The sequence below is a fragment of the Quercus lobata genome, chromosome 8 (assembly GCF_001633185.2).
Source record: "Quercus lobata isolate SW786 chromosome 8, ValleyOak3.0 Primary Assembly, whole genome shotgun sequence".
Classification (NCBI taxonomy): Eukaryota; Viridiplantae; Streptophyta; class Magnoliopsida; order Fagales; family Fagaceae; genus Quercus; species Quercus lobata.
Window position 1 is genome coordinate 56,704,183 of NC_044911.1, and position 70,755 is coordinate 56,774,937.

Below are 70,755 nucleotides of genomic sequence, written 5' to 3' on the forward strand. Positions count from 1 at the left end.
TATGATTATTTTTTTATGGAGGGACCTTTTAAGTATAAATGCTTTAAATCCATGTCTTGGTCATTCTTCCTAGTTATTACTATTCTGCTTGAGCGTAAGTGGACTTTTTTTTGTTGTTGTATGTTTAACAGGTTTTTCATTTTTATAGATTGACCATAGAGGGATAAATATTAAAACAAAAAGAAAGAAAGAAAGAAATGATGCATTGAAGTGTTTACTGTATTAATGATTTTCATTGTCTGTTGAGTTTTCTTACTCGTATATACATATGGAGGCTCAATAGTTTTTCGCTATTTAGTGTTCTATCTAAAAGCATGGATCCACGCATTCAAAAAAAGAAGAAGCATAGATCCATGTCAAGGGTGTGCCATGAAATTGAATACATTTGTTTTTGAAAATAGGAACCAGTTAACAATCATGGAATGTAATTATGATTAATATATTTGATCTGTGGTTTGGAACCTCAAATAAAATCTTAGTATACATGCCGTCTAGCTTAATTGGTACGGTGGATTGGGATCCCAGTCTGGGGACAAAATTTTCCCCTGCCCCCCTACATGTGGTAATGGGATCTGTACAGTGGACTTGCAATTGTTTGTACATGTTAAGGTTTGGCAATGGTTTTTCTATTTTTGGAAAACTACAGGAACAACAGCTGGTTTTAATTTTTTAATTGCAAAGGTCTCTTATTGATTGGTCCTGATAAAGAACTAGGTCATATTGCAGTTTGCAGTTGAACTGAGATGCCAATTACTAGTAAAATTGTAGAGGTTTTACAAATTATTAGTTGTGCTTGCTGGTCACTGTAGATAAATGTTTGGGAATTAATTAAACCATGAATTATAAAATTCAATCTTTTATTTATAAGAATTTGAAAAACCTTTTTTTAAACTAGATTCAATCTTTTATTTATCAAAAAATTCTTTATAAGATTAATGCTGTTTTTTTGGAGTCCCTACTTTATGTCTAAGACCTATGTTGCTTAGGAATTTTCGCAACATCTTATTTTCTGGAATTCTCACAAAGAGCTCCATTAGGTTTAGTGGCAAGATCTGGTATAGTGATTCTCTTGTTACTGAATTGTTTAACACTATAATACCAGTAGCTGTAAGTTCTAAAATAATATGTTTCTTCACAATTTTTGACAGCTGTACCTGTACTGGTGGTCATCTTGAAGAGGGAGGGAGAATGTTCTCTTTAATTCTTGACCTCAGAGATCATACTGTCAGGTTGTTTGATTGTGCTATCTGGATTCTGGATGCTAAAAGTGACAATTACTCATGACTTGACCTTTGCGTGAGTTGAATATGGATTTTATTTCTCTTGTTATCATCATTCCCAGAACCAAGGAAAATGTATAGAATTTGTTTTCTCTGTTGAGTATTTGCTTCTTGCGTTTCTTTCTCCCACAAATTGAGGCAGATGTACATTTAGCTTGTCTTGATAGATGAACTTTTATTGAGAGCAAAGGTTTGGGAAGGAAGAATGAAAATGAATGGATTTATCTATTCTTCTGTTTGGGAGTTTAACAGGAAGAAATGGAATAGTTACAACCGAATGCTTCTATTTCATTCCCTCCTAAATCCTAAGCATTCCTCTGAGGAGTGGAGGAACATTGGCATAGGTTAGAGGATGAAAATGGAGGGATTAAATATATAGGAAAGATAATAAAAAAAATAAATAGGAAAAAAAAGATTCTCTCATTTGCTGTGTTTTTGGTAGAGATGATAGAAAAGGGGACTAATAGAACAAATAAGAAATAAATATAATGTTTTATGTGTTTCTTTGGGATTTAAAATGAAATAATGGAAAATATAGTTTGTGTAAATTTACAATAAAGCCATTTTTATATAATAATTAATATTTCTACATTATATAAGAAAAAAAAATTAGTTAAAGTAGTAAAGATGATATCATATAAAAGCGAACCCATCAACCATCATATTTGATATATGCATGTCTATTTAATCATTTTCTTATATCAAATTTATTTATAGTTTTCCCCAACAAATTTGTAATCATACATAGTAACATGGATATAGTATTCTTATGTTACAACTTGTGTATTTTAGTATATGGGAAAGTGGGCAATTGCTATATTTTACTTCAATGATTTATAGAGTTTAAAGGAAATAGAACATCTCAAATTTATTCGTAACTTTTAAAACAGTTTTTTAAGTTTTGCATATAGTACAAAACTAATAGCCAGTTTGGTCATGGAGTTCAAAAATTGTTGTTTAAAATAATGTGAAAATTGTGGTTTAAAAAATGTTGTTAAAAAACGTATTTTTAGTGTTTATAAAACAAAAAAAAAAATGTGTTTGGTATGTGTGTGTTTGATTTAAAAAAAGCTGGCACTTGTACGAAATATTAATTTTTTAATTTAGGAGAGAGAATACATCTTATATTCCCGTTGCTCCTCTGTGTTTATTCCTTCTTTTTCCCTTCTTTTCTCTGAAAGTAGAAAACGAAACCCACACTCCTCATCTCCATTGACGCAGCCCCTTGATCCACGGTTGGGCTTCATGTTCCTCGGATCTCCTCTCCACCTTCAACACTCCAATACCTAGCAACGAATCGAGTAAGGGGTTAATGTGAGCAAGGGGTAGAAGACGCTTGTTGGGATGGAATTATGATTCTGAGCAAGGGGTTAATGTGATTGACTAAGGTTGGTGATGCAGTGTAAGCTGAGTGTGTAGAAGACGCTTTTGGATGGGTCTAGAGGATTTTTAATGGCACTGGGTTGAGTAATCAATGGCATGGTGATCCGTTGTGAGTGAGAGACCTTTGACTACGGTCAGATGGGTAGGTGAGGGGAGTTATGGCAATGGGTGAGATTAATGTCGCTGGGTTAAGCTCTGACTGTGTGGGTGAGATGAGATCTTGGTAGGTGCAGATGGATTTGGCGTGAAAAGGGCAAAGGATATCTATGAGAGGAAGAGAGAAGACAATACACAGAGATGTTTGACCAGGTGGGCCCATACAGTGTTCAAAATAATTACCTAATTACCACTGAACACTAGTGTTTGTTGTTTTAAAACAGGACGGAGGTGATTTCAAAACCATCATTTTGAAAACCGGATTTTGAACCATGTTTTCCAAACAACCCTGAACACAAATGGATAACCAAACGCTTTTTTTTGTTTTTGGACACTAGTGTTCAATGTTTAAACACTAAACATTAATGTTTAAAATGGATGAACAAATGGCCTCTAAACTACCCAAAATGTTGAGTTGAAACCACCTCTATTTCAACTAATTGCTAACTTTGGAGGTAGGTGGGGTTAGTGACAATTTGAAAGGTCAATGGTGGTTTAGAATTTTTCCAACTCACTAATGACAATTTTGGTTGAGATATTTTTCCTCAATATGCTTAAACCAATCAACACACATTCCTATTCTAAAATATCCAAAGTATACCTTTAGCTATTAAAGTTTAGAATTATTCTAATTTTAGTTATTTAGGCTCATTTGGTATATCCACTTAAACACATGTTTTTAGTTTTTAAACAATATTACACGTATTTTCACACATTTTTTTACTCACACGTATTTCCATACATATTTTCAAACACATATTTTCAATTTTTAAGTGCATGTACCAAACACCTCCTTACATTTTAAAATTTAACTATTTATTTCTTATTTTGTTTTCATATTAGCATTATCATTCATATGGATTAGTAATAACAAAATTTAGTTACAAAATTAGTTATAACCTAAGACTACAACCTTATTTAATATCCTTTTATTGTAGGTGAATTTTGACAAATTTACTATTGGATAACATCTTCTTCTTATACCCTTTATACTTGCAAAATTTCTAGAAATTTAAAAATTAATAATTATGTCATCAATAAATTGTTTAAATTGCAAGTTTTTGTAATTTAAAATTATACATAAAATATAATCTTATAGATCATAGAGTAAATAATATCTGTTTGTCACAAAATTTGACATTTAAATTAAAAGTGTAAAAAATATACAATCTAACTGTTAGATTTTTAAAATATATAGTAATATTAATGATATTAAATAAAATTGTAGTTTTAGACTATAACTAATTTTGTAGCTAAATTTTATCCAATTAATAATATAATTTTTTATATATTTTATGAAATACTAGCTCTAAAATATTGTGAAAAACAAAAATTTGTATACCAGCTCTTTTTTTTTTTTTTTTCCTTTTTTTCTTTTTTTGAGAAAGGTATACCAGCTCATTTGACTGTTCATTCTGTTGCAAGGCTTCTATTGTATTATTGTACTTAACGAGTTTTGGAGCCATATGTGATGACCGTTGTCACGCTATGCACCTGAACACATTTACACTGCTGCCTTTGTTCGTCAGTATCCCAACAATCGGCATGGACAAAAATAAAATAGATCATTTATTTGTTTATTTTTTGAGCATGAAATAGATCATTTATTTGATTTTATCTTTTTGGGGAAACAAAACGGCAGAGACAGAGATTGCCATAACGTATGAAATAATTTGACCCTCAAAGATGATTGTGACCTGTGAGTTGTGACTAATATAGCTCCAAATACTGTCGCATTTACAAAAAATTATTATTTTTTCCCTACTATTCACTATTTGTCTAGTGAGATAATTGCAGTAAAGTATGTGTAAAAGTGTGCAATATTAATATTATTGCAAATTTAACTAATATAGCTATCACATATTTATATATTTTGCCAAAAATTGTTTTATGTAGTAGATTGTGATTGGTTGTTTATCACTATCACGTAAACTCACTATTTTTTCTCTACTACTCACTATTTTTTAGGTGAAATAATTGTGGCAAGGTGCATGTAAAAGTGTGTAGTACTAATATTATTGCTAATGGGCATAATTAGCACAATACTCTTGGATATGCAATAGGGAAAGTCCCAAGTAACCAATTGAAATCCAGCATATCATTTTCTATTTGAAGCTCCAAAGTTCAAACATTTCCATCAAGACCTCACAATATGGAGCCAAGTGATGCTTAGCACGAACAAGGGTTGGGAAAAGAATCTGAAATGTACTAACATACTTTATAAGTAAGATTTGATGATTACATTGAGCTATAATGTACCAGATAGTCGGTGGTCAAACTACCAAACAGGCAAGCACACACATTTATATATATAACATGTCATACATCATGCTCATATTCCAATTAAATTCCAAGGAATTGTACCTCAAAAGGTGGTGTCCTTTCAACCTGTCAATAAGGACAAGCATGAAATGAGAATCTAAGTTCCAACGTGAATAAAAATCCACGGTTCCAGACTTCCAGTTAAAAAACAAAATAATCCATGGCTTACTTGCAATAATAATAGGGTCAGTGATAAAAACAAAAACAAAGTTGAAAAGGATGTTAAAACCATGTGATCGAATGGGAGAAGCAGAGTACTAATCTTTTTTTATGTGAGACAGATTGGAACTGATTTTATAGGAATAGAAAAAGGAGTCTCAACTTTCAAGACAATCACGTGAGAATGGCCTCACTCTCTCTCTCTCTCAGTCTCTACGTGTTGTCTGGTTCAACTCTGTTTTTTTTGGGCAAACAAGGTAACATGTGAAGTAATTAATGCAACCACCAAACATGCTCTTCTCTTTGGTGCAATCTTATATATTTTTAATTATCTGGTTGTTGTATCTATCTTAGGGTGGTTGAATGTAAATTGAATTTCAAGTATAAAATGAATGCAGGGGAAAGTGATTATTCGTAAGGAAAATGAAATCTGGATATTTGGTTTTACAATGGAAAATAGTTCAGAAAACGATTTTCGATGTTTGGTAACATTCTGAAAATGTTATTTTCTTATAAAATTTTCACATTTTCTCAGCTCTCAAACAAATTTTATAACAAAAAAAATTCATAATATACACTTCACACAACCAAAAATCAAAATAAAAACATCTTTTATTCACAAACTTGGTGAGAGGAGGAAGAAAGAGTGGGAGATTGAGGGAAAAAGAGATTGATCGGGAAAGAGAATCGGAGTGGATGGAAGCGGCGGCCAGATCGGGTGGGTTTGGGGGTGGAGTGGAGATCAGAACAAAAAAAAAAAAAAAAAAAATTGCCCCCTTCCTCAGGTAGAGATGGCTTGAGAGAAAGAGATGGGTAACGGTGGTTCGAGCTTGGGGCTTTGGGCGACGAGATTGGTGGTTCAATCTAGAGGCGGTAGCGACGACGGGGGTGGGTGGTGGGTTGTAGATCAGTGACATGCAGTTGAAGATTCGGCCTTGGTTGGTTAGAGGGAAAGAGAAAGAACGAGGGAGGAAGAGAAGAGGGACGGTGGACATAACTTGCATGGCAGACGGAGGATGGTGTACAGAGCTTGCACGACGAACGACAGATGATGAACGAAGCTTGCACAACGGTCCGATTCCTTTGGTGCTCTCTCTCTCTCTCTCTCTCTCTTTGGGTTGTTGAGTTCTAAGTGAGGCTGGAAATTATTTGAAGGTAAAATAACTAAGGAATTGGTTTTACAGAGTTAGGGACCCAAATTTACGGTCAACTGAAATTTATTTTCAGTTTGACCGAATTTTCATGAGCATCAAAACACCCTCAGGGCCTCAAGGGTGTAAAATATTTTCCGGATTTCCTTTACAACCGAAACAAACGCACCCTTATATTCTTACATCATTGCATTTTTTTAAGACTATTTGGGGAGGGTGGAAAAAGCCAATCTTCATGAGTCCCTCTGATTCATTGCTGACAAAATAGGGTGTGGATCACACTGCCCCAATAGGAACTAAAGAATGGTATTTTCTTCATGATACAATATTTTTTTCTGGTTGAATCTATTTATGGTACTAGTTACAGACTGGATAGGCAAGAGTGATATTCTTACCTTTCAGATTAAAAAAAAAAGAATGATATTCTTATCCGAAATAAATAAATAAATGCGCACTTGTTTGACAATTCCATATATTTAATGTCATTACACCAAAGACCTTGTTGTAGAAGAGGCAACAAAAGAATAAAAGGGAAAATGATACTCTCTTATTAATTAATCTCTTTAGTAAATTAGTTTATATTATAAAATTGAGTTCTAAAGAGACTTCGCTGTCTGCTGACACCAAAAAAAAAGCTATGTTTTTTTTTTGGGAGGGGGAGTGTGTGTAAAAATAAACGTGACAGGACCCTTTGTAGATCCAAACTCAACCTAGCTCGAAATTGTGGTGCTCAAGCGATTATGTTTTAGCCTTTCATTCACATGACTTAATGTGGCCAAACAACGAATGTAGCAAACCTACTTAAGACGACACCTGATCACCTTGGCCTAAAAAGTAGCACCTACATAAGGTACTGCGTTATGATTGATAAATTAAAATGAATTTTTATATGAATATAATATCAATACCTTGGGTGTATTGTATAAGAATTCTAAAATTATATAATAATTAGTACTTTAGTTTTTGCCGCCAAAAAATTTGTAAGGGCTAGATTTAGGTCTCTAGCCCAAATAATATATGAACTTAAGCTCAAAAAGTCCAATACAATGAATTTGTAGAGAATAGGTTGGAAAACCGAGCTTTAGTGAGTTAAATAACAAGTAAAGTGGATCTAAATGATAAGAAAATATAAGTAGACTAGTTTAATTTAAATAAAATTGTCTTTAGCACAGTCTGAGGAGATCAGTTCTTATATATTGATTCTCAAGTTTGATTACAAGCTCAGTTATTGATTGTTACAGTGTTTTTCTCTCAACTTCTCCATCCCCTCCCTCTCAGGGTCTCCTTTTTATTTTATCTTTATCCTCCACGTGTAGACTAGATTACTGGTGTTGATCATTGTCTCATCAGCGCATTCTTGAAGTCTTTAAGGAGTAGCTGTAAGACTCAGGTATCACTTCTTTATTAATGCGGCCAAAGGGTTAGTTACAGAACATTAAATGCGGTGATAGCAGCTTTCTCTTTAGATATTTCATGGCCTCCCTTTGTCTTTCTTTTGGATACTTATCCTCATCAGTGGAATCGTCCAGAACGTTGCTCTTAATGTCAGACCGCATCTTCTGACAAAGCCGAGGAAGCATTCATCCTCAGATCACTTCCCTAGAACATAACACCTAAATCCATTTCTTTATTTATCAGTGCTGACCTCTATCCCATGTTTATCCATCCTCGGACTTATGAAGTGTCCTCAGATTGGGCCCCTGGCCTGATACATTATAGTGAGCCTAATATTCTTACATGTAGTAATATTTATTTTATTGAGTAAGATTGTAATCTTATACTACAATATATTTTGTAACTAAATTTTATTTATTTATTTTTAAATTATAACATATATAATATATTACTATTAATCAAAATCTTATATATTTTTTTCTTTAATTATGATCTTTTTTAGAAGCACTTTAATTATGATTATGATATAATGTGAAAGTGAAAAATATGAATTCCATGGAAAAATTTATGAATTGAACCAACCGGAATCATGTGTTGAAACTTCAAACGTGAAAGTAGAAATGTTAAACGTAGACTTTGTAAACCTTAAGATGTGTTTAGATATTATTTATTTTACTAAAATTAAAAATTATTATTGAAAATATTGTAAATAAAGATAAAAGTTAGTTAAAATAGTACTATGAAACCTATAAATAGTATTAAAAAATATAATAAAATCTTTAAATAATAACAAAAAAATAAGTTGAATAGTAAAATAATTTTAATTTTAATTTTTAGATTAAACTCACGCTAAAAGAAAAAATAAGAAGTAAGTCAAAGTTAAGTACGTGAGGGACTGCACTCGCCAATTGGACGGAGCACGATACTGCCTTTCTTAACACGTAACGGCAGATCATTATCCATTAGATAAATAACTACCTCATTCATTGTACTTTGTTTTATTCCCCCAAAAAAAAAAAATAGTGACAAAGACAGACAGAAAGGTTGGTTTGTTGTTGCAGTTGATGATGTTGCTATCGTTGCCGTTATTAACAATCTATCTTAAAATAGGAAATCGCAATTCACAAACTTGTAGGGACCCCACAGCTTCCTAAAACACCCCATCAAAGCTGTTATAGACTCAAAAGAGTTTTTGTTCCAATCCCACAGTTCCAAAAATATTTTTAGGAGGAAGTGGAACTGGTCCCCAATTTCTCTCCTCCTCTGTGTCTCTCTGTCTTTGTTCACAGAAGAAGCGTGTTCTTCATCATCATCATCATCATCATCATCATCAACTCCTTCAGTTCTGATCGTTTGTGTTCAGTCACAAAGAGAGAAAGTTCTAAACTTCACAGAGATCCGGGAGCTCAAGTCGAGGTATTATTATTACAATGTTTTTTTGTTTTTTCAGTTGTTTTGGTCTGAATTAATGTTACATTTGTCAAAAAATTTGTCCTTATTTTATGTGGGGTAATCTGAATTGGAGATTTTGATCTGGGTTTTTTGTGAAGATCTTTCTATTTTGGCGTCTGGGGTTGAATTATTTGTTGGGTTAGAGTAATTAATTGGTGGAAAGTTACGTTTTTTCTTCTTCACATTAATGTACTTGTTAATGGGGTCAATAGGTTGTGTCATTTTGGATCTGTACCCGAAATTCAAACTTAGTATTAAAGTTTTGACCTTTTGGAGGACTACATATTTTTTGGTTGTTTCCTTGTACACTTTGATGTATCAACACTCTTTTTTTAATGTAAGTATTAATTCATGCACATGTCACACATTGGTTCATTTGATTTGCAGTAGGTATATGAAATTCCTTTCATTTGAACTCAAGTGGGCTAAAATTTCGTACTTTGTGTTTATCTAAAGGCGAATGGGAAAGCGAGGCGGATGTTTTTCTGCACTGAAGAGAGCTCTCGGTGCTGAATCCAAGGAAAAAAAGGACCAGGTTTGAATATGTGTGTGTGCTTTATTATCTTAGAAAAATGAAGAAACTTTTGTGTTATATTTTGCTGTTAGATTTGTTTCCAATTATTTCAGCAAAGATTAGCTTATAATGGAAAACGATTTTTTTTTATTATCAGAAAACACACAAACCGAAGAAGAAATGGTTTGGGAAGTCGAAGAAAGCAGCTCCAAATCCTTATTCCAAAGAAGCTTCATTTGCTAGTTCTGTTCATCTTGCTCTTCCTTCTTCTTCTCCTCCTCCTCCTCCTCCTCCTCCTCCTCCGCCTGTGCCTCCCATTGAAGACGTTACGTTAGCTGAAGCCGAGGATGAACAGAATAAGCATGCTTACTCCGTGGCAATTGCAACTGCTGTGGCTGCAGAGGCAGCTGTTGCAGCTGCTCAGGCTGCTGCTGAGGTTGTTCGTCTCTCTACTGTTGGCCATTACCATGGAAAATCGAAGGAAGATATTGCGGCTATCAAGATTCAGACTGCATTCAGAGGATACTTGGTATGAATTCTTCTCATATATATGCCAAGTATTTGCATATATCTTTTCCAAATATAGAAACATAATTCTTACATTATGATTTTATCTGAAAATTCGAGAATGAAATTGTCCATGTATATGAGTTTGAATGCCTTTCTGAAGTTTTAGCAGATGTGGAGCAATTACATGCATATTTTCATAGTTTCTGCAATTCTTCCATATTGAGTTTTATGTGTTCGTTCAACTTAGGAAAAATTCAACATATTGCTTTTAATGGCTAAGGGACTATTTATAAATTGATATCGGAAGAGGTTTGAAGGTGTGCCATTGATTGTCTGCATTTATGTGTCAACTTCTACAGCTACTCCAAATTTCAAGATTAACTTCCATATTGTTGTTCACTGTTCATTGCTTTAGAAAAATGTCATTCTTTTCAATTTTGGAAGCCAGTAGTTAGTGGTTCCTAACATAACTTCTCCAAAGTAACACATTTGTAACAATTTCCTGTATTTATGAAATGTTTTTTAACTACTGGGCCTCTCAGGCAAGGAGGGCATTGCGGGCTTTGAGGGGATTGGTGAGATTGAAATCAATGATTAAAGGGCAATCTGTCAAACGCCAAGCAGCTACCACATTAAAATGCATGCAGACTCTTGCTCGTGTGCAATCTCAAATTCGTGAAAGGAGAATTAGAATGTCGGAGGAGAATCAGGCTCTCCAGCGGCAGCTCCAACAGAAACGTGACAAAGAGCTTGAGAAGTTGAGAACTTCTGTAAGTGTCCCCATCCTATGCTTTTTGACTTTGTTACTGTAGGTATGTGACTATGTGAGAGGAGCCGTGCTTTTTCCCAAATAAATGACTTAACTGTGCTTTGGCCAATCTGCATTTGTCTTATGGCTTCTGTTTTTGTCTGCCTTTTTTTTATTATTCCGTTTTTTTTTTATAGTAAATTTTCAGCAAAGTAGTGTTTTCTTATCTTTTTTGGCTTGTATTTGAATTTATTCAAATAGAGCAGTTTTTGGGTCAATTTTTGGACTATAAATATACTTTTTATATTTTAATCCACTTTTATTTTCCAATTTAATGGGTTTCTTCTCCCTCACCGGAAAGGTGAAAAAGTCCAAAAGAAAAAATTTTAAAAATCAATTACAATTTTATTTTTTTGTTCTTAAAAAAAAAAAATTGAATATAATAGAGGCACCATTTATACTAACATATCAAAAGGTCAGGTTCCCGATTTGTTTATCCTGATCTCTCAGGCTATTAAATGGGAGGCCATTTTTTTAAATACCCTTCACCCCACCCCCCCACACACACACACACATTTGAAATTCAATGATTCAATATCTCTGATTTCTCTAAAGTTTGTTCCATGTATGATGAATGTTTTAGCTTGGCCTTTCTCTTTTCTTTTAGACTCATTCGTTTATTAAGAAATTTTCAATCTTTGGCTTTTTTTTTTCAATGATAAAATGTTTGTTCAGTGGATACCTTTTATCTGGCCATATCTGGTATTCATTTTCTAAAAACTCAATATGGCAGAAGCAAGTGCTTAGGGCTTTTCATTATATCTTTCTTTAAATGGAACTTCACCATTATTTCTGTAAAGAAAAGCATGTGTTGGTTTATTGTAAGAGTATTAAATACTTCTGCAACAGATAGGAGAAGACTGGAATGATAGCACTCTATCTAAGGAGCAAGTTGAAGCAAAACTGCAGAGCAGGCAAGAAGCTGCTATGCGAAGAGAAAGGGCATTGGCTTATGCATTCTCACATCAGGTACCTGTTGAATGCAAAATTTGAATTTTCAAATTTACCATTAAAAAATAATCCAATTTGAATTTTGAAGCGCATCAAGTTCTTTTGAACTGCAACCAATATGGGGGCTCATGTGATTAGAAGTATTTTAAAATTTTAAGGCAACAAGGGATAGAAAAATTACAAATAGTGTGCAGTGTCTTGTCCTTCCTGCCTTTATATTGTTCTCTCTCTTATTCCATTGACTTCTAATTTTCAATACTCTTAAAGAAGTTGATCCTTTAATTTATAGGTTTTGAAGTTTTTTTTTTTGGCTTCCTTGAAGGTTAAAATGTTAATTTAAGAATAGTTTCAGATTTTCCCAGTCTCTCATGCTTGAGGCAAAATTTTATTGATGAGCTGTTGGGTACACGCATGCATGCATAAAAGGTTTTGTAAAATCAGCACAGTAGTAAGTTCACGTTTATATAAATAGCATCAAGATGCATCTTGTTTTTTTTTCGGTTGCTTGGTTATTTAACTCAGCCACCCAAGATGTATCAATTATTTTCTCTGGTTGTTTCCTTAAAAGAAAAGGGTATCTAAAGTTCTCTTCTGTTCATCTTATTTTGATGAAATAACATCAGTACGTGTCTTTTTCTGCTTGGTAATTTACGCTAGCACACCCAAAATGCATCAATTTATTTTCTTTTGTTGGTTCCTTTATAAATTGTTTCTCTAAATTTCTTCATCAATTCATTTTGTTTTTGTAGAATGAGAAAGATTTTTTTATCAATAGGGAATAGGGAGATAACTCAATTTTACCCAATTAACCTGTCTCTTAAGTACAGTGAACAAACTTGAGTGCTTTTCCTTTCATAAGAAACTCGAATGCTTCTTCCAGTTCAATAATGAGCAAACAAATTTCTTTGAAAAGTTTTATAGACCTGTTATGCACTTTTGGTGAGAAATGTAACACAAGCATGAGAATGATGGTGATGATCAGAACTACCATCTTCTAGCATGTTTAAATGTTCTGGTGATCCTGATATTACTAAGTTTTGAAATAAGTAGAGGTGTTCACAGATCCATGGCCTTGGCAATCACTTTTTTTTTTCTACATTGGGTATTTTGTTATCAAATTTTATCCATGTATTGTATGGTGCTCTTGCTTTAGTCATTTTGTATCATATGCTACAAGTGAAAGTTTAAAGTCATTTTAAATGAAGTTTTTGGGCATGAGTGTTGATTTTTGTGAACATTGGAAGAGGGATTAGTGGTACAATAATAGGTAGTTGTTGGAGTGGAAGAAAATGACTTTATACCTTTTGGATGATCTTATTTTCATCAGTTTATTTAGTCTATTGTTTTGAAGTACTGCTATACCTTAAAAAATGTGAAGCTTCAAAAAAGCAATAAGAATCGAACTTTGTTATGGGAACTAAACCAGATGTTAATGTTTCCAACAGCAAATGTGGAAGAACTCTTCAAAATCTGCAAACCCAACATTTATGGATCCGAACAATCCTCATTGGGGCTGGAGTTGGTTAGAGAGATGGATGGCAGCCCGGCCATGGGAGTGCCGAAGTGCAATGGATCAAAGTGACCGTGCCTCTGTAAAGAGTGCTGCAAGCCGAGCCATTTCTGTTGGAGAAATCACCAAAGCTTATTCACGTTACATCCTTAACCAGGATATGCCTTCCCCTAGTGGCCAAAAATCAAGCCGACCTCCAAGTCGTCAATCCCCTTCAACTTCCCATTCCAAGGCCCCATCTTTATCATCAGTATATGGGAGACGAATATCACATAGCCCTAGGGGAAGTGGGTTAAGTGGGGATGATGACATGCGTAGTGTCCAGTCAGAACGCTTCCGGAGGCATAGCATTGCAGGTTCATCAATGAGAGACGATGAGAGCCTTGCAAGCTCCCCTGCTCTTCCAAGTTACATGACACCAACAGCATCAGCAAAGGCTAGGTCCCGGCTGTCAAGTCCTCTAGGATCAGAGACAAATGGGACACCAGAGATGGGAACAGCAGGTTCTGTAAAAAAGCGTCTCTCATTCCATTCTTCCCCGGCTGGATCAAAGAGGCATTCTAGTCCTGCTAAGAACAGCGTTAGCTCCATTAAGGACATTGGTGTGCGTACTGAGGAAAAAGTTAACAATGTTGGGAGCAGGTAGTGCGGGATACATGGATTAAATTGTGAAATTAGGTAGAGTGAAGATGGAGAAGATTGAATAAAAGATGGCTTGGGACTTTGACCTTCATTTTCGTTGTCTTCTTTTCCAAATAGTGTTCCTTTTATACGCGGAAGGGAAGAAGAATGAGTAAAAAGATGGTTACTGTTGTTGTTTTCACTTGACATCTTTTTCTTCTTCTGAACAACTGATCTTGTTAGAAATGTTGATTATCCTGTATGAGATTGGTTTGGGGATGATATAGTTTATGGTAACAATTTCTGATGTCTTAGGCTGTGGTTTTGTGGGGATTGCTTTTCTTTAATCATTTTTCTTTTTCTCTTGTTTATTCAGTGGGGAGGGCTATTGAGATTGTGACCATAATCTGGTGCACCATGTTCATAAACTGCTTTATGGTTTTGTTTCCTTTCTTTATTTCTTTTAAATGGAAGAAGTTCACTTGTTTTTGTAGATATATATTTATGTGCAAGGGATGCCTCGTTATGGTGTTAATTGTTTGTGTCGAGAGCAGCCTATAGATACTTTGTTTCAACTGGTGATTACTCTGGAGACGATTTGAAACTTGAAAGTAGTGACAGATTTTGTTCTCAATTACATTGAGAAATTTCAATTTCTTCCAATTGAAATGAGACCATGCTTGCTTCACTCATAATGTTACACCTTCGAGTGGCATTGTGTTTGTGACATTTGGAGTAGCACCATGTGTTCACTTTGGTTTGTTTGCCTTCCAAGTTCCACTTCCCCCACCCAATCCCTCACACTAAAAGGTGACGTGATTGGTGAATAGCTTGTCATCTTACTAGTCATGCGAATAGTGATAACGACATAACGGTCATTTGAAAGTGACCTCAAACGTGCATCATGAAAATGAAAGTTTTTCAACACAAGGGTAAGAAAAAGTCTAGGAACACAAAATTATTCACAACTTCTCGTCACCATTATGATGCGGTAGAGTGTGAGTAGTGGAGAAATAATGGTAAATCTATGTGAAAATGATAGGTAGCCAATCATCTGCCATGTAAAATAATTATGGTAAAAGTTGTAACTTTTTATGTGGTACTATAATTATTCTCAAAATAAAAAGTGTCCGATTAATGAATGTCCTTAGGACATACATAATTCATCTATTTTAGGAAAATTTTTATAGATAATTGAAAAGACAGTTAAAAAGTTTTTTTTTTTTTTGGTAAAAAAAAGTTAAAAAGTTAGTTACATTTGTAAAAAAAACCAAAAAAAAAAAAAATCCCCAAACACAAAAGGTAGAAATGTTATTTAATCAATTATATATTTTTAAAATAGAATAGAGAAACCTATATAATTATAAGTTCATAATTTTACATATAACAGCCGGGGAATGGGGATTTGTATTTTGCTTTAGAGGCCAAACATGACAATTGCAATAATATATTCATCTAAAAAACATACAGAAATTAAATATAATAATGGTGGCAAATTGACAAAAGATAATCATTATACAACACAACTAATAGCACTTTTGTGAAATTATTTTTCTTTGAAAAAGGTCCCTTCCAATTTAAAATTTTCAATTTCCTCGAAATTTTTTAGTTAGATGTTTTTTTTTTTAAAAAAAATATCACATTTATTATATCTTGAATTAAAATTAAAGGGAAAGTGAAGAATTGAAATGAGAGGGATCCTTAAAAAAGAAAAAGAAAAATTGTTTGGATTAATTGTGACAAGCATGAGTTTTATTTAGGGCTTTAGCTTTAGGCCCATTTGAACTCGCTTGCTTAAATCCTAAACCTTAAAAGGGTTTAGCCGTTGGTTTATTCTAGAAGGACGCAACAAAATCATAGTTACCGGACAAGAAATAATTCCACGGAAATCAACTAAAAACCAAGCTCATCGATTTCCATCGCACTGAATGAGATCCCCTTAAACCTTATTAGCTTCAAATTCCGACATTTCACGGCGACAACATGGTACGCAAATATCATCTCTCTCTTCCACCATTTAAAAAAAAAAAATAAAATAATAAACCTTGTCTTTAGCTTTTTTTATTTTTATTTTTTAAAAGTTGTTTATGTTATTTGTTAAAACAATTGGCTTGTTTGTATAAATTAGAGCTTTGTTTATTGCTCTCTCTGGGTGTTTTTTTTTTTTTTTTTTTTTTTGGGTTTTTTAGGAAAGTGAAGATGGGGATTTGGGGTTTGGTGTTTGAATAAAGAAAGAGAAAAAGTAATGAATGCTAAAAAATGTTACTTTTGAAGGGTTATTTTGTGGGTTTCATTTTGTTGTTATATTTGGCTATTATAAATGTAGTTTGAAGCTATTGGTCACTATAGGGTGCAGTACAAGAGTGCTTTGATTCAAGCCAAGGGAATGAAAGAAGGTACAGTATGACCTAGAATAACATATAGAAGTAGTACTGGTAACAAATGACATGTTAATTATAGAGGTGACATGGTGATTTTGGATAGGATAGAATGACAGAGAAGAATACATGTGAATGACCCCGATTAGTCAGTTGATGATCTATATCCGGCGACATAGTTCTACTGTTCTAGGACAAAGGCTTTGTTGTTTTTGTTGTTGTTGTCATTATAGGGCATAAGTCTCTGATTTGGCTCATTAGAGCCATCTTGTTTGTTTATATACAAATCTATGCAGTTCACATATTGGTACATGATGGGGCTCTTAAGAAGCTGGTGCCTTTTTTGCAAATTCATACATTATATTATTTTTTCAGTGAAATGGAAGAAATGATCCTTTTGTCATGATGTGACACACGGTCTTTGGATGAACTGAAGCAGTGCCAATTTGGAAGGAGTTGATCCTGAACTTTATTAATTGTGTTTGAGTCATCTATAAAAAATAAAAAACTGTTCATTTTATCAGTTGGAACTTAGGTTTTTTGTATTGCTGTTATCTAGAACTAATGATTCCTTGATGTACATCAGGCAACACCATTTATAGCTGGGCTTGCAGTAGCTGCTGCTGCTCTTGCTGGTAGATATGGGATCCAGGCTTGGCAAGCATTTAAGGCACGCCCGCCAACAGCCAAAATGCGTAGATTCTATGACGGTGGTTTCCAACCGACAATGACAAAAAGGGAAGCAGCTCTTATTCTTGGTGTTAGGTAAGTGTCACTTCTTTCTTGAAAACAGATAAGTAAATCGTATTTAAGCAATTTGATTACCCAGCTATATTTAGAGACATGAAACTGAAAATAAACCGAGGTCAAGTTTATTTGCCATTTTAAGACTGAACTTGCATTGTAGGATCTAGTTCATGAAAAGAGCTCATAAGGTCAGGGTGTCATTTTCTTACCATAAGAATTTACCTTTTTTTATGCTTTGCATAATTAGACACCCCCCCCCCCCCCGCACTTTTTTTTTGTTCTTTTCCGAAGAATATTGTGTATAATCTTGTAAACTAGGCTCAATGTTTGGAAACCAATCATTGAGAATAAGAGGAAAAGAAAATTGTTACATGGATCATGTTAAGTGATTACAAGTGAGGGTTAGAGAGTTGTAGTTAAGGGGTTGTGATGAAGGAAGTTTAGAGAGGTCACTTGTCTAAATGGGTTAGTGAACACCAAGAGAAGTGGTTACTTGGACCAAGCGAGGGCATTACACTGATTACAGTGAGAGTTGGGGTAGAGGCTAACTGTGGAGTGTTAGTTTATAAATTTGTAAATTTCATGAGGTTAGAGATTATTGTTTGATGATTTGGGGTATCTAAAGTTAATAAATCCATGATAATGATTTATTCTGGATAAAGTTTAGGATTTAGCTTCAAAAACTTTGAGAGCTAAGAACAACTTTTGGCTGTTTAAGACCTAAATTGTACAGATGTTTTTATATCTGAGCTATGTCTCAAAGTGTGCTGGAGGTTTATATGATGAACTGCTTTGTTCCGGGATTCATTTGTGTGGTTGTGATACACATTGAGGATAATTCAAACTAAACAAGTGTGGCTTCTGGTTTTAAATTGTTATGAAATTTTACTTTTGTGACTCCGCTATGCAATGTTCCTAGCTAATGCCTCTGATTTCATATCATGTATTATTTACTGTTTATACTATTTATTCCCAACCTTGTTGAATCTACCCATTATATTATACATTTTCTTTATCTTCAACCTTTTATATTGGAAGTAAAATTATTATTCTTTTACTTGGTTTAACAGAGAGAATGCACCGGCGGACAAGGTCAAGGAAGCACATAGAAAGGTAATGGTTGCAAACCATCCTGATGCAGGTGGTAGCCATTATCTTGCTTCCAAAATTAATGAAGCTAAAGATGTGATGCTTGGTAAAACAAAGGGTAGTGGATCTGCGTTCTAAGATATTGGAAATTTCTTTGATTTTGCAATTTCTCACAAGTGAAAATTTTCATTTCATTCCATAATATTTTAACTTACAAAAGAGTCTCATGAACTGTTGTACCTTTTGTTAAGTTCATGAATTAGTCCTAGCACTGCTTCTTGTCATTCTGTTGCTCTTTTACTGTTTTACTAAAGAGTAAACCTTCTTCCCAAGTTGAGAAATTAATGTTTCATGCTCGATACCATAATTTGAGGGAAAAGGGAAAATAAGTCAATTCATAAATTCAGTTTGAATGCTTGTTTAAATATTTACTTCCTAGAGCTTAATGGTAATGACTAATGAAGGTCAACAATATTACTTCTTTCTTCCAACAACTATCTGCAGCCATTTTTTTTTTTTTTAATCTTTATTTTGTGCTTAACAAAGTGAGTAAAAAATTGTCACCTCTTATGTCTTCTGTGATGTACCTTTTGAAGTGAATAATTCAAGAATATATTTTGTTCGGTTCAAGTACAATAATAAGCAAATGCTTTATTGGTATACCGTTTGGATTTATAAAGTATATTATTACATTTAGTGGGTTTTTTTTTTTTTTAATAAATTGTTATTGACAAATCAACGGCAATGGGCCCAGGAGAATATGACATGAGGTTATAGGCAACGACTAGTTCCAAAGGTATAAGACATTTCATATGGATACATTATCCATTATTAGTTATTATGCTTATCCACAATTCCTTCCAAATCAGCTTTGAGAAAAATTCTTTTAACCCATTATATGATGTGTATTATTTTACTCGTATGACGTATTTAGTTATTCATATAATTTGTTTAAATAATATAATATATGTGTATGAATTTATGAGTTGTCTTAGAGGAGATTCCAGTTTGGAAAAAAAAAAAAAATATTCATCTTGAAAAATAAATGATAAAAAAAATTCACGACCTATTAAGTTATTAACCACCAATTTTAGTGATAAACTTAGTTGGACCTGCAACTTGTGATTAGAGAAAAATTTGTTAATGGTATGATATGTGGTTCTCAGTTAGTAGCTAGTACTATTGTCTCAAATGAGCAAACATATCTAATGGTTACTTGGTTAGTTTTATCTATCTATTAACATCAATATAAATGATGTATAGAAAGCTCAAAATACTTTAGAAATTCCTAAAATTAGCACACTGGATCATACCAGCGTTTGAAAGTACTTGATTGCAAGGCAAGCAACCTCTAGATTGTATATTTATCTATGACATCTTGACTCTCAAAAAAAAAATCTATGACATCTATTGATGGATCAACTTATGACAAATGATGGTTTAGAAATATACCAACGGTCAGATTACTTGTGCAGTCCAGAAATATCAAATCATCTGCATGAACCTTGACCTTATGATCATCTAAGTCACTCTTGCCTGGGCAATAAGGACCCATTTCTATCAATCTTTTCTAGAGTTGGAATAAATATGGAAATATACTTTGTACCCTCCATCCAAAATTTGATAGACTAATTCCACTCTTCAAGGACAGGATAACCAGGAAAAAAAATGTTGGACAAAGTAAGATCTCAAAGAATTAACCAAATAAAAAAGGCTTGTGAAGCAAATGAATACTAGAACTTCAAATCACATTATGTATGGAGGCAATAGGAAACCAGAAAGCTTACTTTAAAGGGAGCAAGAAATTAAGTTCCCTAACTTCCCATCTCTAACTGCAGCAAAAATGTGAAAAATCTGTGACTCAACACGGGATCATTACTCAGACCATTTTCATAATCACGGAGAAGTACTTTTAGAAAATGCAGTAGGTAATCTTTCAATAGAATGATAATATTTCTTAATGGGAGAATACAACATCATATCATCTAATGTTGATGCTGGAAACAGCACTTACATCATAATAGTGCTGTAAATAATCAGAAGAAAGAGACTGAAAAAGAAACTTGGAGTCCTTTTTTTTTTTTTTTTTTGATGGGAACTCGGAGTCCTTATTTTTGACACAGGAAGTGTTTAAAAGTTCATCACAAGATCGAAATTCCATGATTTCATCAAACTTTGAACCATACTGCAAGAACACAACATTTTTGTAATGCTATTTGACAGAAATGTAGAGGGGGAGTGTCTTTGATCCAATTTGGGGAAAGCTTTCTAAGAAACCAAGGGCATGTTTGATACGTATGTTTAAGCAACAGTTTTCTGTTTTTTTGGAAATACATGTGGGTAAAAAAGTATATAAAAATACGTGTAATGTTGTTTAAAAACTGAAAACATGTGTACTAAACAGACCCCAAATTATTTCAGAGAGGAAAGAGGTACAAAATAAGCAAAGACAAAGAAGGAAGGAACAAGAGCCAAAGAGAAGAAAAAGGAGAGAATCTCCAAGGACTCAGGAGTTGGAGATAATTAACAACACAAGAACAGTAATTTTCTTATAAAAAAATTAAACTCCAATCCGAGTCTCCAATAAAAAAGAAAAAAAAAAAAAAAATCAAGGACAAAAAACTAAAGGCAAGCTGTCTGGAAGAAGCAGAATGCAGCCTTAGTGTTCATAGTTCAGTTACACATGACGCATAATTCTCAAACAGATTCAAGAGAAAAGCACGCATAGTTCTAAAGATCCATTAAAAGACTCCCACATGTGGTGAGTGAAGAGTCACTGTAACTATTCTACTTTGCTCTCCACAAATGACCTTAAAAACTGTAATGATAAGGCATCTCCATCGGTAAGGCCTTTCAAATCCTGAAAACCAGAGAAAGAGAGTCATTATCAAGAGGAACATTGCTAACAAATGATATCACTAGCCTCCAGAGCAATTGGGATCAGTTAGTACAACTTTCCAATGAATTATACCTTGAAACTTCAATATATATATGTATGCAAGAACTAAAACGCATACAAAGTGGTGATTTGGGACTGCTGGCAATGAGAGATATTCCATGAAATTGCCACCTTAGGATTTAAAGCAAAATTAGTTCTCCAACGTAATGCCATTGTTGTCTCTCAGTGATTTTGATGGAAAGATGTATAGCCTCAGAGAACATTAAGAATGCAATACGGAAATCACTTTGCTCCATTGCAGTCCAAATAGTACAAGAAACTATTGCAAGAGACTGAAGGTATTGAGTGACATAGAGAAACTTCTAAGCACAATTAAATTAAGTCTGAAATTCATCATCCATGAGAAGATAGAAGAAATTAAGAAGCAAGTATTTGATTGGAAAAAGAAAATGCACGCTTAAGCTGATCAGCACAGCAAAAAATTATGGCATTACCAAAGTATCAATAATGTCAGAGGAATTTGACAGCTTATTTTTCTTGCATACCATGTTAACTGCCATCTTCCAGGTATCTACACCAATAAAATTTCCTTTTCCTAGACTATCCAATACAGACAATAACAACTCCAAATTAACTTCATCACACAACCTATCAACAAGTATATTTACACTTGCAAGACGAGGCACAAAACGTTTGAATATCATTTCATCTAAAATAAATGCTGCTTCCTTGAACTGCCTACAATCACAAAGCCCATCAAAAAGTGTCCGGTACGACACCACATCAGGAGGAAAGCCACGTCTCGGCATATCTTCAAGCAAATCTCTTGCTTCACTCCATTTCCCTTCCTTACACAATCCACCAATTATTACATTATAGCTAATAACATCCGGCTTACACCCCTTCGCTACCATCTCATCCAAAATTCTAAATGCTGCTTCAGAATTCCTCTCCTTACAAAACCCACTAATCATCGCATTATAAGTCACCGTATCAGGCATGCACCCAAAGCCTTTCATTTCCTCCAAAAGCCCCGAAGCCTCTTCTTTCCTCCCAACCTCAAAAAGCACACTAATCAAAGTAGAATACACTGTTGAGTTCAATTTCAACTTGTTTCTCACCATCTCCTCCTTAAGCTTAAAAGCCAAACTCAATTTACCTATCCCACAAACCCCTTTAATCAATGAGGAATAAACAAACGCATTAGGCATAACACCATAAACTCTCATCATATCATTTTTCAACTTAAAAGCTTCTTCCAACCTAAAGTTCAAACAAAGCTGATGAATCAAAGTCCCGAAAGTCACCACACTGGGACAAACACCTCTTCTCTGCATTTCATCGAACACGTACCGCGCATCCTCCAACCTCCCACTCCTACAACAAACCTTAATCAATATATTATACGTACAAGCATCTGGGGTTCCATATTTATGAAAACCCAGAAACATTTCTCTCAGTTTGCGAAATTCTCCACAGTTACAGAGCCCATTCAGGAGCGAATTGAGAGATTTAACAGTCCGGTGGCAACGAAAATCGGGCATTCGAAAAAACGTGTGGATAGCTCGGTCGGGGAGGCGGGCTCGGGCGTAGAAGGAGATGACATTGCAGAAGATGATTTCGGTGGGAGAGAAGCGAGTTTCGTGTTTGAGCTGGTCGAGAATTTGCTCCATTTCGTCGAACATTTTGGCTCGGCCAAGCTTGGTGATGATGAGGTCGTAGGAGACGAGGGGGTAGCGGAATGGCTTTGCCTTGGTGGGATTAGCGTTAGAGTTAGAGTTAGAGTTAGAGTTAGAGTTTGGGTTTTGGAAGAGGTGGAGAGCAAGGTTTGGGTCCTTTTGGAGGCGAAGGAGAGAGGAGAGCCTGAAGGGAGAGATGGGTTTTACTTTTACAGGTTTCATTTTTTGGGGTTTTAATGGAAGATCATGCTTAGTACTGAGTACTTCTTAAGTAGTACAAGCTGCCAAAAAACAAATTTGTATGTCTGTTTTTCATTTTCTATCTGAGAGAGAAATCACGACAAAGAAAAAAAAGGGGGCGAAGACTGGGATGAGAATTATTTTCAAATTTATACTTCCAAAAGTAATTATTAGAAAATATAAAAATATAAAAATTTAGAGAGTTCCAAGCGTCTATTCTTTATTATCAACTATAGGGTTTAAAATATACATGAATACAATTAAAAATAATTATAATTATAGGGTTTAAAATATATTTTTTTTATATAGAAAATATACAAATTATATATGGTATTAACTTACACATTTTTTAAACTATACATTTTTAAAATATGTAATATATAATTTAGAATTTAATTGGTTTTAGACTCTTCGATTTTTACACCCAATAATTCACTTGCGACAAAAATCAAAAACTTAGGCTACGTTTGTTTCAATGGTAAACTGAAATCAAAAAACATTTTACACCTAGGTCTATGTTTGGCAACACTTGAAAATAAAGTCAAACTAAAAATAGAATTCAGTTTGATCGTAAAAGACACTTGCTAACCCGTAAATCATTTACGTTCCCATTTTACCTTTAAATGCTTTCCGGAATTTACTCACTCCTCACACACTTCTCTCACACACGCACCAACCTCATTTCAACTCCAGCCCACGCACCAACCTTAGCTCAACCCACAGTTTGACGCCAAGCTCCGGTTGCCTAGCCAAGCCAAGGCCAGCCCAGATTGTGCTGCCCCCACCGCCGCCTAGATTGCATTGCCCCACCGCCCATATCGCGCCACCCAGCCAAGCCAAGGCCTGCCCAAATCGCGTCTCCCCACCGCCTAGATCACGCTGCCCCATTGCCTTCCTCTTTTTTCTCTCTTCTTCCTCAACTCTTCTTCTCCCTCTTGCTTAAAGTCGCCGATCTGGCCGCCCTCGACCACCAGCCCACTCCACTCCACCCCCAAACCCACCCGATCTGGCCGCCGCCGTCCTCCATCCACTTCGATCTCTCTCTTTCCCGATCTATCTCTCGTTCCCTCAATCTCTCCCTCTTTCTTGCTCCTTCTCCCACCGATATATCATGTATATGTTCTAAATATGTTTTTATTTTGATTTTTGGTTGTGTTAAAAGTGTATATTTTGAAATTTTTTGATATGAATTTGTTTGGAAGTTGAGAAAATGTGAAAAATTTGTAGGAAAATAGTATTTTCAGAATGTTACCAAACACTGGAAATCGTTTTCCAGACTATTTTCCATTACAAAACCAAACGCTCGGATTTTAATTTCTTTACGAGAATTCATTTTCCTCTACATTCATTTTACACTCGGAATTCAATTTACATCAAACCAAACAAAGCCATAGATGGACACATGGTGGAAAAGTATACTCCAATTGAAATGTAATCTAGAATCTAATTGGATTTGGATTCTTCGATTTTTACACTCAATAATTCAATTGGCACAAAATTAAAAATTAAATGGGACATTGGCGAAAATTGAGAATCTAATTAAAATCTAATTGAATTTTCTCTAAATTTGGCTATTAATAGATATAGAGATTATCGAAAATGCTTTTATCATCAAATTTCGACACAAATCGATTTTTGATGTAACCAATCTCCAATCTCTTGTTCAACCAATGAGTTGAGTTAACAAATCCAGGTCTCTATATCAATATAACTAGTAGTTGTTTTGCTAAAACTATTGGCTAGCTTTTACACGTGCTACAAGAAAGCAACATGTAGCTATATAGAGCCCTTAAGCAAGAAGTAAGCTGGAAGCGGATCACATCCTTTTAATATACTTTTTTCACGATATCCAATTGGGAACAATTTATCTAGTTTTTTTGCTAAAAACTTTTTGTTAAAAGTGTGCTTAAGTACATTTATATCTTGAAAGTGTGCTTAAGTATACTTATTTTTCATGATTGCTTTTTATCATTAGTTTAAGACATCAATTGATTTTTTATATAGACGGAATTCAACACTCTTTTCTCATTCAACCCGAATTTTTTATTTTTTATTTTTATTAGTAAACATATTTTTTTTCTCAACGTAGTTAATATATATCCCAAAATAAATTTAAAAATGTAGTTAATTTTCCTAAACATAAAATCAATTTTTTTTAAGGGTGGGGGTTCACCTTTTTCTTTATAGGTAATTATAGAATATTTTTGGAGTTTGAGAAATGTATATTCATTTCACTTACATAAATAATAGTGAGTCTAACTTTTTTTTTTTTGAGAGGCCACCCCTAAAAAGCCAGGGGCTCATGTATTATTGATAGTTTCTGCAGAATACACAGCAAAAGAAGACAGAGGAACTTCCTCCATCCAAGTACAAAAAGGAGGAAAATTACATGATGTTCTTGCAAGGCTATGTGCTACCATGTTCCCTTGTCTGCGAGTGTGCTGGATTATCACGCACCTGAACTGAGCTGCCACTGCCTTAATGTCAGAGACAATGTGACTAAAGGATGCTGCAGAGTAGTCATCACATTTCATGGCTCTAATTGCAATTTCAGAGTCTCCTTCTAGGATGACTTTATCAAAACCAAGTTCATTGGCAAAGATGAAAGCCTTTCGCGCTGCTAACACTTCCACCATCTTCACAGAAGTGGGCAGCGGAATAACTTGTGTTGATGCAGCCATAACTAGACCGTGGTCGTTTCGAATGATGGAGCCTAAACCAGCTTTCGCTTGCTCCTTGAAAACAGCCCTGTCGAAGTTGATTTTGAACCATTCCGATGGGGGTGGATTCCATTTGATGGGGGTTCGGATAGGAGGGGGATTTGGAGGCACGGCGGTGGCGAGTTGAAATTCATGAAGAGCGTCTCTGGCTTTTGAGTTAAGCAGCTTCAGGTCCACCACCTCCTCACCCAATCTCAGCTTATTTCTTCTGAACCAAATCTGATTAACTAGCATTGCAAAAAAGTACGTATTGTGGGGCTGCTCCAAACATGTTTTAAACACATCCAGGAAGGTCAAGCATTCTTGTGTTTCGTTTTTCAAAGTCTCAAAATGTACTTTCCAAGCCTCTTTTAGCTTTGGGCAAGACCAGAGGGTGTGGAAGGTGGACTCTGGCTCTGTTTCACAGACTTGGCAAGTAGGATTAGTGAGGACCTTCCTATGAGTGAGATTTGCCCGGGTTGGCAGTGCATCCTTTGTAGCTCGCCACATCAGTGTTTTGGTTCTGTTAGGGATCTTAAGATTCCAAAGGCCCTTCCAAGTGTTCTTAGACTAAGGTATATTTGAGGTTCCACCGGGGGAAATCAAATTTTCATTTACCAGGAGGCTATAACCGGCCTTGACTGAATATAACCCATCCGAATTGCTTGGCTAAAACAGCTTGTCATCAGCTTCCATGATGCTTATGGGTATTGATTTATTCATGTGGCATGAAGTTATTACTAATTGCATCTGTAATCCATGATCTACTCTCCTTATCAATCAGAACCGAAACTTGTGCATCACTACCCAAAAAGGATGGAAAGGATTGAACTTTAGAGTTTTGAGGGTTAGGCAGCCAGCTGTCTTTGAAGATAAGAATGTTCTCGCCGTTCCCCACTCTCCATTGAGCCCCCTTTTTTATGACATCCCGACTTTTGAGAATACTCTTCCAGGCAAAGGAACCCTTATCTTCCTTCGCCTCAAATATACTACTGTTGGGAAAGAACTTTGCTTTGAAGAACTTGTGGAAAAGAGAGGTTTTATCCTCGAGAAGCCGCCACACTTGTTTTGCTAGCATTGCATCATTGAATTTTTGTAATTCCTTGAAACCCATACCACCAAGGTCTTTTGGAAGAATAGTGGGTCTAACTAATTAATTTATAATAGGACTTATTATTCATGTGACTATTTTTTATAAGTTTTTCTCTATATGATATTATAAAATTTGGGAAATTAAATGGTGTTTTAGTACGCAAATATTGTAATTAAAGTCTGTTGAAGTCCTTACAATGAAATTCCTACCACTCCTAAACAAACCCCAAAAAAAAAAAAAAAAAAATCTTAATGAACAAAATCCATACGCGTTAAAACCAGAATCCAAACATTAAGGTAGTATAGTGGTATACAATCATAAAACTGTCTTGTAAACCACGTTTTTGGTCCAGCCATCTTATTGTCTCCCTAGTAAAAAAAAAAAAAAAAAAAATCCTGTTCAGTTTCATGATTAACACTTGTCTTAAAATATATAAAAATAGTACTAGATAAACACAAACCCTTTTTTATTTATTGGGATACTATGGGACAAAATTTAGTTTCAAAATTGGTTGTAGTCTAAGGTTACAACTTTACTCAATATCATAAACATTACTACATAATTCGAAAATCTAATCGTTGGATTGCATGTTCTTTATGCTCTTAATACACATCAAATTTTGTTCCAATCGGATATTATTTTCTATATGATTTGATGGTGATCAACAATAAGTAATCTTTGTCCATAATGGTCGTCCAAGACCGGTAACGTCCAAGATAGTCTTCAAAAAAGGGAAAAAATGAATATGTACTACAAACATAAAATAAGGACATCCAAGCATGTCACCAGTCATCCAAAAAGGACCTGGTTGTCCAAAGAGAACATTGTTTTCCATATCATGAGAAGGTATGGACGACCAATAAACACTTAGCAAATTTCTAAACGTTTTCCATAATTTCGAATGGTTAGACCTCTAACCCTCATCTCGGAACGTGGAGTAAATTCCCCAAAATTTGCTTCACTTTTCCCACTAAGTCCACACATCTCCTAAGATATTAGTGGCACCTAACAAGTAGATCCACTACAAACTCTTTATAAAAAGGATCAGGCCTCATCCAACCAAGTTAAGTTCTACTATTTATCCACTCACTATACTTGTGTTCTAGAGAGACAACTAATTTAACTATTGGAGGGTCCTTGGCCAGTTCATCTCGGTCACATTCGATAGTCTCTTCCTTTGTTTTCAATTCATCCAACCGTTGAAACCCAAAGCATTCAGCCTACTGATTTTCGAGCATCATCATGATCTATAAGATTATATTCTATGCATAATTTTAAACTATAAAAAAAATGCAATTTAAACAATTTATTGATAACATAGCTGTGGGGGAGGATACTTTCAACAAATTTCATGTGAAAGGAAGGGTAAAAAAAGTGCAATTTAAACAATTCATTTTTTATATATTTCATTGCTGAAAAACTTATTTCTACCGCTGCAATAGTGAAAGGAAGGATTAAAACTTATTTCTTGCCGATGTGAGACTGCATTATTAATATTTTACAAATTTCTTAGTACTGATTACAGAAATTTGTAGTACATATATAAATAAAATTAACATTGCCAATTGAAAGCAAGTACAACTAAAAGTATAGCAGGTAGCCTAAAGCCGGATCCTTTCCCTTAGTGCAGTATGCCTTCCAACCTCAAGGATTACCATTTGAGCTTTTCTGGGAAGTACTGCAAAAAGAAAGAAAGAAAAAAAAATCCAATTTTAGTAAAGAAAAAAAAAAGTGTTTAAAATTACTGAAGCACAGAATTTTGCACTGGTACACACCTTTTTTATAAGGGATTCATAGTACGGTTTAACTTTTTCAACGTCAATATGAACGTTGCTCTTACTGTAGAGATCATATTTGCTGTTATTTTGTACAATACAATAAAATTAGTTTAGTTGTCACAATCAGCTGAACAAAAATTGAATAATTGGTGGGGAAAAACACTGATGCTCACAATCAGCTCAATGAGAAATGAATAGTTGTTGGGGAAGAACAAGAGTAAAGAAGAAAAAAATGTACAAATTAACAACAAAATGGAAGCTTACTTGAATGTTAGAACCCACTTCAGATTCTCTCTGTCCTCCTCATTCATTAGGTATTTATATGCTCCTTCTGTATGCATTGCTGCGAGATGGACAGATAAAACTCATTTTATTGTATAAAAACAATTCGAGAATATTAACTATTTTTCAAATTTGAAGGAAAAGATAAAGAATAATACTTACGGTAAAATGAGTGATATCGGATGGTAAATAATGCAGCTGATGGTAGAGTAGTTCCATTTGCCTTGGCCACCTAAGGATTTGGAAACAATGTTATTAGTATTATGATTGTTATTTTGGAATAACATATTGTGGAAATTTCAATATGAAAATCTTATTAAAGATTTTTCATTAAATATTCATTGAAGGTTCAGAGGATATACCATGTACATGTAATCGTCATGCCCCCATGACATCAGCACATTTTCCAGTCCACATCCTTCAGAGTAGACTCCAAGTTCAGTGTTGTAGGTAGGATTGTTGTAATCTGGATTTTCCTTGAAATACTGCAATGCAAAAGATTCGAAGAAATTTCTTTCAATTGACTGACTATATATAATCATGTCAAACATAATTAACTAATGTTTTTGAGAAGACCTTGTGATAAACAATCGATTCGTCAAAGGCACAACCAACAGGATGCGTATCTCCTGCGACATCAGAATTCATCATCAGATTGAAATGACTCGAAACAGGAGAAATATATTAACATTTATTTGGTCTAAGAACATTTCTTACCTACAACAGCCCACTGGGGAAGCGATCCAAATTTAGAATGGTAAAGAACCTTTCCAACATCTGAAATCCATGCAAGAATCAATTATCAAGTTGTTTTATGTAAACTTGAATATATAGGGCCAAGTGTGTGCAGTGATTATTTGATATTATGAATAAGAGCATAGAGCCACTAAGTTAAACATATACAATTACACATTCAAAGAACTTATATTATGCATGTTAGCCTTAGAACAAAAACTAGGAGTGTGCATAGGGTATTTACCATGAATAAGGGCAGTCAAGTGCATCCAATCTTCATTAGGATAATCTTTTCTTATGGCTTCTGCCGACTGCAGCAAATGCTGAATCTGAGGTTCCTCCAGGTCAGGGTCACTTTCATCCACAAAACTGTCAAGGAGTTCAATGGCTTCCCATATGGACATCTCTGCTTTGTTCAATTTTGCATACTCTTCCCTTGTCCTCTTTACCTGCATTTGCATTGAAAGTTTCATATATCAAATTGAAACTATGAAGTCCTAAAGTTTAATATTTAAACATTAACTTATTGAAAGTGTACTTACAAAATCATATGTTTGGTTAATATGATTCAACCGATAGGTATTCTCCACAATGCTTAGCCTCACAGTTGATTCATAATCCCTACCACACATTTTGACACAATTCATTGAATGAGAAACTACACCATTTATGAAAATCACCTGATCTTATAAACAAAGATTGTGGAAGAAAATGTCAAAACCTGAATGATTGGCCAAAGGCATTGGATTCTGGCACAACAAATCCATCTGATGCATCTTTTGGTATTGCATTCTCTGACACTTATTTTCAAACAAAAGAACACAAAATTTAGACTCCAATTGAACTAAGCTTATAGACTTATAATAAAATAAAAATTATTGACATTCATGGACAAAAGGAAGAAGGAAACAATAATCAAAGCAGTACCAAGTGCCTGGTTCTCAACGGAAATCATCTTGTTCCCACTTATAAACTCAGAACAAGGCAAACAAAGCAAAGACAAATACCTTTGAAAGGCCCCGGTCAGATTTATAGGTAAATAATAAGTCCTCAACTGAAAATAGACCAGGCTTGGACTCCTTAACTGCAAATTTTCATTATCCTAGAGCTAATTTTTTCAAACAAACTTTACCTTAAAATAACTTGTTTTTGTAAGAGTATTGAATGGTCAATCTTTATCTTCATTTTAGCCATGTGACCAAATTCCTAATGCTTTGGTTGTTTCGTTGCCAAAAACACGCATTGAGTCAGCTTTGTGGATAATCACATCCTATTTTGAGTAATGCAAAAAACTATTCTAAGATATGGATGACAAGCAATCTAGTCATGGCCAACTCCCTACTGATGTCTTTGGCCACGGGTGTAACACCTCGACCCAATTTTTATAATTAAACTATTTGTTTAAGTGGTTAAGTATTATTAATATTTTAAGCCACTTACTTACAAAAATTAATATAAGAGTATTTAATAAGCATATTATTTTATAATGCCATTGAATGAGAATTGTAAAGATTATAAATAATTGAATGACCATTTTTATTATATATATATATATGCACACACACTAATTATGTACAAAACTATATTAAGTGGTTAAGTTATGAGATACATACATACATACATACATACATATATATATATATATATATATATAGTTGTGGTGTTTTAACTAGGTATGATGCATGAGTTATTATAGAACATATATGCTCTTTTAATGTGATAGATATAACTTTATAAAGGTAAGGATATATGTATATGTGTGTGTGTAAAGTGATATTATTCTTTGTAAATGAGTGTGAATGCAAAGAATATATATATATATATATATATATATAAGTGTGAATGCAAGAAAGTTGAAAGTGGGCGTGATTTTCTTCCCTAGCATCCCACGTATCCCACCCCAATTTGTCTACATTTCTTGTCTTCCTTTTGTGCCCCAAAAGTCTCCTTCTTATCCTATTTTGCTGGCTGCCTCAGACCAGAAAGTCCAGCTCCTTTACTTCTTTCTCTATTCCTCTTCCTTTGTTCTTCTTTCTCTCTTCTTCCTTTGCTTCTACACGGCAGCCCTCCCTGTCTCACCAACACAAAATATCCCTCTCTAAAGAAGAAATTAAAAGGTTAACACTAAAATTTCAGCTTCAAATTGTTGGGGGTAAGTAATCAAAACTTTATTTGTTTATCCCTACTTCCTTAACCTCTATTCTGATTTTATAGACTGAATTATGATTCTGTTTTAGTGATTTGAGGGTTTGATGATATTATGGTTTATTTAATGTTTAATAACATATTTTAGTATGTTAATTATAGGAATAAAAATATCCAAATGAAATTAAGACCTATTGCTATTTGTTGATGATTTTGTAAGAATATGTACTGAAGCTGTCACTGTGACAGATTCTGTGTTCATGCATGTTAAATTATGTATTAAATTGTATATAGTGAATTTGGATGCTAGGGATAATTCCTATGAAACCTAAGACACTTATGGTTGTTATTGAATTGGTCTCACAGCATTTGGATTAATATAAAAATAATGGTTTAATTTATAAGTTGCATGAAATTCTGTCAGGACAGATTTGAGTATGTTGTCTTGTATGATTTTTAATAAATCATGGGTTTTTTTTTTGGCTCCGAAATTTTTATGGTATATACTGGACATACAGGGGAGTAGTTGTATAAAATTTCATGACAATTGGATGTGTTTGGACAGCCAGTTTGTATTTTACAAATGGAGCATATGCTGCTGGAATGAGCAGTGAACAACATATGCTACACCCGATTTTGTAGATTTAATTCTCGAGTTAGGGTTTATATTTTGAGCTATAATTTAATAATCTCATCCTTTGGTATGTTTGAAGCATATATAAATTTTTTGGATTGGTTTCTCTATGGTTTGGCTGCAAATGTGTTTGATGATTGTATCATATGTTTTGGGGAACTTTATGTGATGGGAATTAGGATTTCCTTGATTCTAAGAGATAGGCTTTGAGATGAATGTGTACGTCTATGACAAAGAAATTATGGATAGTAATAAGCTTTGATTTATGATTTAGGTGTTACCAGTATCCAAGTCTAAGCTCCTTCGACTTTAGGCTCTCGGTTCCTCTGCTTTCAGGTAAGGGATAAGTTATATGGGCATTTGGTAAGTCATGAGGTTATTTTAAAGTATATTATGCATTAAAATGTTTCTGATTAGAGATATGGCATGTAATCATTATTCTGACAAAGATATGTTTGTGAGCTTTCGAAAAACTTATGTATATGATTTAAGCATATTGATGCTATTATTGATTCCACGAACATGATGTTTAAAGAAAAGAATGGAAATGTTATTATCATGAAATGTCATGCAAAACAAGAAATTTCAGTATGATATAAAGTATGAAATGTTTTCGGGTTATGTCCTCTAGTAATCTGAACTCTGTCAGTAGGGGTTAATTACTGACTTTCCATGGAAAATGTTATATGATTGGCCATTAAGTGGGACTGGCTCTGCTGTACCCGCCCTTTGTTGGTTACGGCCAACTTGTGGGGGAAGCCAACCTACCCCCATGGTTGGAAGATATGTATTATGATGTAATCTCGGGAATACCTGGCATTGTGGGGAATGCTGGATGCCTAGCACTGTGGTGCTAGAAGCCTCCCAAATAAGTACAAACTTATCAGATATGGGCTAACCAATAAGTTAATTATGAACAGCTATGTCATGTTATTAATCATGAGAGAATTATTTTGTTTAAATGCATTGTGAAAAGTAAAAGCTCTCATGGCAAGAAGAAGTTTCTGATGAAAAGAAAAGCTATTCATTAAAGATAAAAGTTTCTGAAGGTCTGTTGTACTATAGAGATAAAGTTTCTGATGAAAGTACAAGTTATGTTTAAAAGTTATCAGATACCTGTTCTTTATGAAATGTTAAGTTTTATGACTATGAAAGTTATAATATTTTTGGGAAAATGTTTATAAAGAAAGATTTTCTTATGGGGTCAAGATGTTTCTAGTTTAATGCAAAGTTGCCATTTATTTGATTTAAGTTAAAATAATTATTTTGTAATGAGAATATATATATTTATATATATATATATGGCGACTTTGTAGGAAATGAAAGAAGTTTAATCTGAAAGGTTTTAGTAATATTAACCCGATAAGAAAAAGGAGAACAATTATTTTCTATGAAGAGCGTATAAGTTATTATGAATAGTATAAAATACTATGCATGAAAAGATGTTCTCCTGTTCGAATATTCATATAATAAAATGATCTTATTTACATGCATCCATATTGAATTGAGCTGTGTAGCTCACCCATTCCACTCTTTCAGTTAGCAGGTTTTATTTTAGAGCAGTAGGAGCCTTAGTCGAGTTTTGGAAGGAGCTGGTTTTAGTTTGATGTGTATAGATCCTAAATTAGTAATTTGATGTTTAGCTTTGTAGTATTGTGTATTTTAGGATCTAATGAAAGTGTGTACCTTAAAGTATTAAGAGATGTATTATGTGAAAATTCGAATTTGAACAAGTGGTGAATTATGTTATTCTTTGGAGTACAATGTAGATGCTCTGAATGTCAAGTGAAAGGTTATATCATTTAAGTAAAGAAACAAAAATGAAAAGAATGAGGAAAGCTTTTGTAAAAGTTTTAAAAAAGTTAAGTTGGTTCTTGTTAATATCAGGTTTAGGCTTGATATTAGCATGCCAGTCATGGTCGCAAATCCGGGTACCGGGTTTGGGGCATGACAATGGGTGTCTGGGTTTGGAGCAGACCAAAGATAAATCAAAGAGACAAAGAATGAGAGAACAATGGGCAGAGAGAGGGATTAAATTGATGCAGTGATGTTGGTGACTAAGAAAATTTGATGTTGGGTTGGGTAACTTGGGTTCGTGGGGTTGGGATTGGGGTTTGGTGCCGAGGATTGTGATAAAAAATTTTAAAACTGAGAATTAAGAAATTTTAAAATTTCAATTTAAATCAAATTTGTATTTTCAGTTTAAATTAAAATTAAGAAATTAAAGTTTTTTTTTTTTAATTAGATTTAAAGTTTTTTTAATTAAGTTTAAATACTTTGATCTGGCTTTTTTAATTTATTAATTTAAATGCTGACATGGCATTTAAAAATGTCAAATAATTTTTTTAATAATATTTTAACGGTCACGTCAGTGCCAATGTCAGTAGGGCATTTCGTCAGACAGGTAGGATTTTTCCATTGGTTGACTAACGGCAAGGACTATTGTAAAAACAATTTTCTTTTTTTGGGGATGACATTAGTAATGAAAGTAATTTAGGGACCAAAATAGGAATTGACCCAAAATGTAAGGATCAAAAGTTCATTTTCGTCTTGATTTTTATTTGTCTATTCCCCTTTTACCAAAGTCACCTGTTTTTTTGTACCATGTTAAATCATACAGTAGAAATATGACTACTATAGTAAGAGCAAAGCTCAGATAGATGTTACAAAATTCAAGGTGTATTATCTCCCTCCTGAAAAAATAAAAGTACAAGAAAAGAGGAAAAATAGTTAAAAACTGTAAAATAAGGTCACATCCCTAATTGAAAAGGTGAGCACTTGGTTGGTAATTTTGTTCAAATTTAAAGCATTTTGCTTCAAAACTATGAAGACGGAAACATATGTCAAAGACAACAGTAATATATAACGTTCTTCTCAGAACTTGATTGATTGTACAAATTTTGAGCCTTTCTAACCACTATTGAATACTACAAAACTTATGCCTTCCTAACTACTCTTGAGTAATGCAAAATTTATGCCTGGAGCTTTCTAAACTACCATGTATACCTTGCAGATATCTATGAATATATCCATTTAAAAAAAAAGGAAGAATGATTAGGAAAGCTGAGAGCCACTTGAATCTGATTATGCTAGGACCTCAATTGAACTATTCTCTTTTCTTTGTCAGAAAGTCAGTAATTGATAAAAATTTCTTCTGTGCATTCTTTCTTGTTAGAAAGTCAAGGTAATGAAGGGATTAAGATCCTCTAGAGTTATTAGGAATTCCATATTGGAGTTATCCTAAGAACTCTAGAGGATCCTAATCTAGTAAAGAAGTTGGTGTCTTAGTGATGTCAAACTCTAGAAGACAATCCTGAGGCACTAGTGAATTATGTTTTGGTCAGCTCAGCTCACTCTTCTAACCCTATTGCAATCCCTAGATAGTGAAGGCCCTCGCATTCTATGACTCTTGAATCTACTCTTGTTAGATTTTCCCCCATTGAGCTTGCCAATTTCCATTTCTTTCATTTTCATGGTCGATGACTCTTCCATAGAGCTTACATTTTTGTTGTTAGCATTCCTTCCTTCATGTTGCTTATTGTTCTGTTTTTCATTTCCAGAACATAGTTGAGTTATACACAGTATATTAGAAAAAAAAGGGAGTATAATTTAAGAACAATCTAGCATTGTAAATGGGCTTCCATCTAATTTTGACAGTCATCATCTCTAAGAAATTGAAAGAAAGAAATTTCATTGACTCTTAAACTTGATCCTATTAGTTTTAGTGATACCTCCAATGGTTTGACAGTCCCATTTAAAATGGACTTATGCCTTATATTTTTAAAATACAGTTTTGGGCATTCTAATACCCTGAGCCTTCTTGCATTTGATTACTGTCCCCAGAAAACACATAAATTTGACATAGCATGGCAAATGTATAACTATTCAGGAGTAATTAAGATAATTTAAAGCATTTATTCAAATCTCACTTCGCAAAATGGAGTGGATCCATCCTTAATGTGAGACTATTTACTTGATTTCAGGAACATGTCATGTCCAAATTTGGTTTCTTTTTGAAGCTCCAGCAAAATTTCTTCTTCTTGCTCAAATTTTTGAGCTGCATCTTCCATTGCTGATATGTCCTCCCTCAAGAAAATGGTACATTTATCCCCACATGAACAATTAAGCAAATCAATATCTGTGTCACAAGATTAGGATTAGTAAAACCAATGTCATAATAGATTCATCAGGTGTGTAAGCAAATCAATTCTGGTCTAAAAGTGCACTTGTATTTTGCAAAGTACAAGTGCATACTTTCAACAAAAAGTTTTAGCGAAAAGCTAGATAAGTTATTCCCGACAAATTTCATAAAACCCAGCTCTGATCAAAAGTCTTGTATCTCAAAGTCTTTGTTATAAATATAATGAGAATTTTCTTTATTATTAGTTTATATTCCTTGGCTGATAGAGTCCACGCCGTCTCATGTGATTTATCAAGTCCTCATCGCCATGCTTTTGACTAGTTTTTCATCTGATTTTCTTCAAGTCTTGCTTATCAAGCCCATGCTGTAGACTAGAAGAAATATGTTTGATTTTTTTAACAAGTTGTACTATATTATAGGAGTTGTTCAAACTTATGTAAGGTATAACATATAAATTTAAATTTTCTTTTAAAAAAAAAAAAAAAAAAAACTAAATTCAAATACACTACTTGGATTTGGGTCCAGTTGTAAAAACATCTCATGGAGTTTCAATTTTTTCTTATAACTTCCTAAAATTTATTTATCAGCCAAATTGACTTCTGAAGACTAACTTTCATTAGCTTTTATGGATGGAAAAATCATGTGACCATTGTATGATCAGTGACACAAATTGGTTGGTAAGTCTTATTAATGTGATAATGTGCTGGTCACTTCATTTTATCAACCATTAAATCTAACAAAATTAATTAAGTCTCATATACTTATGAAAATTGATATAAATCGATATGGAATCGGTTTTGATCCTAGATTTTCTTCAAAAAAACACCAAATCTCTTGGGTGGATTTTGGAACATAATTATATTAGGGCAAAGTTCAAATTTTTTTAATGCCTTATATGTATTTTTATTCGAAATAAAACTTTTTAGAAATTTCACCCCTAATAAGATTACAATTATGTTATACAAATCTTATAACAGTCATACTCTTTTTTATTTTTTATTTTTTGAGAAACCAATAACACTCCTACTGAATTCATTATTTTGTGAAATTTAATAATATAGGAAAATTCTTTAATGCCTCTTATACAATTATGTTTAGGGTATGTTGTTAAATAAAATTCATCATAAAATACCTATTTCATAGACTTTTTCCTCAAATATTTTGTCAAGCCCCAAAATTAAATACCATTCCATTCGTTACAATAAATAAGATCATTACTTTCTAAACTTCTTCCCTTTGAATTAATTCATGCTTGAGATAATTCTGCTTAGTGGAATAGTGCTAGCATTGTCATACTTGTAACAATGCTTAATTGAAATATCATAAAACTCAATTCTGGCCAGTAGTTCAATAACATTGCAAGCCTCGGTTATAAAGAAAATTCTCTCCTCCCTACTAATTGTAACAATTATTAAAATACAAAAAACAAAACAAGCTTTGTGGTACTTCACATAATTGAGATATTCTACGTGGAACTTTTGAGTTGAGCTTTGATTACTAGTTGGCTAGCTCTCCGAAGAATTTTCCTACCTAGCTTGAAAGCTATGACTGGGAAATGTAGGTGAGGAAGTAAGCTTGCAACTGGTAAAGGGTAAAAGGGCTTGTCTATCTATTAGACCATTACCGTTGCTCCATGTAATACCATTAAGAAGATGAATTACTTTCATCACGGATTCTCGATCCAAATTTTCATATAAACTAACCGGTAAATTGTGAAATCATTAGTAATTACTAATTATTATCTAATAATTGCTTTTAACAGCTTCAATGCCAAAACTATCACGTCGCAGAAATGTAAACTCAAACAATCAATAATAAACATAATCACCGATTACGAAACCCAATTTTATATGTTATTAGCTATTACCACAAAATATTTGACTTCCCCAGAATACAATAAGGCAGTATAGTGGTTTACAATCATAAAACTCACTTGTAAACCACGTTTTTGGTCCAGCCCTCTTATTGTCTCCCTAGTAAAAAAAAAAAAATCCTGTTCAGTTTCATGATTAACACTTGTCTTAAAATATATAAAAATAGAACTAGATAAACACAAACCATTTTTCATTTATTGGGATGGACAAAGTTTAGCTACAAAATTGGTTGTAATCTAAGGTTACAACTTTACTCAATATCATTAACATTACTACATAATTCGAAAATCTAATTGTTGGATTGCATGTTTTTTACGCTCTTAATACACATCAAATTTTGTTCCAATCAAATATTATTTACTATATGATCTGATGGTGATCAACAACAAATAATCTTCGTCCATAATGGTCGTCCAAGACCAATAACGTCCAAGATAGTCTTCAAAAAAGAGAAAAAATGAATATGTACTACAAACATAAAATAAGGACATCCAAGCATGTCACCAGTCATCCAAAAAGGACCTAGTTGTCCAAAGAGAACATGGTTTTCCATATCATGAGAAGGTATGGACGACCAATAAACACTTAGCAAATTTCTAAACATTTTCCATAATTTCGAATGGTTAGACCTCTAACCCTCATCTCGGAACGTGGAGTAAATTCCCCAAAATTCGCTTCACTTTTCCCACTAAGTCCACTCATGTCCTAAGATATTAGTGGCACCTAACAAGTAGATCCACTCCAAACTCTATATAAAAAGGATCAGGCCTCATCCAACCAAGTTAAGTTCTACTATTTATCCACTCACTATACTTGTGTTCTAGAGAGAAAACTAATTTAACTATTGGAGGGTCCTTGGCCAGTTCATCTCGGTCACATTCGATAGTCTCTTCCTTTGTTTTCAACTCATCCAACCGTTGAAACCCGGAGCATTCAGCCTACTGATTTTCGAGCATCATCATGATCTATAAGATTATATTCTATGCATAATTTTAAACTATAAAAAAAAAAAATGCAATTTAAACAATTTATTGATAACATAGCTATGGGGGAGGATACTTTCAACAAATTTCATGTGAAAGGAAGGGTAAAAAAAATGCAATTTAAACAATTCATTTTTTATATATTTCATTGCTGAAAAACTTATTTCTACTACTGCAGTAGTGAAAGGAAGGATTAAAACTTATTTTTTGCCGATGTGAGACTGCATTATTAATAATTTACAAATTTCTTAGTACTGATTACAGAAATTTGTAGTACATATATAAATAAAATTAACATTGCCAATTGAAAGCAAGTACAACTAAAAGTATAGCAGGTAGCCTAAAGCCGGATCCTTTCCCTTAGTGGAGTATGCCTTCCAACATCAAGGATTACCATTTGAGCTTTTCTGGGAAGTACTGCAAAAAGAAAGAAAGAAAAAAAAATCCAATTTTAGTAAAGAAAAAAAAAGTGTTTAAAATTACCGAAGCACAAAATTTTGCTCTGGTACACACCTTTTTTATGAGGGATTCATAGTACGGTTTAACTTTTTCAACGTCAATATGAACGTTGCTCTTACTGTAGAGATCATATTTGCTGTTATTTTGTACAATACAATAAAATCAGTTTAGTTGTCACAATTAGCTGAACAAAAATTGAATAATTGGTGGGGAAAAACACTGATGCTCACAATCAGCTCAATGAGAAATGAATAGTTGTTGGGGAAGAACACGAGTAAGAAAGAAAAAAATGTACAAATTAAACAGCAAAATGGAAGCTTACTTGAATGTTAGAACCCACTTCAGATTCTCTCTGTCCTCCTCATTCATTAGGTATTTATATGCTCCTTCCGTATGCATTGCTGCGAGATGGACAGATAAAACTCATTTTATTGTATAAAAACAATTCGAGAATATTAACTATTTTTCAAATTTGAAGGAAAAGATAAAGAATAATACTTACGGTAAAATGAGTGATATCGGATGGTAAATAATGCAGCTGATGGTAGAGTAGTTCCATTTGCCTTGGCCACCTAAGGATTTGGAAACAACGTTATTAGTATTATGATTGTTATTTTGGAATAACATATTGTGGAAATTTCAATATGAAAATCTTATTAAAGATTTTTCATTAAATATTCATTGAAGGTTCAGAGGATATACCATGTACATGTAATCGTCATGCCCCCATGACATCAGCACATTTTCCAGTCCACATCCTTCAGAGTAGACTCCAAGTTCAGTGTTGTAGGTAGGATTGTTGTAATCTGGATTTTCCTTGAAATACTGCAATGCAAAAGATTCGAAGAAATTTCTTTCAATTGACTGACTATATATAATCATGTCAAACATAATTAACTAATGTTTTTGAGAAGACCTTGTGATAAACAATCGATTCATCAAAGGCACAACCAACAGGATGCGTATCTCCTGCAACATCAGAATTCATCATCAGATTGAAATGGCTCGAAACAGGAGAAATATATTAACATTTTTTTGGTCTAAGAACATTTCTTACCTACAACAGCCCACTGGGGAAGCGATCCAAATTTAGAATGGTAAAGAACCTTTCCAACATCTGAAATCCATGCAAGAATCAATTATCAAGTTGTTTTTATGTAAACTTGAATATATAGGGCCAAGTGTGTGCAGTGATTATCTGATATTATGAATAAGAGCATAGAGCCACTAAGTTAAACATATACAATTACACATTCAAAGAACTTATATTTTGCATGTTAGCCTTAGAGCAGAAACTAGGAGTGTGCATAGGCTATTTACCATGAATAAGGGCAGTCAAGTGCATCCAATCTTCATTAGGATAATCTTTTCTTATGGCTTCTGCCGACTGCAGCAAATGCTGAATCTGAGGTTCCTCTAGGTCAGGGTCACTTTCATCCACAAAACTGTCAAGGAGTTCAATGGCTTCCCATATGGACATCTCTGCTTTGTTCAATTTTGCATACTCTTCCCTTGTCCTCTTTACCTGCATTTGCATTGAAAGTTTCATATATCAAATTGAAACTATGAAGTCCTAAAGTTTAATATTTAAACATTAACTTATTGAAAGTGTACTTACAAAATCATATGTTTGGTTAATATGATTCAACCGATAGGTATTCTCCACAATGCTTAGCCTCACAGTTGATTCATAATCCCTACCGCACATTTTGACACAATTCATTGAATGAGAAACTACACCATTTATGAAAATCACCTGATCTTATAAACAAAGATTGTGGAAGAAAATGTCAAAACCTGAATGATTGGCCAAAGGCATTGGATTCTGGCACAACAAATCCATCTGATGCATCTTTTGGTATTGCATTCTCTGACACTTATATTTTCAAACAAAAGAACACAAAAGTTAGACTCCAATTGAACTAAGCTTATAGACTTATAATAAAATAAAAATTATTGACATTCATGGACAAAAGGAAGAAGGAAACAATAATCAAAGCAATACCAGTTGCCTGGTTCTCAACGGAAATCATCTTGTTCCCACTTATAAACTCAGAACAAGGCAAACAAAGCAAAGACAAATACCTTTGAAAGGCCCCGGTCAGATTTATAGGTAAATAATAAGTCCTCAACTGAAAATAGACCAGGCTTGGACTCCTCAATTGCAAATTTTCATTATCCTAGAGCTAATTTTTTCAAACAAACTTTACCTTAAAATAACTTGTTTCTGTAAGAGTATTGAATGGTCAATCTTTATCTTCATTTTAGCCTTGTGACCAAATTCCTAATGCTTTGGTTGTTTCGTTGCCAAAAACACGCATTGAGTCGGCTTTGTGGATAATCACATCCTATTTTGAGTAATGCAAAAAACTATTCTAAGATATGGATGACAAGACAATCCAGTCATGGCCAACTCCCTACTGATGTCTTTGGCCATGGGTGTCCGGGTTTGGAGCAAACCAAAGATAAATCAAAGAGACAAAGAGTGAGAGAACAATGGGCAAAGAGTGGGATTAAATTGATGCTGTGATGTTGGTGACTAAGAAAATTTGATGTTGGGTTGGGTAACTTGGGTTCGTGGGGTTGGGATTGGGGTTTGGTGCCGAGGATTGTGATAAAAAAATTTTGAATTGAGAATTGAGAAATTTTAAAATTTCAGTTTAAATCAAATTTGTATTTTCAGTTTAAATTAAAATTAAGAAATTAAAGGTTTTTTATTTTAATTAGATTTACAGTTTTTTTAATTTATTTTTTAATTAAGTTTAAATACTCTGATCTGGCTTTTTTTTTTTTTTATTAATTTAAATGCTGAGATGGCATTTAAAAATGTCAAATAATTTTTTTAATAATATTTTAATGGTCACGTCAGCGCCATGTCAGTTGGGCATTTCGTCAAACACGTAGGATTTTTCCGTTTGTTAACTAACGGCAAGGACTATTGTAAAAACAATTTTCCTTTTTTGGGGATGACATTAGTAATGAAAGTAATTTAGGGACCAAAATAGGAATTGACCCAAAATGTAAGGATCAAAAGTGCATTTTCGTCTTAATTTTTATTCATCTATTCCCCCTTTACCAAAGTCACCTGTTTTTTTGTACCATGTTAAATCATACAGTAGAAATATGACTACTATAATTAGAGCAAAGCTCAGATAGATGTTACAAAATTCAAGGTGTATTATCTCCCTCCTGACAAAATAAAAGTACAAGAAAAGAGGAAAAATAGGTAAAAACTGTAAAATAAGGTCACATCCCTAATTGAAAAGGTGAGCACTTGGTTGGTAATTTTGTTCAAATTTAAAGCATTTTGCTTCAAAACTAAGAAAGAGGTAATATACAACATTAATATGTCAAAGACAGCATTTTGATATACAGCATTTTGCTTCAAAACTATGAAGACGGAAACATATGTCAAAGACAACAGTAATATACAACATTCTTCTCAGAATTTGATTGATTGTCCAAATTTTGAGCCTTTCTAACCACTATTGAATACTACAAAACTTATGCCTTCCTAACTACTCTTGAGCAATGCAAAATTTGTGCCTGGAGCCTTCTAAACTACCATGTATACCTTGTAGATATCTATGAATATATCCATTTAATAAAAAAGGAAGAATGATTAGGAAAGCTGAGAGCCACTTGAATCTGATTATGCCAGGACCTTAATTGAAATATTCTCTTTTCTTTGTCAGAAAGTCAGTAATTGCTAAAAATTTCTTCTGTGCATTCTTTCTTGTTAGAAAGTCAAGGTAATGAAGGGATTAAGATCCTCTAGAGTTATTAGGAATTCCATATTGGAGTTATCCTAAGAACTCTAGAGGATCCTAATCTAGTAAAGAAGTTGGTGTCTTAGTGATGTCAAACTCTAGAAGACAATCTTGAGGCACTAGTGAATTATGTTTTGGTCAGCTCAGCTCACTCTTCTAACCCTATTGCAATCCCTAGATAGTGAAGGCCCTCTCATTCTATGACTCTTGAATCTACTCTTGTTAGATTTTCCCCCATTGAGCTTGCCAATTTCCATTTCTTTCATTTTCATGGTCGATGCCTCTTCCATAGAGCTTACATTTCTGTTGTTGGCATTCCTTCCTTCATGTTGATTATTGTTCTGTTTTTCATTTCCAGAACATAGTTGAGTTAGACACAGTATATTAGAAAAAAAAGGGGAGTATAATTTAAGAACAATCAAGCATTGTAAATGGGCTTCCATCTAATTTTGACAGCCATCATCTCTAAGAAATTGAAAGAAAGAAATTTTACTGACACTTAAACTTGATCCTATTAGTTTTAGTGATAGCTCCAATGGTTTGACAATCCCATTTAAAATGGACTTATGCCTTATATTTTTAAAATACAGTTTTGGGCATTCTAATACCCTGAGCCTTCTTGCATTTGATTACTGTCCCCAGAAAACACATAAATTTGACACAGCATGGCAAATGTATAACTATTCAGGAGTAATTAAGATAATTTAAAGCATTTATTCAAATCTCACTTCGCAAAATGGAGTGGATCCATCCTTAATGCGAGACTATTTACTTGATTTCAGGAACATGTCATGTCCAAATTTGGTTTCTTTTTGAAGCTCCAGCAAAATTTCTTCTTCTTGCTCAAATTTTTGAGTTGCATCTTCCATTGCTGATATGTCCTCCCTCAAGAAAATGGTACATTTTTCCCCACATGAACAATTAAGCAAATCAATATCTGTGTCACAAGATTAGGATTAGTAAAACCAATGTCATAATAGATTCATCAGGTGTGTAAGCAAATCAATTCTGGTCTAAAAGTGCACTTGTATTTTGCAAAGTACAAGTGCATACTTTCAACAAAAAGTTTTAGCGAAAAGCTAGATAAGTTATTCCCGACAAATTTCATAAAACCCAGCTCTGATCAAAAGTCTTGTATCTCAAAGTCTTTGTTATAAATATAATGAGAATTTTCTTTATTATTAGTTTATATTCCTTGGCTGATAGAGTCCACGCCGTCTCATGTGATTTATCAAGTCCTCATCGCCATGCTTTTGACTAGTTTTTCATCTGATTTTCTTCAAGTCTTGCTTATCAAGCCCATGCTGTAGACTAGAAGAAATATGTTTGATTTTTTTAACAAGTTGTACTATATTATAGGAGTTGTTCAAACTTATGTAAGGTATAACATATAAATTTAAATTTTCTTTTAAAAAAAAAAAAAAAAAAAACTAAATTCAAATACACTACTTGGATTTGGGTCCAGTTGTAAAAACATCTCATGGAGTTTCAATTTTTTCTTATAACTTCCTAAAATTTATTTATCAGCCAAATTGACTTCTGAAGACTAACTTTCATTAGCTTTTATGGATGGAAAAATCATGTGACCATTGTATGATCAGTGACACAAATTGGTTGGTAAGTCTTATTAATGTGATAATGTGCTGGTCACTTCATTTTATCAACCATTAAATCTAACAAAATTAATTAAGTCTCATATACTTATGAAAATTGATATAAATCGATATGGAATCGGTTTTGATCCTAGATTTTCTTCAAAAAAACACCAAATCTCTTGGGTGGATTTTGGAACATAATTATATTAGGGCAAAGTTCAAATTTTTTTAATGCCTTATATGTATTTTTATTCGAAATAAAACTTTTTAGAAATTTCACCCCTAATAAGATTACAATTATGTTATACAAATCTTATAACAGTCATACTCTTTTTTATTTTTTATTTTTTGAGAAACCAATAACACTCCTACTGAATTCATTATTTTGTGAAATTTAATAATATAGGAAAATTCTTTAATGCCTCTTATACAATTATGTTTAGGGTATGTTGTTAAATAAAATTCATCATAAAATACCTATTTCATAGACTTTTTCCTCAAATATTTTGTCAAGCCCCAAAATTAAATACCATTCCATTCGTTACAATAAATAAGATCATTACTTTCTAAACTTCTTCCCTTTGAATTAATTCATGCTTGAGATAATTCTGCTTAGTGGAATAGTGCTAGCATTGTCATACTTGTAACAATGCTTAATTGAAATATCATAAAACTCAATTCTGGCCAGTAGTTCAATAACATTGCAAGCCTCGGTTATAAAGAAAATTCTCTCCTCCCTACTAATTGTAACAATTATTAAAATACAAAAAACAAAACAAGCTTTGTGGTACTTCACATAATTGAGATATTCTACGTGGAACTTTTGAGTTGAGCTTTGATTACTAGTTGGCTAGCTCTTCGAAGAATTTTCCTACCTAGCTTGAAAGCTATGACTGGGAAATGTAGGTGAGGAAGTAAGCTTGCAACTGGTAAAGGGTAAAAGGGCTTGTCTTTCTATTAGACCATTACCGTTTCTCCATGTAATACCATTAAGAAGATGAGTTACTTTCATCACGGATTCTCGATCCAAATTTTCATATAAACTAACCGGTAGATTGTGAAATCATTAGTAATTACTAATTATTATCTAATAATTGCTTTTAATAGCTTCAATGCCAAAACTATCACGTCGCAGAAATGTAAACTCAAACAATCAATAATAAACATAATCACCGATTACGAAACCCAATTTTATATGTTATTAGCTATTACCACAAAATATTTGACTTCCCCAGAATACAATAAGGCAGTATAGTGGTTTACAATCATAAAACTCACTTGTAAACCACGTTTTTGGTCCAGCCCTCTTATTGTCTCCCTAGTAAAAAAAAAAAAAAAAAAATCCTGTTCAGTTTCATGATTAACACTTGTCTTAAAATATATAAAAATAGAACTAGATAAACACAAACCCTTTTTCATTTATTGGGATGGACAAAGTTTAGCTACAAAATTGGTTGTAATCTAGGGTTACAACTTTACTCAATATCATTAACATTACTACATAATTCGAAAATCTAATTGTTGGATTGCATGTTTTTTATGCTCTTAATACACATCAAATTTTGTTCCAATCAGATATTATTTACTATATGATCTGATGGTGATCAACAACAAGTAATCTTCGTCCATAATGGTCGTCCAAGACCAATAACATCCAAGATAGTCTTCAAAAAAGAGAAAAAATGAACATGTACCACAAACATAAAATAAGGACATCCAAGCATGTCACCAATCATCCAAAAAGGACCTGGTTGTCCAAAGAGAACATGGTTTTCCATATAATGAGAAGGTATGGACAACTAATAAACACTTAGCAAATTATTGAACATTTTCCATAATCTCGAATAGTTAGACCTCTAACCCTCATCTCGGAACGTGGAGGAAATTCCCCAAAATTCGCTTCATTTTTCCCACTAAGTCCACACATCTCCTAAGATATTAGTGCACCTAACAAGTAGATCCACTCCAAACTCTTTATAAAAGGGATCAGGCCTCATCCAACCAAGTTAAGTTCTACTATTCATCCATTCACTATACTTGTGTACTAGAAAGAAAATTGACTTAACTATCGAAGGGTCCTTGGCCAGTTCATCTCGGTCACATTTGATAGTCTCTTCCTTTGTTTTCAAGTCATCCAACTGTTGAAACTCGGAGCATTCAACTTATTGATTTTCGAGCATCATCATGATCTATAAGATTATATCCTATGCATAATTTTAAACTACCAAAAAAAAAAAAAGTGCAATTTAAACGATTTATTGATAACATAGCTATTAATGTTTAATTTTCTAAAAATTTTGCAAGTATGGAGGATATAAAGTTGATCTTTAAACAATGGTGAATTTGTCAAAAATCACCTCCACTAAAAACATGTTAAGTAAGATTGCAGTTTTAAAGTATGATCAATTTTGTAAATAGATTTTGTTCTTTATAAAGTAAATTATTACGTTTAGTGGTTTTTTCCCCCTTTAAATTGTTATTAACAAATCAACGACAATGGGCCAAGAGCCCCAAGAGGAACATGACATGGGCTTCTAGGCAGGGACTAGTTCCAAAGGGGTAAGACATTTCATATGGATACATTATCTATTATTAGTTATTAACTTATTATGCTCGACCATATTTCCTTTCAAATCAGCTCGAAGAAAATTTCTTCTAACCCACTATATGATGATTAATACCAGTGGTGGCTTCAAAAATTTTCCTAGAGTGTTCCTTAAGAAGTATAAATTACATAATCTAATAAAAATAGAAATTCATATATTGACAAAAACAACAATAAAAAAACACGCATATACATAAAGTTTACAATTGTCTTCTACGAGTTTTCATATTTTGAAATCGTTGCATGATAGTCTCATTATTAATGCCACAAGTTACATCTCAGTCAATATACACAATCAAGCAATCATTCATCCACTGATCTCTCATTCAATTGCGCAGTTTATTCTTTATATATTTCATTGCTGAAAAACTTATTTCTACTGTTGCAGTAGCGAAAGGAAGGGTTAAAACTAACTTTACAAGCAAATAAACTAATAGATAAGTCTTATGCTTCCCTCTGTTCACTAAATTTTCAGCAAGTTCACTAACTCCTTGAAACTTTAAAAATAAGTCATTGTTGCGCATATTAAAAATGTAATTTTGAAGTCGAGAGTCAAGTGCCAAGATATATGTTCCAAGAAAATCAAATGGATATAATTTTGCTAGACGTATCAACTTTTCCTTATCAAAAGCCACAAATGATTCACTTGGATTCAAGCAAGCCATACAAAGTAGCAAATCGATATTCGCCTCTGAAAACAGTTGTTAAGCTCTTGAAGTTGCATATCTATAACTGTGCAGAATAGTTTAACACGATAATGATGTAAATTTATATTTTGTTGGGTGTTGCGTCGTGGCCTCCCATTAACTACAAATATTTCATCCATGTTGAAGATAGGAATATCATGTGTGGTACAAAATGGAAACCCTTCAGTCAATAAAAATATTCATTCATCATCTCTCATTACTTGCAATCGTTACTTAGACACTTTAACAAAATCTATAGTATTTACTATATCTTGATTTTTTTTTTTTTTTGCAATGCTATTGACAACTCATTTATGATCCCTAAAATGTTTTGCATCAATTGTAGAGTAAAGACAAATTCAAAAGATAGAATTGACCTCATAATAGATCGAGTTTAAACTTTCTAGTCGGAGAGGCCATCTTCTTCAATAATCTCAAGTACATTAACAACAGCAAAGAACATCAAAATCAAGTTGAGAATAGTCCTATAATATGATCCCTAACGTGTATCACCAGGACATTTATGATTTGTCTCTTGATTCAAATCTTGCCCACTACTACGTACACTATTCTCTAAATCTTCTTTAATTTTGGCAAATTGTGCATCTCGAAGAGCATCTCGCCTCTTACAAGAGCCTTCAACAACAGTTATTAAATTACTAACCACATAAAAAAATTCGGCAATGTTAATGTGATTTTTAGCAACGGCAACAAGTGTCAATTGAAGTTGATGAGCAAAACAATGGACATAAAATGCTGACTTATTCTCTTTCAAAATTAAATTTTTGAGACCATTGATATCACCTTGCATATTACTAGCCCCGTCATAATCTTGCCCACGTAGTTTCGATAAACTCAAATTATGTTCACAAAGTAAACATTCAATATCATATTTGAGTGACAAAGCGGCGGTACTTGCTACATGTACAAATCAAGGAACTGCTCTATAATAATTCATTTTTTGTTCACATAATGAAGAACAAGGGCCATTTTCTCTTTCACTAAGATATCATATGACTTATCAACTAATATTGAAAAGAACCCATTGTCAAGATCCTTGATGATGGTTTTGGATATTTCATGTACAAATTGCATTCACAATGTCTTTTTGAATATCATAGTGGGTAAGCTTTGCAATTTTTCTAAGCTTTTTGCAGCACTTCATTGATAGATTCATTGTGATCCCCCAAAAATTGTAGAAGCTCAAGGAAATTTCCTTTATCACTTGAACCTTGAGATTCATCGTGACCACGAAAAGCTAATCCCCGGCATAAAAGGAATCTTATGCAATCAACTATTGCATTTAATTGAATCTGATATTCAATTTTATCTTGATTTGATTGCTTAACCAAAACATTTTGAATGTGTTGCTTTTCCTTCGTTAAATCTCCACTCTTCTTGACAGCTTAGTTATGAGCACTATTAACTCCTCCAACATGGGAATTTAACTTCTCATATGATGTATTTAATTATTCATGTGATTTGTTTAAATAATATATGTATATGATTTTAAGAGTAGTTTGGGAAAAAAATTATCCACCTTGGAAAAAAAATAAATTCAAGACATATTAAGTATTAACCACCAATTTAAGTGATAAACTTAGATTGGACTTGCCCAATAATGATTAGAGAAAAATTATTGATGATTCGATGGGAAAAAAATTAGGTAGTCCTTGATCAATACTCTAGGACTCTCATATAGGGGGTGGGTCCTACATGAGGAGCCCACCATAAAGGCTATCCCTTATGTGAGAGCTTAGAGCGCTACTACGAGTTTATATAAGAATTGTGTTGATTTGATATGTGGTTCCCACTTAGTACATGGTAGTTAGTACTATTTTCTCAAATGAATAAACATATATGTTGGTTACTTGTTGGATAGTTCCTACTTAGTACTTTTTTTTTTTGGGAAGATACTACTGGATACTTAGAGCATCTCCAATAACTTAGATAAAAGTAAAATGATCTCTATAATAGAGAATGAGATCCAAAAAATAGTCTCCAATGGATTCTCTAAATCATGAGTTTTTTTTTTTTTTTTTTGCTCATGAACAATAGCTCATCAAATCTGATGGGCTACTGTACATTAGCAAAAGAATAAAACTAAATAAAAAATTAGCAAAGAAAGAAGTGGGGATGTGGGTATGAGAAATGTGTGTTAAAAAATGAATAAATAATGAATGAAAAAATAATATTTAAATGAGATAGATAAATGATAGAGAATCTGTTGGAAGATGTATTTGAAAAAATAGGTAGGTAAAAGGTAAATGTCACTGTTCACTATCCAAACAGTACAAAAATATAGAGAAATTGCTGGAGATGCTCTCAGTAGTTGTACAAGCTGCCTACAAACACTTTGTACATGTGTTTAGATTCGAGAGAGAACTTTTGACTTTTTTTAGTATAATTTTTTCTTTTTCTGCATCTTCATGTCAGATTTTTCAGTGTGGGGTCAATTTTGTAGAGAGAGAGAGAAAAAAAAAAAAACTAATAGGAGTAGTTTTATGTCCTTTTCATTTATTTATTTAATTTTTTTTATTAAATAAGACCCACTTTTGTACAATCTTAACAAGCAACAAGCACCTATGCGATGCTTGTTAACATTTGCCATATATAAAAAGGGTTGTGCACTTTTGACTTTTTTTGGGTACAATTTGTCATCTCTTTCTACAGTTTTATATCATATTTTTCAGTGTGAGGTCAACTTTGTAGAGAGAAAAAATATATTAACTTTGTAGAGAGAAAAATATATATTAAAATAACCAAAATGACTAGTTTTATGTCATTTTCATTTATTTATTTAATTTTTTTTATTAAATGGGACTCACTTTTGTACAACCTTAACAAGCACATATGCGTGCTTGTTAACATTTGCCAAATTGCCATATAAAAAACTAACCTCCTCACACACACACTTTGTACGTACAATGAGACTTTTTTTTTTGGGGGGTCTAGTGTCATAATTTTCTTTAATTTTTTTTTTGGATAAGTTTGTTTTGAATACATGTATTAGTAGGAAAGTGTCATATTTTGTAGGCATTTTAAATGGAGTTAGAGATATATTTTTTACCGGGTTGTCCTCGAGTTTTTTTTTTTTTTTTTTTTTGTTAAATGTAAAGTTCAGGAGTATTTCTGAACTATATAAAAATCTAGTCCAAAAAAGCGAATCTTCTTATAAATAGTATAAATAGATAAGGGTAGTATTAACGGACACCACAATGTGCCACTTAAGGAACAATTTTATGTCAATAAAGTCAATTTGTTGTTAGATTTTTGACCAATTTTATAGGGTGTAAAGCTAATAAAACCAATCTTTTGAGTTTCACTTATTAATTCACTATTATTTTCAATTATTTTATCAATTTATACAAATTTTATATTAAGAGTCTGTTTGGATACTGCTTATTACTGAAAATAAAAAATACTGTAGTAAAATAATTTTTAAATATGTGAATAGTACTGTGGGACCCAGTTTTAAAATTATTTTTGCTGAAAAAAATATTTATGGGTCCCATGCACTGTTCATGGGACCCACACACAAAAAACGCATCACTGAAAAACATGCAAAACGCGCTTTCCAAGCTAAAGTCTGTTTGGATACCGTTTATTACTAGAAATATTGTAACAAAATAATTTTTAAATGTATAACTGTAAAACCAATTTTTAATAAAAATTTTGCTAAAAATAAAGGTTTATAAGTCTTATAAACGTAAACAGTATACAGTACTCACCAACAAACGCGCAACACAAGCGTTAAAAACGCTATCCAACCCTATCAAAAAAAAAAAAAAAAAAAAAAAAAAAAACGCTATCCAAATTCCCACCTAAATGTACTCCAAAATAAATCCTTATCGGATATTTTACAATGCCAGATAACATTTCCCTTTCCATGACCGTTAACGTTTCCCAAAAAATAAAATAGTTGTTTTATTAAAACTATTGGCTAGCTTTTACACGTGTAAGCAGCACACGCCGCATGAAAGCAACACGTGGCTATATATGAGCCTATCAGATCCCTCTAATATACTTTTCCCCATTTTCCGTTGTTTGTCTCTGATGTAATTTAACTTTTCCCCCAATAAATGCCTACATTTTTTTTTTTTTTTTGGGGTAAAAGCCTACCTTTTAATATCTTATAAGAATCTTATCTTAATAATAATTACTATAATTATACTTTACTTTTTTTTTTTTTTATATAGTATTATCCCGTGATTTTAAGAGGGCAAATTTTCATCTTATCTTATCTTATCTTGAAATATCAAATTAGTGAACAGATTTTTTTTAGCAAAAATTAAAAATAAAATAGTAAACATAGGAGTATATATTTTTCTAAATGTAGTTAATATATATATACCCAAAAAAAGTTTTAAAATGTTTTTTTTTTAAAGTTTTAAAATGTAGTTAATAGAATCAAAAAAAATTTGGGGGGAAGAGGGAGGGGGGTAAATTTCCTTTTCTCATAGCAATTTACCTTTATATTTGTAGATAATATCATATTATCATAATTAATTTTTTTTTTGAGAAATTATATCATAATTAAATTTAAGCATCTTTAGATTACCCTAGCATAGGTAATTATATAATATATTTTGAAGTGTAATTAATGTATATTCATTCCTCTTATATAAATAATAATAAATTCAACTAATTAAATTTATAGTAAGAGTTTAGGATAAGTGTGGTCATTAGAAACAATCAATGATTGGTTATTGCCTCTCTTTCTCAACGAATCCACCAGGCTTACTAAGTAGAGGAGATTGAAGCTTTAGCTAGAGCCCTAAAGTTTGCATTTGAAATTGGGTTGATAAGGCTTTTTTTGGAAGATGACTCTGTTGTTAATGAAAGCTTTGATTGATGATGGTGGTTCTCTAATGCCATATGGATTTATGGTTGAAGATGCGAAGCTTTGTTCTCATTTTTTTTATTCAATTACACTACTATCACAATAGAAGAGAAAGTAATAACATAGTTCATAGGTTAGACATGCAATAAATGTTCTAAATTATGCTGTATAAATAGAAGATATTCCACTACATTTTATTTATGTATTTCAAGCTGATATAACCGTTTTTTTTCTTAATATGAGCATTACAATCTTTTGCCTTTAAAAAAAAAGAGTCATAATCTTAGATTTCATAAGATTAATTTCTTGCCCTTCCCCTCCAAAAAAAAAAAAAAAAAGAATTTGCTGAATGGGCAAAATCTATACATACACATTCAAACCAGAATCCAAACAATAATACATAATACAATCACAAAACTCTCTTGTAAACCACGTTTTTGGTCTTGCCCTCTTGTTGTTTCCCTAATATAAATAGCATGAAAAAGGGTTTGTGTATATATAGAACTAGATAAACACAAACTCTTTTTCATTTATCTTTTTCAAAGGTGTACTGGTTGTTAATTGCATTAACAACCAGTACATAGAATCAAAAAAACAAAAAACAACCAGCACACGAATCCAAAAGCCCCTACAAGGCTACAACCCCAATGTCCTCTCACTCCTACAAGGCTCCAACGTCAGCCTTTATCCATTCAGCCCTCTCATTATCCAAATAAAAAACTTAATCCCACATAAAAATGCACAATTCTTGCCACAATTTTCTAAATATTAAAAAAATTGAGTAATTTAAGTAATAAATAAAATAGTAAAATACTACAATTTTTGATATCATGGCTATAGCATTACTCATTATCCATTGCTTTTACCTTTTGTGGAACACAAATTGTAATATTTTATATGACCTTAAAATTTTTGAGAGAAAAAATAGTAAATTTATGCTAAAAAATTAAATAGTAATAAATATCGGCCATGTAATATAATTATAATAAAAATTGTGGACTTTTTATAAAATACTAAAACTTATTCAAATATATATAAAAACAATTTCAATATTTCCCAAAATAAAAACAAGAAATTGAAAACTTCAAAAAAATAAAAATAGAAGAAGGATAGGCCTCCCTTTTCTGCTACTTGTTCTTTCAACTTCCTGTGCCATCCAATTTCCCTCTGGTCTCAAATTAAAACCCCGAAAAAAAAAAAAACACAAAAAACACTCACACTGTCCAAAACTCCGTTATTTCTACCACATATATAATTTTAGCTAATCCTCTCTTCATTTTTTTTTGGATCAAAATGTCTTAAAACTCAGATTCTTTACTAAAAGCTAACATAAAAAGGTCCTCTCATTTCATTTCTAAGCTCTCTCAAAGAAATGTATGGTTTCCCTCCAATTCCGTACAGCTAGGGTTTTCTCATTCTCCGATCTCATTTCTTGGGTCTTCACAACCAATCTGGTTCAGTTTACTAACTGTAATTTTCAATTTCTCGATTGATTGATTGAATTTTTTCTTGTGAAATTTGTACGGAATATATAGGTTTATTGATTTCTGTGTTTTTTGTGAATCAGTGCTGATTTTGTTTCTTGATAATTGTGTGTATTGGATTTGGAAGAAAAAAACTGAGTTTCGGGATAGTTTCTTGTTTTTGGGTTTAGTAATGGTGTCTGCGAATGACCCAATCGAATCGTTTTTGAATTCGATTCAAGTAGTGAAAGAGGTGCTTTCGCCGCTCGAATTAGGGATTCGGAAAGCGGCGAAAGATCTTGAACATTGTTGGGGAGGACCAAAGAACAGAGGGAATGGCAATAGTGACGATAGTGTTGTATTGGTTAACCAATTGAATAGTAAAGTTGAGATCTTTGGTGTGGAAAAGAAGAGTAACAGTAATAATAGTAATGGTCAGTGTGTTGTTGCTTGTGGTGATGAGAGAAAGAAGGGGTTGTCGATTAAGGTTCCGATTAAGGCCTTCTTGGGAATGTTTTCGGGAAATGGGCATCGGGTTGAGGTGCTCAATAGAGGGTTGAAAGAGAAAGGGAGGGATTCGGGTAAGGCGGATGGTGGGTCTTGTGTGAATTGCTTGCAGTTTGCAGTCACTTGGTCTTTGTTGTTTAACAGTTTCGTTCAGTCGCTTCCAAGCCCGTTCAAAGCGGGCAAGAAGCGGTTTCAGAAGGCTGGGGATGGAGAAAAATTGTGTTCTTGCATGAAGCCAAAGGCTTTATCTGAAGTGAGACAAAGGGAGTCTAAGGAACAATGTGTTGGGTCGTTACAGAATGAAGGAAATCATATCTCACTTGAGTGCTTTATGGATTTTATTTTCGATCAGTTAGCTCAGAGTCTTCAGAAGTTTGATCAGGGTTTGCAAGAAGACAGTCACAAGAGTTGTGATGATGCTTCTTTGTCACCACCGGCTTCGTCTAATTTTGATCATTTGAGGGCACTTACTACTATGTTGGAGGGTCGAAAAGCAGATGTTAATGGGTTTTTGGGAAATTTGAGGTTTGCTAGAGTGGGAGGTGTGCCGTCTGGTGTAGTTGGAGTAACTTCTTCGGTTGATGAAGAGGGTGATGATGGTGTTACCCCTGGAAACAGGGAAGAAACTGGAGGCACTTTACCGCAGAAGCTGGCCAGTGGTATACTTAGTATTCCTCTATCGAATGTGGAGCGCTTGAGATCCACATTATCCACAGTTTCTTTGTCAGAACTAATTGAGCTTGTACCACAGTTGGGGCGCACTTCTACAGATTATCCTGACAAGAAGAAACTATTCTCTGTCCAGGATTTCTTTAGATACACAGAAACTGAAGGTATGATAATTTCAAGTAGCCTAAAAATGAATGTTGATTCAAATTCTGTTTCACATTTGTTTCTGTGGGATATAAGTTGATGATGGAAGTGTCTTCATGCTGATAGATGGATCATGTTGTTCTTGTAATTGTAAAATAATAAAGCTATATTATTGAAGACATGACATAATATATGCTGATTGGTGAATGATGCTGATATGTATTAGCCATTCTAATGGAAGGTGGCATCCTAGAAAAAAGGAAAACCTGGTGAGCTATTTTGCATTTTTTTTGGAAAGATGAAAGAATTTTAAATTTAAAATAGAAAGAATGTATTTGAGTTGTTTTGAAATAAGATTTCTAGGATCTTAGTCTTACATATTCTAAATGAAGCCTTTTACTTGACTGCAGTTTTAGATAACATGCTTTTTTGCATGCCGGGTTATATTCCCTGTATGTTGTACTTCTCATATCACCTATTAATCTTCCGCCACGTATTCATCATGATATGATATGTTTAAATTTGTATAGGTGCCTATAGTGTTTTATGTTTTGAGGTTAATATACATTATAATTTTATCTGACATACTATGGTTGCATTATTCAGTGGCATCATACCAATGTGTTGCCAATTTAGGGTCTTTTGGTTAGAATTGGAAAAAGGATTTAAAGGTCTCTCTATCAATATAATTTATAATGTTGGAAACACACATATTCACAACACTTACACTTTTCCCCCTCCCCCCTTTTTGGGTGATTGATAAGTCCACATGCAACCGGTAGGTCTTGAACACACACTCTTCTCCTTTACTTTGCTCTTACAAGGGGAGGAGGTGCCAATAGATGTTAACTCATGGATCAGCTGATCTGATATAATTTAATTTTCATAATCTCCAATTCATTTATTATGTTTTCTGAGGTGAATATAGATTTTTGCTAGATGGTTAGGCCCTTGTTTCCATAATTCATCTTTGACCTTGAATTTAATGTAAAAGAACACATAGGCATTGCCAAATTGTTGATAGTGTTGATTGTAACTCACTTCACACATTTATCACCTTTTCTGGTGGATTAAATTTGGGGTTTTGGTAGGACAATAGTAGCTGATATATAGGACAGGTGGTTTAATGTGAAAGAAAAGACCAAGTGATGGGGCACTACAAAGGATGCCATTACCACTGGGCTATCTCTTGAACCCCTATTTTGGAGAACTCAAATAGTACTAATGGACCATATTGCTTTATTAATACTATTTTTACTTTAATACACACACACATATACGAAACTTTGTTTAAACCATATAGAAGATACAGTTAATGCATTTTTGGCTCTACAGCTCCTGTTCTTATGAAAGAATACTCCACAGCTTTGGAAATATCAGCTGCTCCCTTTAAGATGATTATTAATTCTGAAGCACATCCACGGATATATTTATCCACTTGATAAACTGCTCCTTTGTTTTTCAGCCTGATTTGTGGGACTCTTTACTTGTCCAAAGTGTCGTTTCCTTTCTAATAGCTCCAGCACAGTAAAAATTATCATCATAACAAAACTCCTATATCAGTTGACCTATGTATTATTTTCTTAGAATCGGAAGCTTTTGTCCTGCTGAGCAATACATAAATAGTTATTACGTATTAATTTATGAAAAATAGTAATGTATCAATCATCCTAACCATGGAACTCTGATGGCATGTTCCATAGATAGAATTGGCACCCCTGTAGATTCTCCACAAAATTGACTATTAAAATCTGGATACATGAACTTTACATTATATATATATATTATATTGTTGTAATTCTTTAGGCTTCTTCATGTCCATTGTTCATGAAGTAGTCTTGTTTGAATAAAATTTTTCTTACCCATCAAAAAACAAATTTTCCTTCAGCAAAGAAAAATAAAAAAGAATACTCCTTAGTTGCAGAGTGGTGAGTGGTTTAATATAAGAGGTTTAGATACTTGCAAGTATTCCCATCCTCCATCTTTATTTTATTAGATAATGTTTCTGTTATCTTTTCATCTACTTTTTCATGACTTCCTTGAATTTGTGAAATCAAATAATGCTATTCCCTTCCTATCAGTTTTAGAATAAATAAAATGGTTTGTACCTGCTGCCTTTCATTTTCTGATTGGTGGCAGATTGTGTAATGCAAATTAGTATTATCTACGTTTCACTTATGGAGGGAGTCCAATTCATTATCAAGATTTTGTTTTTTGTATCAAACAATGTGCATGCTACTATGTCATTTTAAAATTTTCAATGATGCGGCTGGACCTTGAAATGGAGGAACAAATTTAATCTGGTCTGTGTTATACAATAGAGTAAATAGGACCACAATTAGAATGATTTATTAATGGAAATTATTAAAGCATCATTCTTATTTAATAATATAATAAATTTATTTCTTTTTTGACTTGAAATTGATTGACAATTTTAGTTAAAATATTAAAAAAATATTTTAAAAGATAATATTTTGTTAATGCCAGTCAGCCAGTAAATAAATCATGCAAGGACAAGGTTAAAAATATGAAAATGCTTTATATAATTTAAGAGAAATGATATGCTGTTGATTTGGAAATAATCAAGTTATTTGTGTAGAAGAAATTGACACATAAAATAAAAATAAAAATAATGAAAAACTTTTAAGCAACCTGTTTATACGATTATTGTAGCACAAAATAAAAGATAACAGTAATAGAGAACTCAACAGATGACAGTAAAATAATTTTTTTTCCCTTCTCTACTTTAATTAAACATGTGCTTCATGAGAAGGATAGTTCCTTAGTGCTTGTTCACATGTGTGATTATCCTAGATTAATGAAGATTTGCACTTTTGGGTAATGACAAACAATTAAATGTTAGGTAGTAGTTTCTTAGTAGCACTTTGTCTGGCTTTTTGTGGTAGGATATGTAATTTCATTTTGAAAACTTTTGCTATGGTTGATGTCATTTGCAGTTAAACGACAAACTAATGAATTTCTTTTTGTTCTTACCTTAGTTGGCTGGTGAATATACAGTTCCTTTGATGGCACAACTAGCAAGTCTTAAATAGATGCTTGATTTTTAAATAAACATCTAAGAAATGAAAAGAGATATGACATTTCTATTGAAGTTGATTAAACTACCAAGAAAATTGATGAATGATTTGTACCTTTGAGTCATGACAATGAATAAGTGGTTTTTGTTGCTACTTTTATTGGCATGGATGTTTTTTATGGTAGAATGTTTGTCTGTAACTAAGGCCTTTTTTTGGTTTTTCTGGATAAGGCTTAGGGTCAGATTTATGTGGTATGGGAAATGCTACATGTATTCTGGGCTCAGATTAATAATTTCTACCCCAGGAGAGGCATAAAAAAGAAAAGAATGGGAGGGGGGGTGTTGTCTTCTAAGAAGGATAAAAATCTGGAATTAGTATTTTGCTTGGAATATAACCTTTTTGTTTAGATTGTTTGGAATTTGGTTACTCAATGTCGGGTTCCAATTACCGACACTGTAAACGGTTTGATTTTCTTAGAAGCCCCATTATCACATCTTGTCCTAAATCAGATGCATCTCACCTAAACAAAGAGATCATTCAGGAAAAACGTAAATACATAATGCACATTTGATCTATTATGAGGTGTCATGTGTTGCGTTTAACATGGGTTGTTATGGATCATGCGTGTGACTTTGTGTGTGTAATTACCTATAAAAAAAATATAAATTTCTAGTGAGTGGTACACCTGACTTTGATGATCATCAAATACAGGCATTAGATTAGGAATGAATTACCATATTCGATAGGAAATGCTTGGTTATATTCTAGTACATTCCTGACTACTGTCAGGCTCTTTTGCATATGCATTATCTGGAAAGAAAACTTTTCTTCCTATTTTAAGTGGTACATTCTTACAGGAAGGAGGTTCTTTGAGGAGTTGGATAGGGATGGTGATGGCCAAGTAACTTTGGAAGATCTTGAAGTTGCATTTAGAAAGAGAAAATTGCCACGAAGATATGCTAATGAGCTTATGCGCCGCACTAAAAGTCACATATTTTCAAACTCTTTTGGTTGGAAACAGTTTTTGTCCTTGATGGAGCAGAAGGAACCAACCATTCTTCGTGCTTATACTTCTCTCTGTCTGAGCAAGTCTGGTACACTGCAAAAGAGTGAAATATTGGCATCTCTTAAAAATGCGGGGCTTCCATCAAATGAAGACAATGCTGTTGCCATGATGCGATTTCTGAATGCAGACACAGAAGGACCTATTTCTTATGGACATTTCCGGAACTTTATGCTGCTTCTCCCTTCTGATCGACTTCAAGATGATCCTCGGTAAGATCAATTTGCTCATTGCAAAAGATTTTCAGCACATGTTCACACATATTTTGCTGCTGGATTGCCTTTGGTTAAAGCAGGATTATGAATTGGTTTTCAGATCTTTTGTTTGATGCCTAAGAATAAGTTTTGTTTGACTTAGTTACTCTTAAAGTTTTATAATATATGCTCATTTTTTACTTGGTGCCTTGGAATGGCAACAGTTTAAATATTTCTTTGCTGATTAATTCATAGTTTCTGGTGAAAGAAATTATTGAATGAGATTAGGGACATTTCATAAACAATTAAATGCTCATAGGTGGGACTAGTGTTTCACAAATTACTAGGTTCTAGCTGATACAACTCTTTTTTTTTTTTAATGCCTGCAGGAGTATCTGGTTTGAAGCTGCAACTGTTGTTGCTGTTGCACCACCTGTGCAAATACCAGCTGGAAGTGTTCTAAGATCTGCATTGGCAGGAGGCCTTTCTTGTGCACTTTCTTGTTCTTTAATGCACCCTGTCGATACAATAAAGGCAAATTCTTTTGCTTTATAATTTTGTAGTTATGCATCAGCACTTCTAATAATTGCATATATTAGTTTATGCTTGGAGATATTTTTGTTATTGCTTCCTATCTTAAAATGATTGTATTTTTGGGTTTGTCAGACTCGGGTACAGGCATCAACACTGACCTTCCCTGAAATCATTTCAAAGCTTCCACAGATTGGAATTCGGGGGCTATACAGGGGTTCAATCCCTGCCATTCTTGGACAATTTTCAAGGTTATCTTTATATCTTCTCTCTCTCTCTCTCTCATTAGTCATATTTCTTGTCCTTTTGGCTAATGTGTTCGCTTGATATTGTAGCCATGGTCTGCGGACTGGAATATTTGAAGCAAGCAAACTTGTTTTGATAAATGTTGCTCCAACACTCCCAGACATCCAGGTAATGGTTTTTCTTAACTGATTGGGTATTACTGAATTTTCTATACCCTCCAATTTTCTTTTTGTCTTATATGTTCCTTGGATGCTGTTTGATAAAAATAGAAACTTTTGATAAATTACTTTCCATTTGTTGTTAAGGATTGGCAACATAGTGCATTCTGTATGGTAATGATGGTAATGACAGGATGGTTTACTTAAGCATGAGAGACATCAACAGTATTTGTGTTTGTTCCATCTTTCAGTTCCCAATTGAGAGTCTCACTGAGGTTGAATGACTCTTTTTAGTTTCCAATTGTCAATAATTTTTTGATTTGTACCTATTGAAGCATCTCAGGAGGTGTTGAGCTTTGACCTAGTTATTATACTTCTTATTATACTCTTTTTAATTATTTTTTGACTTGTACCTATTGCGTGGTTTTTCAGTGTTCCACTAAATGTTGAAGCCATTTCTTGTCCCAGTTTGAATTTCCTTCTGGTGTGGCCTGGTTTGTCCTGTAAAGAAAATATCCTATAACTTACTAAATTAATTTTTGAAGGGGTTCTATTGCTTGGGATTTCCATAACTGGAAGCACATCTTGGTGCTCCACATGCATCTTCAATTTATGTGGATGTTATTAATAAAAAAAGGTTGTACCTAGTGCACAAAGCCCCTACTTTTGCAGGGTCTGGGATGTGGATGTTATTTATGCTGTGAAAATTACATGCTAATTTAAAGTTAAGGAACTCTTCCACTGTCAAAATTACATGTTATTTGACATTCTGTTTTATGAGTATTGGAAGCAAGATCTTTATCTTTCTGTGTGTGTGCGTGCATGCATTTGAGGAACATAAACAAGAATTCGATTAATCTGATATTTTGATTCAGTTTTAATGCACAAATGGGGGAAAAGTAAACTGTATTTGAATGTTGTGCAGGTCCAATCCTTATCTTCATTCTGTAGCACAGTTTTGGGGACAGCAGTGCGGATCCCTTGCGAGGTGTTAAAACAACGGTTGCAGGCTGGCCTTTTTGACAATGTGGGGGAGGCTATTGTTGGGACTTGGCAACAAGATGGTCTTAAAGGTTTTTTTCGTGGGACTGGTGCAACTCTTTGTCGGGAGGTTCCATTCTATGTGGCTGGCATGGGGCTTTATGCTGAATCCAAAAAGGTGTGGAGTTTAGTCATAGATGATTCTTTTTATTTACTTGCAAACTTATGATGGGCTTGCATATATAAATTGCTTAACTGCACCCCCCCACCCCCCCCCCCCCTCCAAAAAAAAAAAAAAACTTACCATCTCAGTAGAAATGTCATTGATCCTAGAAAAATGACCAAGTTCAATTTGCATGGATGTAAATATCCTGACAAATTTATCAAATATTCCGCTTAGGTGTAAAAATTAAGAAATTAAGCTTATTTAATGACATTAGCTTAACCTAAAGAATAAAGGAAATTCATTCTTTCCCATGGATGCCCGTTTTCAACTGCAATAGAAAACAGTTTCCAACATGAGCATTTAATTAATTACAAGGCAGGAATGTTCTGGACTGCTTTGAGATGATATAACCATTACAATGTAGGTCTGGACATAAAACTCAACACAAATCATGCTGAATGAAACGATTAGCTGAAGATTTGTTTTGTGCATATTTTCAGTCATGCACACATGAACATACTATAGTGAAAGGAGCTGGTTTTGATTGATTGAGATTTAGATTTTTTTCATTTTGCTCTTGTCTACTTTGAAAGGTACTGTATTTTTTCTTTCAGTAACATGGCAAATTAGACCATTAATGTTGGAACTTGGGCAAGACTTCTAATTAGCAAAATACTGATTGGTTGGTTATGCAATTAACTCTAAGCCAAGTCATTGATTACATTGTTCTATGTGAGTATCAAAATTCACACTGGCTTTGAAAAAAATAAATTTCTCTTGGTGAAAGAGCAAACAGAAAAAGAAAAAGAACATCTAAAGTGTCCTTTGATGTTTTTAACTGAATTAACTTCCAGAGAAAAATGCCCCATTCTATTGGATGTCCAATGTTAACTGCTATCCTAATGTTTTTAAACATACTTCAACAAAAAAGCCTTGGTCCCAAATCATGTTTCTAAATATACATAAATTTAATCAATATTTTAGTCCTTCTTTTCTTTGCTGAAGGGTGTGTTTGGATGAAATTGTTATATAAGTTGGTATGTTGACTATCATGTTTGTCTTCATATGCTGTTTATAAGGTTGCCCAGCAACTTTTGGGGCGGGATCTAGAGCCCTGGGAAACAATTGCTGTAGGAGCTTTATCTGGTGGGCTAGCTGCTGTTACCACTACACCCTTTGATGTGATGAAGACTAGAATGATGACTGCTCAAGGTCGATCCGTATCAATGTCAATTGTATTCCTCTCTATACTTCGCCATGAGGGACCCTTGGGCTTATTTAAAGGAGCAGTGCCTAGGTTCTTTTGGATTGCTCCCTTGGGAGCCATGAATTTTGCAGGCTATGAGCTTGCAAGGAAGGCCATGGACAAACATGAGGAACAACTAGTCGTCGACCAGCTGTCTCAGAAGAAGGTGGCAAGTACTGGATAAAGTTTTGACCTAGTTTACAGCCTTAGGGTTTTCATGTGATGATAGCAAACTAATGCTGCTGGAAAGTTTTAAGCTTTTTCCGAGTTAGTAGCAGCATGTCCTTTAATTTCCATCTGCCGACATCTCTGCCGTTTTCAGTCACAGTTTCTTCATTTCATACTTTTTTGCCTGCTTAATGGTGGCACAAACACGTTTGTTCCGTTTTGGAATCTTGGTTACAGTTTTTAGCAATTTTGTACATTTAATGTGCAGTCAATTTCCTCCCAACCCGCTTTCTGTTCAGTTATCTACAAGTTCAAGTGTACATATCTCTTTTTTTGAACATTATATGATGATTCCATGTATCGACTAAACATGCATGTTGAGGGTTATGCCCAGTAGTGTAATGGAGCTTTTATCTTGCTGGCTGGGTAAGTTCAGTAAACATAGAAATGGGGTTATTTGGAACATGATTCCTCATTGCCTAGCCTAATGTGGGGGTATTTGGTGGGAGAAGAATGCTCAGATATTTGAAGGAACCGAAAGTTCAACTCAAGACCTGAAACTAGCTTTTTTCTGTACCTTTCTTGGGTGGACAGCGGCTTCTGGTGTTTTCACTTTTAATTCCTTACTTGCTTTGCTTGATAGTTGTGCTTTTAACTAAGTTTTGAGTTGATGCATGAATTTTAAAAAATTTAAAAGAAGCACAACATGAACTCCGAAATTGAAATTGCGGTACTTTGTAAGATGATGACAATTACAAAGACATGACAGTTATTAGTAGGTAATGGTTGGATGCTGCGTTGCTCTTTTCTTGTCATTCGTATCTTTCTCTTTTATCTTTTTGTTTTTGTTTTATCTTATAGGCCTGGTGGTTGGTCTCTTATCACTAGAAAATGGTGATGGTGCTGTCGCCATGCCAGATGACCAATCGTTATTAACAATATCGCAGTTGACATGAGTGACAACAAAAGCTTACGGAGTTGCAGTTCACATCTTGAATTGTGAAATTCAAAGAACACAACCTGCAGTGCTGCTAATATTGTTAAATGGTCTGTCGTTTCTTGGGAAAGATAGAATGAGGCTTAAAGCTGGCAAGAGAAACGAGGAGAAGAGGAACTGTCGTTTAAAGTATCTCAAAATGGCATGCTGTTAAAATGGTATGCAATCTCTTCCTTTAATGCCATATAATCCAGGGTCAGTCTTCAGATGCTGGTCTTGACCCAAAATACGCACACATACTATCAACCCCTCGCCACTACCACTTTCACAACAAACCCACCCAGGCTTGAGATGCATTTGGTACAAAGCTGTCCTCTTTTTTTTTTTTTTTTTGGTTAACACAAACTTGTCCCCTTTGTGATCACATTGGGTACAACCATTACAAAAGGTAGGGAGTTTGAAAGGCCATTGATAAGAAGGAAGTTGGATAATAATCTTCTTAGAGCACTCATTTTAAGCTCTCTCTTTGGCATCAATTTATTTGCCTTTTTGTTTATTGTTTTTTGTTCAGAAGCCTTTTTGTTTATTGCTTTTTGTTTAGAATGAGCTAAAGTATATTTATACATAAAATAGTGAGGTTTTTAAAAGTAATACATAAACAAGAAAAAGTGAAAAGATAATTGAAACAGATTGTATAAGTGAAAAGATAAATGAAAAAGCTCGTGCCATACTCATTTTTAGAGTTTGAATGGATAAAGATAAGACTTCTTCAACTACTCTTTTTCTTTGCATGAGACAAAAAACAAATAAACGTGGTCCGGATGTGAAATCTTCCACTCGCAATCCATGAGCAGAAACATATTCCCCAGATGTAAAACCTTTCCCAATCATTTTCTAATCCTAATTCCAATTTAATGATGAAGAAAAAAACCATCCATGATCCACCCACCCTTTCCACAGAAAATAGAAGTCTCCCCTTTCCCTGAAAAATAGCAGTTAAAAGCCTGTGCATAGAACATGATAATAACCATCTTTTGAAGCTTTTCCACTGATTAAATGCTGTAAGGTCAGAGTACCCTACAGCCACACAACAATGAATGATCCAAGATACTCAGGAAACTGTTTTTCAGTATCATAATGCTCAGATCAGATGGAGAACACAATAATGTGGATGATTTACCAGGACCATACTTGAATCATTATGTAAATGGAAAACATAATCGTAAATAAAGCTTGCTTGATTCAAATCCTGCCTTCATATGAAATAAAAAGGAGATTTCCTGCAGCCTTACAAAGAAAATCCAATTTTCTGATATGGTTTTGCTGAAGCTCAAATCCTCAAACCAAAAGCAACCAGATTAGACGGAAGACAACATGGTTATATTTATTATTCAACAAAGATGGGACAGAAAAATTTGGGAAATTCCACCAAACTGCGACAAGTTGGTGCCAGAATAAGCGAAGTTGATCAATAGCCCCAGTTGTCATTACGGATTTCATCATCAAACTTTTTCTTCAGCTCAGGATGCTTCTCAAAGTATTCATTTGCTGTCATGGTGCTAATCTTTTTCTGTTCAGATAAATGAAGGGCAAGTAAGAATTCATAAAATTTGGTGTAAGAATTCATGAAATTTCGTAGCACTGACAAAGTACAGAGCAATTCTTTTCAATTACCTTCAACTCTTGTACTTCAACAATTTCCTTCTCCAAACGCTCAGACTCCTTCAAGGATTTCTCCTCTGCTTCTTTCAATTCGACCAACTGTAAATCAAATCAACATATATGGATATAAGATGCTACAATTAGAGATAGACAGAGGGAGGGAGGGAGGGAGTAAACTACTGATGTTGTGTTAGTTTTTTTAATTTTATTTTATAGATACGGTAGAATTTCAACCTGTGGCATATGGCACTATTGATCTTGTGTTAGTTCTTACCAATGCATCAAATTTAGGCAGGTATTGAGGAGTGACTGTGTCTACATACTTGGGGATCTCAATGCCTGCAAATTAGAATCAATAAAAAAGCGGACATATGTACAAGTATAAAATTTAGAAAAGTGAAGATTGAATCTAATAAAGAAAAAAAAAAAAGAAAGAATTCAAGCAGGACTTGGAGAAAGACAGTATCTAGTTGGACAGATCATTAAAATTCATTCATTCTTGCAATTTGGTATTTAAAAACATACAAGGAAAAGATTACAAAACAAATTCCTGCTGGCAAGCAAAACACGCTCTGCATTTAGGAAATCCCTGAAGAAAAACTTCTCTATGTAGAACTAGAACTAACTTGAGAGTTTGATGCAGCTAATGGTTTACTTGGCTTGAGATTGCGGTGATCAACAGTACTAGCCAATCCCACTAATCAAAAAATTCAATTGAGCCCAAGAAGGGTACTTGGGTACCCTGTCAGTGAAAATCAGTATTAGAACAGATTTACTTTGTGAATGAACTTGGGCCTATTAATGCAAAAGCATGAGCTGGAAGAAACCAATTTGGACTGATAAAGAAAAACTAATGGAAGAAATGGTTAAGAACTATATAGACTACTAGGTAGTATGTACTGGAATGAGTTGCCTAAATGGACCTATAAAGACAGGCTCAAAAGATGAGTCCAAATGGAATGCTAAAGTGAGTGTAACCTGTTCATGTAATGGGATCAAAATTCAAATGATCAACAAAAGGAAGAAGGAAAAAGGCCTAAAAATGGGTCATGTAGAGTTCACAACCTAAAACTGGAATGGATGGTTTGTGTCTGAAAGTGGGGATGGTATATTTTGGATTTTCTTGGTGAGTACAGCAGGATAATGAAGAGACATTGACCGATAGCAAATTGAAAAGGCCTAAGATAAAGACTGGACCCAGAAACTAATACAACTAACAGCTAATATTGCAATCAGTTGACTTTGCTAACAATGAGAAACATTGTAAATAATTAAATAAAAGCAAGATAATGATATAATAATATAAAGTAGAATGCAAGTGACACTGCAACAGAAGCTGATCTCAAAAATGAGACCATCATATGCAAAAGAGGTAAACTCCAAGCAGAAACCAATGCCAAATACAAATGCAAGTTCACAAAATGCAACTTGATTATATAAGGACCCAAAGTGTAATGCAACTATAATAACATAAGGTATTCCATGAAACTAAAATCTGTGGCGTGCATTCACCAATAAGTTAGAAAACATACTGTCATAAGCCTCCTTGTACATATCCACCAAGCGTGACCCAATTCCTTTTCTATAGTACTCCCAATCTATGGGTTCAGGTTCCTGCACGAAGTGAAGATCAATAATTCAAGATTAAACACTAGCAAGGTCAAAAGCAAGCAAACATACTAGTCTCATCAACAAATATTGACCTCCACAAAGCAACTCTTGTAGTATAAAGCCATACAAAAAATATTCCTTTAAGTTCTCTTCAGGTCAAATTTTCCAAACGTGTTGCCCATTTGAAATGTGCATCATTAAAATGATGAAATTACGGTCTTCAATTACATTATAGCAACACCCAGCTAAACAAAACAACTAAATCAAGCCAAACAGCTGGACTAGGCTTTGTAAAGCCAGAATTTAGATCTCCTTGATACCAAACAATGAAAAACTTGTGCTCCAAAAAAACCTTCATTTTATTTCTTTATTTACATCTCTAAGTAACCAAACAGTACATAACAAAAATCACTCCAAAAAAAAAAAGACCCAATTTTTCTGCTCTATTTTCCTTAACTGTCTTTCACAACAATAACCCATCACATATTTTCTTATTTTTACCAGATGTCAACAAAGTAATTACAGAACCAAAGAGACCCATTTCACAAAATCCACAAAAGAGCTATTCACCAATCTCAAATCAACGAATCACCCCAAAACAAACAAAACCCATGTCCTTAAGTACAGAAACAAATCTACCTCCGCTGCATCAGGAATCAAAAAACATAGAAATTGCAAAGAAAGATCTAAACATAGATTTACAGAAATACCCAAAAAAAAAGATAGGGAGTGTTTGGAATTTGAACCTGGCTGAACTTGGTCGAGAGGGTAGTGTTGACCTCGTCAAAAGCGCGACGAAGAGTAGCGAATTCTTTGCGAGCCTCATCGGAGACGAGAAGCTTTGCCATCCCTTCCCAGTCAATGTTTTTCGAAGCTTTGAATGCCACATCCACTACTTTCTTTCCAGCACCACTCATTTTTCTCTTCCGATCTTTCTCTCTCTCTGGACAGCTCAGAAAATTTTCAGGGTTAGTAGAGACCAAAATGTGCTATCTCTAGTATCAGAGATGCTGATGCCCCTTTTGTTGTTGTTGATGGTAGTGGTGGTGTGGTAGCGGTTGTGTTATGGACTATGTTGTGCGTGTTTGTGTTGTACTATGTTTGGGTTGGGCTTAGCTTAGTTTTGTGGGTCTTTGATTTTTTTGATGTTTGTGTCTGGGTCTAAGAATTTGGGTTAATTGACTTTCGGTTTTTTTTTTTTTTTTTTTTTTTTTTTTTTTTTTTTTTAAGCAAGAGTTTTGAATTGTACAAGACCCAATTGGGCTCAGGTGTAAAATGAATTGTTTTTCCAGGACCAATTTGATGTGGGCCCACATGGTCTATTTTTTTATTATTATAAATATCAAAACAAAAAACAAAAATATATTTATTAAAATAACTTTAAATAAACAATGAAGAAATTTTTAATTTTTTTTATTAAAATTTTTTTTTATTTGGATATTTTGAATAATATTTTAAATTTATCAAAACTTTGGTAATTTAGTTTATTTATTTATTTATAAGAATTTGGTAATTTAGTTGAACTTAGAGTAAATTGTGCAATTTTTATGTATTAATTGAGCATTATTCACATGATGAAAGCATGTAATATGATGTGTAATGCTTATGTTGAGCCATATAGGAAAATCACGTGTAAGACCCAAATTTCATTATCAAAACAAAAATTGATATACTATTGAAAATAATATAAATGAAATAATAAGCTTTTTTTTTATTAAAAAAATTATGAAATTTTTAATAATGAAATTATAATTTGAGTGGTATTTTAAAATTTTTTGAAAATTTGGCAATAAATTTTCACTCTAAATAGAGAATTCTAATGTATTTATAGTGTACCTCATGACATAAGGAGAAAAATGAAATAAAAGTAAAACGAGAGAAGAAAAAGGCAGTCATTTTGATACAATCACATATATGAGACATAATTTATTTTTGAAGTCATTTGATACAATCACATATAATTGCCTAAAAAAAATCTATCACAAATAATGATGTAAGAAGTTTAAGGACCCGTTTGGTACGTGTGTTTAAATAACAGTTTTCAGTTTTCTTGGAAATACGTGTGGGTGAAAAAGTGTGTAGAAATACGTGTAATGTTATTTAAAAACTGAAAACATATGTTTAAACTCACATACCAAATGGGGCCTAAAATTTGTAAGCATTTGATATTTCATCTTGTATACTACACTAGCAAATATAAGATTAATTATAAATTACGTATCAAGCCTCATTGTTTTATGGTAGTTTCAAATTAAGACCCCATATGTTCAAAAGTTTTAAATTAAACCTTATCACACTGGTGTGTGTGTTGGACTATGTTTGGGTTGGGCTTAGTTTTTATATTTTGGTCTGGATTAAGATGTTGGGCTGGCTAAGCCCAACATGTTGTTAATTGAGCCCAGACT

At 33.4% G+C, this 70,755-nt stretch overlaps 8 protein-coding genes and 1 long non-coding RNA gene across 11 annotated transcripts; 4 read left to right on the forward strand and 5 right to left on the reverse strand.

Annotated features, from left to right (window-relative positions):
* The first annotated feature begins 8,903 nt into the window (after positions 1-8,903).
* Positions 8,904-14,711, forward strand: LOC115954704 (protein IQ-DOMAIN 1-like). 3 transcript variants are annotated; one of them, XM_031072631.1, is made up of 6 exons: positions 8,904-9,262; positions 9,686-9,833; positions 9,970-10,341; positions 10,865-11,092; positions 11,980-12,099; positions 13,527-14,711. In XM_031072631.1, exons 2-6 carry the CDS (start codon positions 9,759-9,761, stop codon positions 14,235-14,237), a joined length of 1,506 nt encoding a protein of 501 aa, XP_030928491.1. In that variant the 5' UTR covers positions 8,904-9,262; positions 9,686-9,758; the 3' UTR covers positions 14,238-14,711. The 3 variants fall into 3 exon arrangements, with proteins under 3 accessions (XP_030928491.1, XP_030928492.1, XP_030928490.1); XM_031072632.1 differs by having other exon boundaries at positions 9,689-9,833; XM_031072630.1 differs by having other exon boundaries at positions 8,905-9,262; positions 9,755-9,833.
* Positions 14,712-16,019: 1,308 nt separating this feature from the next.
* LOC115957387 (mitochondrial import inner membrane translocase subunit TIM14-1) lies at positions 16,020-18,839 on the forward strand. The gene is made up of 3 exons (XM_031075614.1): positions 16,020-16,198; positions 17,177-17,355; positions 18,408-18,839. Exons 1-3 carry the CDS (start codon positions 16,196-16,198, stop codon positions 18,562-18,564), a joined length of 339 nt encoding a protein of 112 aa, XP_030931474.1. The 5' UTR covers positions 16,020-16,195; the 3' UTR covers positions 18,565-18,839.
* Positions 18,840-21,788: 2,949 nt separating this feature from the next.
* On the reverse strand, positions 21,789-23,330 carry LOC115957456 (putative pentatricopeptide repeat-containing protein At1g53330). Its single transcript, XM_031075699.1, has one exon. It carries the CDS (start codon positions 23,224-23,226, stop codon positions 21,808-21,810), a length of 1,419 nt encoding a protein of 472 aa, XP_030931559.1. The 5' UTR covers positions 23,227-23,330; the 3' UTR covers positions 21,789-21,807.
* Positions 23,331-25,544: 2,214 nt separating this feature from the next.
* Positions 25,545-26,453, reverse strand: LOC115957109. Its single transcript, XM_031075338.1, has one exon. It carries the CDS (start codon positions 26,451-26,453, stop codon positions 25,545-25,547), a length of 909 nt encoding a protein of 302 aa, XP_030931198.1.
* Positions 26,454-28,478: 2,025 nt separating this feature from the next.
* LOC115957773 (probable inositol oxygenase) lies at positions 28,479-30,815 on the reverse strand. Its single transcript, XM_031076096.1, has 11 exons — positions 30,759-30,815; positions 30,553-30,631; positions 30,374-30,452; positions 30,076-30,280; positions 29,814-29,873; positions 29,673-29,725; positions 29,459-29,581; positions 29,259-29,328; positions 29,079-29,157; positions 28,812-28,893; positions 28,479-28,714 (listed from the first exon to the last, which is right to left on the reverse strand). Exons 1-11 carry the CDS (start codon positions 30,784-30,786, stop codon positions 28,688-28,690), a joined length of 885 nt encoding a protein of 294 aa, XP_030931956.1. The 5' UTR covers positions 30,787-30,815; the 3' UTR covers positions 28,479-28,687.
* An 887-nt stretch (positions 30,816-31,702) lies between these two features.
* On the forward strand, positions 31,703-34,254 carry LOC115957775. The gene is made up of 3 exons (XR_004084399.1): positions 31,703-31,983; positions 32,885-32,973; positions 34,150-34,254. It is a non-coding gene; the product is annotated as an uncharacterized LOC115957775 (long non-coding RNA).
* A 5,597-nt stretch (positions 34,255-39,851) lies between these two features.
* Positions 39,852-42,127, reverse strand: LOC115957774 (probable inositol oxygenase). The gene is made up of 11 exons (XM_031076097.1): positions 42,073-42,127; positions 41,865-41,943; positions 41,686-41,764; positions 41,388-41,592; positions 41,125-41,184; positions 40,984-41,036; positions 40,770-40,892; positions 40,570-40,639; positions 40,390-40,468; positions 40,122-40,203; positions 39,852-40,025 (listed from the first exon to the last, which is right to left on the reverse strand). The coding sequence occupies exons 1-11, from the start codon at positions 42,098-42,100 to the stop codon at positions 39,999-40,001; spliced, it is 885 nt and encodes a 294-aa protein (XP_030931957.1). The 5' UTR covers positions 42,101-42,127; the 3' UTR covers positions 39,852-39,998.
* A 12,540-nt stretch (positions 42,128-54,667) lies between these two features.
* LOC115955412 lies at positions 54,668-64,691 on the forward strand. The gene is made up of 8 exons (XM_031073529.1): positions 54,668-55,036; positions 55,134-56,369; positions 60,245-60,662; positions 61,034-61,178; positions 61,311-61,426; positions 61,511-61,589; positions 62,505-62,738; positions 63,806-64,691. Exons 1-8 carry the CDS (start codon positions 54,943-54,945, stop codon positions 64,154-64,156), a joined length of 2,673 nt encoding a protein of 890 aa, XP_030929389.1. The 5' UTR covers positions 54,668-54,942; the 3' UTR covers positions 64,157-64,691.
* A 1,554-nt stretch (positions 64,692-66,245) lies between these two features.
* Positions 66,246-69,414, reverse strand: LOC115957654 (ATP synthase subunit d, mitochondrial). The gene is made up of 5 exons (XM_031075949.1): positions 69,097-69,414; positions 68,272-68,353; positions 67,014-67,078; positions 66,752-66,838; positions 66,246-66,647 (listed from the first exon to the last, which is right to left on the reverse strand). Exons 1-5 carry the CDS (start codon positions 69,265-69,267, stop codon positions 66,546-66,548), a joined length of 507 nt encoding a protein of 168 aa, XP_030931809.1. The 5' UTR covers positions 69,268-69,414; the 3' UTR covers positions 66,246-66,545.
* Between the last annotated feature and the right edge of the window lie 1,341 nt (positions 69,415-70,755).

Coding starts and splice junctions, on each gene's coding strand:
- LOC115954704 (XM_031072631.1), top strand. CDS start 9,759: ATGGGAAAGCGAGGCGGATGTTTTTCTGCACTGAAGAGAGCTCTCGGT. Junction 9,834..9,969: donor CCAAGGAAAAAAAGGACCAG/GTTTGAATATGT, acceptor TTTTATTATCAG/AAAACACACAAACCGAAGAA. Junction 11,093..11,979: donor TTGAGAAGTTGAGAACTTCT/GTAAGTGTCCCC, acceptor CTTCTGCAACAG/ATAGGAGAAGACTGGAATGA.
- LOC115955412 (XM_031073529.1), top strand. CDS start 54,943: ATGGTTTCCCTCCAATTCCGTACAGCTAGGGTTTTCTCATTCTCCGAT. Junction 56,370..60,244: donor TAGATACACAGAAACTGAAG/GTATGATAATTT, acceptor ACATTCTTACAG/GAAGGAGGTTCTTTGAGGAG. Junction 61,427..61,510: donor ATTCTTGGACAATTTTCAAG/GTTATCTTTATA, acceptor TTGATATTGTAG/CCATGGTCTGCGGACTGGAA.
- LOC115957109 (XM_031075338.1), bottom strand. CDS start 26,453: ATGTGGCGAGCTACAAAGGATGCACTGCCAACCCGGGCAAATCTCACT.
- LOC115957387 (XM_031075614.1), top strand. Junction 17,356..18,407: donor GCTCTTATTCTTGGTGTTAG/GTAAGTGTCACT, acceptor TTGGTTTAACAG/AGAGAATGCACCGGCGGACA.
- LOC115957456 (XM_031075699.1), bottom strand. CDS start 23,226: ATGAAACCTGTAAAAGTAAAACCCATCTCTCCCTTCAGGCTCTCCTCT.
- LOC115957774 (XM_031076097.1), bottom strand. CDS start 42,100: ATGATTTCCGTTGAGAACCAGGCAACTG. Junction 40,640..40,769: donor ATGACGATTACATGTACATG/GTATATCCTCTG, acceptor CCAAATCCTTAG/GTGGCCAAGGCAAATGGAAC. Junction 40,026..40,121: donor ATGAATCCCTCATAAAAAAG/GTGTGTACCAGA, acceptor TTCTTTTTGCAG/TACTTCCCAGAAAAGCTCAA.
- LOC115957654 (XM_031075949.1), bottom strand. CDS start 69,267: ATGAGTGGTGCTGGAAAGAAAGTAGTGGATGTGGCATTCAAAGCTTCG. Junction 68,354..69,096: donor TCTCGACCAAGTTCAGCCAG/GTTCAAATTCCA, acceptor CACTTCGTGCAG/GAACCTGAACCCATAGATTG. Junction 66,839..67,013: donor TGCCTAAATTTGATGCATTG/GTAAGAACTAAC, acceptor TTTGATTTACAG/TTGGTCGAATTGAAAGAAGC.
- LOC115957773 (XM_031076096.1), bottom strand. CDS start 30,786: ATGATTTCCGTTGAGAACCAGGCACTTG. Junction 29,582..29,672: donor AATCGATTGTTTATCACAAG/GTCTTCTCAAAA, acceptor TTTGCATTGCAG/TATTTCAAGGAAAATCCAGA. Junction 29,158..29,258: donor CCGATATCACTCATTTTACC/GTAAGTATTATT, acceptor TCCATCTCGCAG/CAATGCATACAGAAGGAGCA.